General features: G+C 38.7%; 1 protein-coding gene across 1 annotated transcript; it reads right to left on the reverse strand.

The window, feature by feature from the left end:
- Positions 1–7075: 7075 nt before the first annotated feature.
- On the reverse strand, positions 7076–36364 carry LOC121512307 (desmoglein-2-like). Its single transcript, XM_041791511.1, has 14 exons — positions 36283–36364; positions 28657–28761; positions 27839–27994; positions 25853–25994; positions 23012–23169; positions 22631–22765; positions 22351–22536; positions 20610–20872; positions 20371–20513; positions 16683–16904; positions 15745–15981; positions 10081–10208; positions 9627–9914; positions 7076–8618 (listed from the first exon to the last, which is right to left on the reverse strand). Exons 1-14 carry the CDS (start codon positions 36316–36318, stop codon positions 7596–7598), a joined length of 3222 nt encoding a protein of 1073 aa, XP_041647445.1. The 5' UTR covers positions 36319–36364; the 3' UTR covers positions 7076–7595.
- Positions 36365–72089: the final 35725 nt, after the last annotated feature.

The following is a 72089-nucleotide window of genomic DNA, read 5'->3' on the forward strand; positions in this document are numbered from 1 at the left end:
TTGTATTACAGGCAAATTTACAGCATGCAGTGATACCATGCCATGGTAGAGAGCACTTAGATGATGTACGGGCTGTTGTTTGCATAACGGACAGGAAAGTGAGTTCCAATATCAGGTCATCAGTGAAGACGAATTGTAAGTGCATAGTATAACCACACAGACTAAAGTGCATTCATTTCCAAATGCCCGAAACAGATTAATGCAAAGTTTAAACATGGCCTGTCAGTGATGTCCTCTCTGGGAAGCAGGTTTCAGTGCTAACATTTTTGGTCTGAACAGGAACACAGATCTCTGCCAGCTTATCAGTGAGGATGTTTATATGGAGGAGGAAGAAAGTTTTTACTCATTAGGAAGTTTCTAGAACAGCGTTTGGTATGCTGTTTTTTTATTTTTTCAAATGAAAAAGGTGGTGAGGAATTTCAGAAGGGCACATATTTCCTTCTATGCAGTGGTCTGCTGGGGAGGAGGGAACACAAAATGAGACAGAAAAAGACTGATCAGAACTGTCCTGGACTGTCTCCTAGACTGTGAGGATCATGAGCAACCCTTCTCACCCTGTATGGCATTGTGGGCGCCCAGCTCCATCAGCCAGAGACTGTTACACCCACTTTGCAAGACGGAGTGCTACTGCAGATCATTGACCTTTACTGCTCTCAGAGCAGTAGGGGTCAGTCTGCATGCCTAGGTGCTTAATTTTACACACCTGTGGCCATGGAAGTGATTGGAACACCTGATTTCAATTATTTGGATGGGTGAGTGAAGACTTTTGGCAATATAGTGTATGTACAGATATGTACAACTATGCACATGAACACTTATATGTACTCTCACATTCCCTAGATGTTACAGCCTTCTGAAGTATGCCATTTTTCTGGGGCCCAGCCAAACTAGGGGCCCATTGAGGTCAGCAAAATCTAGGTTTATTTTTTAACCTGATTAATAACTGTTATAAAAGCAAAAAAATAATTTCATTTAATCATGCTGTAGTAATGCCTCCACCAAAAGATGTCAGCAATCTGCATAGCGTTCTCCACAACTTCACCACACTTTGATCCCACGATCCACCTGCCACAAGCAGAATCTGGACTCATCGCTGAACATAACAGGTGCCAATACACAATCTGATTGTCAGCAAGGGGTACCACAAGCTCAAAACAAGAGCCAATAGTAACAGCAGAATAAGCTGTTTGGCACTGGCAGAGAAGATTTGGCAGATTTTCCATGGGTGCAACACACATACTCAGCTCTGACACCCATCCTACAAATGCTGAACCTAACACGCCAGATGAATTTGTTTCACATCCATCTGGAAAACCTCCAATACTAAGTGTTTGGGAAAGGGCAGAGGCTTTGAAAAAAAACTCAGAGTGTGATTGGATGAACGTTCTGTCTGTCACATCTTTATGGGCAAATTAGAGCAACAAACACGTGACGTAGCCAAGATCGAGCTGTGCGTGCGCAGCTACCGAGGAATAACACAAACCATGGTGAGTGTAGACATGTCAGTACACAACTTTGTCGTTTTTGAAAAGAAAACAACTCACTGCTGTTCTTTGTTCTTCTTTTAACAAAGAAATGTCAAGTTCTGATTAACTGGTGCTTTAGCAGCATCCAGGCTAAGCTCTTAAGCCATGATTGCACCAGTCTCTTGTTGCTGCTTGCTTACGTCACGACTCAGCCATGCCTGAAAGTACTTCCCCTCCTCACTGATTGGTCCTGTCACTTTCTAACCGGGCCCAGATGGTTCAGACAGGAGCTTTGCAAGATGGATTCACCTGTGAGAAACACGGAAATGGGCGTATCCATCTGCTTTGCAAGGTTAATAAATGCCTGTTCCTCACAAATGTAAATGGACTTGATAGCACTTTTCTAGCCATCTGACTACTCAAAGTGCCTTTACACCGCAGGTCACACCTACCTATTTACACCCTTTCATTCATCCACTCCACATTCATACACTGATGGCAGTGGAGAATTACACACCACAGCAAATTAAAATTAAGTGTCTTGTCCAAGAACACGTCAACATATGATTGCAGGAGCTCAGGATCGAACCCACAACCCTCTGATTGTATGACGACCCACACTCTACTACTGTCTAGGGGTCAGGGTCGACTGGAGCTGAGCTGTCATTGGGTGAGAGGCTGGGTACACCTTAGGCTGGTCACCAATTACAGGACTGACATGTCAAATCCCATCAAACCCTGACCACTAGGGATTTGAGCCAGAGATCTGCTTACTTGTTGTATTCTAAATTAAGTACAAGAAATTAGGAAACTTCAGAACTGTTTTTTTTTTTCTCAGAATGAATTTCAAGTGTACAGTAAAAATGTCTTTTTATAACGTGGAAGAACTGCTTTACCTACCAAGAACATTGCTTTGCATTTGCTTATTTTTTAATGTATAGTGTGAGTTGAGAGCTGGTATTGTCTGTTCATGTTTGTTTTTCTTTAGTCATTAATCATGTTGATGTCTTAAACTAGGCCTGTTGTAACACCTGCATGAAAGCATTTTTTGGCTCCCAATCTTATCAGGATGCTTCATGTGAAAATAATAAAGGCAGGTGTGTCTGTGTTTTGATGAGCTGTTTCTGTGTGGCATTTTCACCAGGCCGTTTTCTCCACATTCCTCCCTCCCCCTTTCACTGTGCTCAGCCTAAGCCCCTCCCTCTTTCCAGTTTTCACCTGAATGAAACATGAGCTCTGTGGAATCGGAAACCCGTGGCACTGTAAATGAGAGCTCAGGTCAGACTAACAAAGACTGCAAAGTTCAGGAAAATCAGGCAGCTTTTTAAAGCATTTTCATCAGTGCTGGCCTACTTAGCACAAACGCTAATCACAACTTAACTAGCTGAGTAAGTAGTAAAAGAAGAAGAAGTAAAAGAAGAATGATGCATTCACTAAAATGAGACACATTTTGCTGTCAGATTCAGATATAAAACTTATTTCTCCTTAGCTGCCATCTGCTGACTTGGTAGGACATTTCTGACATTGTGGCTCGCTCTCAGTGCCACAGGCAGTTTACGTACACTCTGACTTCATGTCACATGTGAGGGTTTCGAAGCGTCAAATCTCAGGGTGTAGTCTTTAGTTTGTGTTTGACAATTATATGAAAGTGTGACACAGACTTTTGGAATGCTCTGTTCCAACAGACAGCGTCAGGGCTTATGCCAAGAAAGTTACTGGCCATGGTGGCATCATGATAGCAAGTTTAGTGCCGGGCTCCAGCTGCCAAAGCTTTGTGATCAGCAGTGGTATAGAAATATTGATAGATTTTGTTGTTCTGTCTGACAATCTTCCCACCAGGTGTTGTCGTCTGCAGTATTGTTTCCATGGTGGTATGTTAATTGCCCTTCATTCTGCTGTCAGTGTTGTTGACACTCATGGTTATTTTGTGGAAAAAATTCATTACTAGTTCCATCTATCATCTAACTTGTTGGGGGTTACAGGTTCTTGGGCCAATCAATGAAGAGTCATTAGTTAACCTGACGAACATGTCTTTGGGTCAGCATTTGCCAGACTTTGCCCGGTTTCACAGGCAGATATCCAGAAGATAAAAATATTAATGGACAAAATTTTGGGATATTTGTGTTTGGTACATTGTTTAATTGTTGTAACAGTGCTTCTTGTTGATAAGTCTTCTACTGTTGGAAAGTCTGTTTATTTCCCTTTTAGATGGTGCCAAATCTTCTCTGGCTAACAGCTTATTCTGCTGTTGCTACTGACTCTTGTTTTGAGCTTCTGCTACCCCAGGTGTTGACAATCAGGTGCATGATTTGCAGCAACAAAGTGGTAGGCTACGTAAAATGACAGAGCGGCGTCAGCAGGTGCATAGTGTGCAGAGGTGGCCAACTCTCTGCAGAGTCTATCACTGCATACCTCCAAACTTCCTGTGGCCTTCAGATTAGATCAAGAACAGTGCGTAGAGAGCTTCATGGAACGGGTTTCCATGGCCGAGGAGCTGCATCCAAGCCATACATCACCAAGTGCAATGCAAAGCATCAGATGCAGTGGTGTAAAGCACACCACCACTGGACTCTAGAGCTGTGGAGACGCATTCTCAGGAGTGACGACTCATGCTTCTCCATCTGGCAATCTGATGGACGAGTCTGAGTTTGGCGATTGCCAGGAGAACGGTATTTGTCTGACTGCATTGTGCCGAGTGTAAAGTTGGGTGGAGGGGGGATTATGGTGTAGGGGTGTTTTTCAGGAGCTGGGCTTGGCCCCTTAGTTCCAGTGAAAGGACCTCTAAATGCTTCAGCATACCAAGAGATTTTGATTTTGGAAGACTCCATGCTCCCAACTTTGAGGGAGCAGTTTGGGGATGGCCACTTCCTGTTCCAACATGACTGTGCACGAGTGCACAAAGCAAGGTCCATAAAGACATGGATGAGAGATGAACTTGACTGGCCTGCACAGAGTCCTGACATCAACCTGATAGAACACCTTTGGGATGAATTAGAGCGGAGACTGAGAGCCAGGCCCTCTGGTCCAACATCAGTGTGTGACCCCGCAAACACGCTTCTGAAAGAAGTCAAAAATTCCCATAAACACACTCCTAAACCTTGTGGAAAGCCTTCCCAGAAGAGTTGAAGCTGTTATAGCTGCAAAGGGTGGACCAACACCATATTAAACCCTATGGATTAAGAATGGGATGTCACTTAAGTTCATATGCGCATCAAGGCAAGTGAGTGAATACTTTTGGCAATATAGTGTGATGGCGCCCTACACCATCACACTGCCTCCACTAAAAGATGTCACTCTATCGTTGCAGTGATCAGCATAGGGTTCTCCATGTCTTCTCCACACTTTGACCATAATCCCACTGCTGTTTGTAGAATCTGGACCCACTGCTGCAAATGAGGTACCTGATTGTCAACACCTGGGGTAGCAGAAGCTTAAAACGAGAGTCAGCAGCAACAGCAGAATAAGCTGTTTGGCAGAGAAGATTTGGCACGATCAAAAAGGGAAATAAACAGCCTTTCCAATAATATCAGATTTATTGCCGAGAAGAAAATTAAAATCTAATTGGAATTCAAATTTAAAAGGTTGTCTCTTATATTTGATGTTCTCGCCATATTTTGATCTCTTGATTATTCTCTTAGCCTGACTAAAGGCGACTCACTATGACAGGCTTGTCTCTTCAGTTGTGTGAGTTCAACGTAAAATAGACGTGATTTATGCTACCATCTTTGTAACCATGGTAGGCTCTGCAACCAATAGCATTCATACTGCCAGACTAGAGGTCAGGTTGTCTCAGGTGAATCAGAGCAGTTGCACAACTTTCTCGTAGAGACTTCTATACATGTGTCAGGCTCGGGCACTGTTATACAGGTGTGGTGGGTAAAAACAAGCTTAGGGACATTATTGAAGGCTGATGACTTTCTATAATAAATATACTATCAGCAAACCAATCATCTACAATTTACTATAGACACTGACAAGCATGAGAAAGATGAACTAACCTATTGTAAGGCCAAATGTCAGGGCAAGTTTTTCTGGCACTGTAAAGGCTTGCATAATCCTTGTGGCCTGCCAGCACTTTCTCAGGGTTTTTATTTAGTATTTTTTTAGTCTGATCTGTGGATAACGCATCATAAAGCACTCACCGAGTCACAGGTGTGGCTCTCAGGCTCCACCAAGAAAACTACAGAGATAAGATTGGCATAGGCGTGGTTGGTAATAGTTCTTGGAATAACTTTGTAATGAAGATAATAACCAGAGTAGCTTCACATCGAAAAACTTTTTTTTTTTTTCACAAGAAAACTGTTCTGTTTTACTTCTTTATATATAATCATGAGCACAGGTGTAGAAAGTAGGACTGTTTCTTACACTTGTAACCTGGAACAGACTGGACAGACCAGATACCAGAAGTCGTGACTATTAAACAAACATGACGTGCAGGTTGTGTACACATTGCTTTTATTGTGCTCACTCTTTTAGGTCTTGGTGAAAGGGGATTTTCATTACAGTCTCCTCCTAGACTGAATATTGGAGTCCACTGTGAACCAGCTCTCCACACAGGCGTGTGGTTTTTCATATGAAGACTCACAAATGCAGAGAAGCAACCCAACGTTTGACTCACTAAGTTAGTTTTGATGTTAATACAAAGTCATTTCAATACCTCACGCCATCCTCAGTTGTTTTATCCTTTTCTGTCCCCTGCTGGTGGAGGAGTGCACTAGCAAAGGATGGGTGCTGGTGTCTTTAGTTGAATCTCAAGGCCCAGGTACAGGAACGCCCAGCCTGCAAGATCATGTCATATTTTTATCATAACTGGCCCAGTACTGCAGATTTCCTGTATAAAAATGTGATCCTAACCTTAAAGATTTAGATTAGCATTGAGTAATGAACATCTGAAAAAGTGAAGAATAAAAATAATAAGAAAAAAGTTAGGAATATTGGAAAATAAATTGTCTTTTCATTTCAAACTTAAATCTCACAATTACAAGTTAAACTTTATTAATTACCTTTTAGATTCATAATTTTAACTTTCAAGTATTTTTTTTACCTTTAAAACTCATGATTTTGAATTTTATCTCATGTTTTTTTACCCTTTAAACCCACTGATTTATAATTTTCTCATATTTTGCATTTCAAATGAATAAATTATTTGTACTGCTAAAGCCTCTGCTTTTAAGAGTAGTCATAGATTAACATTATTTTTTTTTTTTACTTTGATTAGTGCAAATTAAGTCAACTGGCAAGAAAGTTTCAGTAACAGCATATGGGTTGAAAAGGCCTGGACAAAAAGAAATGCCATGGAGCTTGACCTTGAAAGCAGAGTGACACACATGCCAACTTTAGTCGAGCTTGACTATATATAAACTTAGCTCAAAAAGTAAGGAAATTTGTGCTTGGTAGTGTCCAATTTGTGTTTGGACACTAAAATGTCTTTCATTATGGAGCTAGTCTCGCAACTGAAGGGCTTTTATTTCTATGGTAGTTGTGGTTTCCAGTCAGACTGTAGGGTTCTAGTGCACAAAAAAAGGCTAAAAGTGATGAACATAACTGTTTTAGATACCCATATGGAACCAGTGTTGTGCATTCACACCTAATGGTTTAAACTTTATTTATTCATGCAAAACACATTATTATATAACAGAAAATAGTAGTCAAAATAACAAGTGCCAGCAAAATAACATCTGCACTGTTGATGTGCTTTCTTTGTATACATTCAGTGTCACCACAGACAGAGGTTAACAAAATCATCCGAAAGCATCCGTTAAAAAAATTTAAACATGTTACAGCATAAGGCTGTTTTTCAGTGCTTCATGACAGGAATGTAAAATGCAGAAGGAGCAGAGTGAAGTCAGATAGTTCACTGGAACACTTAACGACAGGCAGCTTACATTTATATTGTATAGTTATAATTTTCCTGGTGCCATTTTCCCTCTCGAGATTTGAGTATTGAGATGAACGTTACAGTTGAAAGGGAGCCAAAGGAGTCTATTTTTTGAAAATACCTATGAATGTGGAACCAGCCCTGCACCTCTACACACAGATTTGCATGTCCCATAAGCATCCCATCACCCACCGGGCCACTCAAGACAACTGCCGTCTTAGATCACTTAAAAAGTCATTTCGGTGTCTCAATCAGAGGATTTCTCTCGTCTCCTGCACCACCACCTTGCGATAGGAGGGGGGTCGGCTCAAACTGATGGTAGCTGGACTGCTCTGAGAGGCAACAGATGTGCTTCTGCTGATTCTTTCAGTGTCAGTGACACTAATTTTTGGGGACAAACCTCCTGCCTCCTGGATCAGCTGCCCTTCGCTACTAGTAGCCCCTCCAACCACAATGACTCTCTGGGACCCTGACAGTGTACCTGCCGGTAAAGTTCCCCCCTGCACAAGGCTGGCCTTGCTTCCCTTGATCACTTTCAGAGAACCTGTAGGTCCTTTGCCCTCCACAACCATCATGGTCTGGGTGCCAGAGGGAACACCACCCCCCTGTAACAGCACCACTCCAGGGCCCTGGGCTTGTGCAGTGGACATCACTGTCTGGCCCTGGACAACCATGCCTTGGGCTGGCATGGTCTGGGTGCCATTAACCAGGACCATGCCTTGCAGGTTGGTGGCTGGTGCCTCAGTCAGCAGCACAGTATTCTGAACCTGTGGCTGGACGACGTAGTGCATGGGCTGCAGGACAGGGGTGGTGGTGTAGTAGACAGGCTGTTGCTGCTGTAGCAGGAGTGTCTGGCCTTGATTTGCCTCCTTCACTGTCGTTATTCCTTCTCTCACTGTGCTTTCCTTCACTGTTGTGATCGCTTCATTCACTGTGCTCTCCTTCACTGTCTCCCTGACCACAGTGCGGTCTGCGTTGGGGATAGTTGGCAGCAGCTGGGGTAGAGGGGGCAGTGTCTGGGTAGTCACTAAACTTGATAGTGAAGTCTGAGTAGGAGAGACCACTTGTTTGACTTCAGTTTGGATCATCTTGCCACTGCAAATCCTAGCCAGGGTCTTGAACTTTGGCTCAAGGTCATCAAGAAATCGCAGGTCTTTGTCAGACCCCAGGTTGCTGAGACTAGCCACTGAGCCAGCAGGGGAGCCCTGGCCCTCGTAGTCAAAAACCAAAAAGCCATCCTTAACTCCAAGGTTCTCATTTCCACTGGCCAGCTTCTGTTGGAAGAGGAAAATCAAAGTTAAAGGTAACAGTTAAAATAAATTGATAATTGAAACAATGTCTCAGGAGGAGAGCCTGAAGCAAACTACTGTCCTATGTGATTGAACTAAGTAAACATGTTTTTTGTTGAACTGTTATTGCAATAGCTAAACATTTGTGACCGAAGCCAGATAAAGTTCCTGCAAGTCGGCATTCCGGTGGTTGAGAAAAATGAATACAAAGTCGTTTTCTTCAAAATGATAATTTTTCGTTTTTTCTCATTTTATGCAAGACCGACATTTAAACTACTCATTCGATGAAAAAAGTAACACAAATGCCCTCTTTTTCGTAGTTTCTGGGGGGAGATTGAGGGGAGGGGAAAGCAAAACTGCTGGGTGATAATTGGCCACTCAGCCTGCCATTGTCCCCAGTTTCGTCCATTGAGATGGATAATAACAAACACCGCATGGCTCAAACTCCAACCCCCGTCAGGCACGTAACTACAGCTGTTTCTAGTTATCACCTTTATCAACAAAACTCAAGATGCACCCTGCAGCGAAGGAAAGTAGAAGAGACGATGAAAAAGCAGCAAGAGTTATCAACAGACTTGGGAAAACTTCAGGATCACTCAACAGTTAAAGTTTGATGAGGGCGGATTTCCCATGGGAATATTTTGATGAGCATCACCAGTCGATTCAGAAGCTTGGTTTGGGTGGACTTTATGTAAATGTGGCTCTATTGTTCATGACCATTACCTGGCCTGCCTGAAGGTAGGAGAAGTCTGGAAACTTTGAGCCTGGTTTTCTCTGAACAAACAGGAACTAGAAGTTAACATTCAAATGAGCATATCTTTGTGAAATATCCTCAGATTAAGGTGTGTGATACACAAGTAGAAAGCTTGGAATCTAAGCTTTCATAATGTGTAAAAAACTCAAAAATAACCTCGGATGACTTGCAGGAGTTTTTATCAGCTTTGGTCACATTTGTACATTACAGAGAGTAAAAATATGCAAATGACTCCTCACCTGAGAATAGTAGTCTGCAAGGATGCGGCCTGACAGCGCCATGCCATCAAAAAGTCCTCCACGTACTCTTACTTCTCTGCCATCGATTTCAGACCTAAAGCCATCTACAAAGTGCCCATCTATCACGTCCTGTGCCGCTCCTATGTTATATCTTCCCTCATAGTCAGCCTTAATCACATCAATTTCATATGGGCGGAAACCCAAGCCTGGATCTGGGACCGGTACTAGCTTGATGCCGGGTGTTGGATCTGGCTTCACTGGTGTTGGGATGTTAATAATTGGCACCTCCTATCAAAGGTCATTGATATATTAGAAAAAATCAGCAGTTCTTCTGCTGGCTAGCACTTTTAAATGGCATCACTTCAAAAAAAATACATCAAAATTGATGTAAATATTTAAAGCCTAGCATGTACAGCAGCAGTAAAGTTCATGGGTTTAAATATGTAAGCATTACCGTGTTATCTCCCTGGCCCTCAGTGTGGTCGTTGATGAGTTGTTGCTTGGTTTCAAAAGGCATTTGTACAAAGTCTGGTTTACCAGCAGCTGCTCCACATTGGCACAGGAGCAGCAGTAGAGGAATCACTGTAAAAACAACAACAAAATTTTTTTTTTAGTATCTATAGGTCATGAGCAGAAAGTAACTCATTACATTGACTCAAATTACTGTTATTGAGTAGTGCTTTTGGGTACTTGTAGTTTTGAGCACATTTTGAGAAAAAAGTCTCTGCTTTTTTTTTAGCATGAGGAGACCCACCTTACCACAGATTCTCAAGAGTAACTGCTGCTCTGTCATATTGTAAAACATTAAACATATTCAAGATTGGGGCCGCACAGTGGCACAGGGGTTAGCGCTGTTGCCTCACAGCAAGAAGGTTCCTGGTTCTCTCTCGTCAGTGGATTCTCTCTGGGTACTCTGGCTTTCTCCCACCATCAAAAACATGCTCATTAGTTTAAGTGTTGACTCTAAATTGTCTAAGTTGAATGTGAGTGTGCCTGGTTGTCTGTCTTTAGATGCTAGCCCTGTGGTTGATTGGCGACCAGTTCAGGGTGTAGCCTGTCCAGTGACAGTTGGGATAGGCTCAAGCCCCCCCAACGACCCCCACTGGAATAAGCAGTATAGAAAGTAGTGGAGCAGATTAAGTGAAATAATCGTTCAAATGGTGATACAAGCATGAAATTTGGTACATGTACTCTTCAAGGTCTACTCTTTTCAAAAATAACGCTGGCCATGCAAAAATTCAAGATGGTGACCATTTTCCAATATGGCCGACACATCACACTGAGCCCCATTGTAATGGGTTAAAAAATTAAATAAAAAAATAAAAAAAACACAATTATTGTCCAAGTCTAGGATTTTGGACTCTAAAATGGCAAGTGAAAGTTCTTTTGTCCATGGCAGTTGCATATTAGACTTTAACCAAGATGGCATCCAGGATGGCTGCCACAAAAGACAAATTTCGCCATATCTCAGCTACTAATAGAGATAGACAAATGATTTTTTGTGTCTAATCCTACTTTTTTGGGTCAGAGAATCTAATGGACTCGTTCTAATAACCATAAAGGCTACCTGGACTGCTGCATCAAAATGGCTTTAAGGATGTCTGCCATGAAACATATATATTCATTTAAAAACTTTGCCGGGCGTGCTGGTAGTCGAGTGGTTAAGGTGCGCATCATGTACGCAGTCAGTCCAGGTTGGAATTCAGCCTGAGGTCCTTTGCCTCATGCCTCTTCCCCAGTCTTGCCCTGTTTCTGAGTCTATCCACTGTCCTCCTCTATCCTAATAGAGGCACGAAAAGGCCCAAAAACAAATCTTAAAAAAAAAAAAAAACGTATTTTGTTTGATCCTGCCTTCCAAAGTTCATCCAACAAAGAAACAATACACAGATCTATGCATATCCTGGCTTAAAACCCATATTTTCAAAAATAACAGCCGCAGACTTTTATTTTGAAGAGCTTGACGGAAGTATTGTGTTTAGCATTGAATTAGCTTAGCTTTGGCTGCTGTACTGGAAAATACGGCTAGTTTACAGCGACTTTTCTGACCTCATTTAACATGGCAGCCTGGATCTTTGACTTACTGTGGACTTAGAAAAGAAAGTCATAAGTTAAAATAGACTTTTAAACAGTTGTTTAAGCCACTGTAAGAGGAAGAGCTGCAGCGCTGGGCTCTGGGACCAACCAAAGCAGCACTTAGCTTGTGTTACAGCCTCAGGCAGGCTGACAGACAGCACACTGACTTTGTTGTGGTACAGCTGTCAGACTTTGAGAGGAAACAACCCGTTTTTGCCTGCTTACTGTGTCTAGTTACAGCGGCAAGAGTCCTTGACATTCAGTTAGTTTCCTGGCTACACATCATGCTAGAGCTAAACGTGCTATTGACTAGACTCAGCCTGAGCTGTGTGTCACAACTCACTCTCTCCGCCAGCTGTGGGACAGTATTAATACCGGTTTACTGCCCACTCTACGTAGCACCATTTTTTTTTTTTTTTTCAGCTCCTCCTGCTCTGTGGTCTCTGTGCTTGACACCATTGTCACACTGAGGCAGATACGATGATGTCATCAACAAGCATTATCGGGATTGGTCGGTGGAGTCCAAATCTCTACCGTAGGCCAAATTTATATGTACCTCATATACCGCGCACCCCTAGCTGACACTAAACCCCATGCTGAGTTACACAGCAGCGATGTCACCAGTGTGCCCTGGTTGTGTGCTGACATTCACTCTATTGCAATTGTAAGCTCTCATCATTGCCTCAGTTCTGTACAAATGTGAAAGTGGCTCCATTGGATTCTACGACCCAAGAAATGTATGTGCACACCAAAAAACCATGTGTATATATTAAGTAGCTGCCTAGGTATGAATACTTTAAATTAATGGCAGGATGCCATTTTTGTAATCAAATTTTATGTTATGACTATAATTAAAACAAAACTCATGAAGCTGGTTATCAAGAAACATTTTTATCTTTAAAAAAATCATTAGGCAACAATTTAAAAAATGAAATACGATACAACACGACGAATCTGAGAGCATGATTTCATGGTGATAGCAACAGCTAACAGCTAACATTAACAAACAAGCCTGTAGAAGCTACCACTGGTTTCTACTTCGTTTCATTTGTTCTGACCTGATGTCTTGCTGTCGTTAACAATGATGGCTTATGTAATATGATTTAAAAAAAAAAAAGACAACAACACACTGTGGCCTGTCACATCATGCCCTCCCCACAATACAGTCCATAAGTCCTTAGGGCTGGACTTGAGGATTGGCGAGTCTCCCATAGTCTCCCTCCACAAACACCTTGTCATTACGTGTTGAAATAAAAGCTGCTATAGCGTGAAATATAAAAGACTGGAGTACATTTACTCTATATTAGTTTATTACCCTTTTCTTTAAAAAAATCCTGACAGCATTTTAATTTAGTGCAGCAAATGGGGAAAATCCTCATCTTCAGCTTGCACAAAGATACTTAAAATGCTACCTGTTTTTTAATAGCTCAATTCTTTCAGGGTTTTTAATTTAACTCTATACGAGTTCAGTCAACACTGTTAATTTTGCTGTGTATTTTACTTTATTATAAAGTTGTGACTTTACCTGAACAACCTGGTTGGAGATCTATTCGCTTGTTGCTCTTGCCAATAAGTAAAGATCATATTTTACGGTACAACTCCACTGTAGCTACTCAGTGCTTGCAGTTAACCTCAAATAAAATACTTTTAACTTCTACTTTACTACATTTCTAAACAATTCCTTCTCTTGGCTTAGTGGTACATGACTGAGAAAGAGGTCATATACATATTTGCCTATTTTAATTCAAGGAGGGCATTTTACAAGCCAACTGTCAGTGCAATGTGTGTGAGATAAGATAACAGAAAACATTTAATTTCTTTAGCCCTAACCTGCAATTTCCACATGGGACAGCGCACTGAGGCGCCGCAGGTTTGGTTCGACCAGGGGGTGAGTGACCTTGCCCACTGGAAGCGGGCCCTGATCAGCGTGCAGAGATTATGGGAGAAGCGCGAGTTCACACCGAAATAGTATGTCAACGGCGGCCTATTTAACCTTTAGGGTTAATTTTTCATCTTTTCAGGTATAAATCCATGATATTTTGCTTCTGCCACTGGGTGAGTACATTAGGAAGATAAAAGGTTAATATTTGCTTAAAGGATTTGTGGTTTTACGTCAAATTTTTTGGCTAAATGTCCTCAAAAGTTAACTTTTCCTCGTCAATGGTGCTGTTGTAGCTCTGTGACCCTTTCAGTGACCCTTGTGCCTGCCATTTTTGGAGTTTTCTGATCGACGAGTATTGACGCAGTTTGGCAGCGGCCAGCGCTGAAAATAGACCTGCAGCATATCTCGAACGCAGCGGGGTGAAGTGAAGTGGCGCTCCAGGCACGCACCGCTGCCGATCTGGAGCGCCGGCTGTGGAAATGCTCTGATAGACTAGACAGGGAGTGATGTGCTCTGCAGTACAATTCGCCAGTGGATCGCTGTATGTGGAAATTGGAGGTAAGGAGTAGAAATGTTTATTCAGACTTAAAGTTGAGTATGTTAAAAGATACTTGTGACTTTTTTCATCTACTCTTCACTGACCATTCTGCCTGATCTGGGGTTGGGTACATTTTGAATTTGCCTCATAGGATTAAGATTAATAAGGTTATTATGTTTTGATCATATTTACAGTATGTCATGTATTTGTCCTACATATACTGTTTATAGACTAGACTCATCTTGTACATACAGGTGCATGACAAAAACATGTAAAAGTTCACTTTAGTTTTACTTTAAAATGTTAACCCTTTATAAATTCTAGATTCATCTCAAACAAAGTTAATTAATCCAGGCCTTTGTTAAAATCTTGATGATTACAGCTCACAAAATCAGATACAGTGCCGGTTCTGGGCATAGGCGATATAGGCGTTTGCCTAGGGTGCCATGCTGAAGGGGGCGCTGTCATGAGCCCTGAACATTCTGAGTAGGTCCACCAATGTAACAGATCATCAACTGCTGCACTCCTGTAATCTCTGCGCCCATTGTTTGTGAGGTCAAAGGTCAGATTTGCAAAGATTTCCTGAGCTTTCATTCACTCACTCTGCACACACAACCACAGTCATGGGGAAGACTGCTGACTTGGCAAATGACCAGAGGACAATCACTGACACCCTTCAAAAGGAGGGTAAGCCACAGAAGTTCACTGCTGAAAGGGCAGGCTGTTCTCAGAGGCTGCATCAATGTTTATTTATGGAAAGGTGACTGGAAGGTAAAAGTGTTGTAAGAAAGGGAGCACAAACAACAGGGATGAGCTCAGCCTTCAGAGGACTGTCAAAAAAGCACAAGGAGCAGACTGAGAATGGAGTCAGTGGATCAAGAGCAACCAAATAGTCTACAAGTGCTGTTTTCAGATGAAACTACATTTGAATTTCATTTTGGAAATCAAGGTCCCAGAGTCTGGAGGAAGATCAGAGAGGTACAGAATCTAAGGTGCTTGAAGATCAGTGTCAGTGATGTTTTCCAGTGTCACGTTATCTGCTGCTTTTGGTTTATCAAGTCCAGAGTCAACACTGTCAGCCATCTACCAGGAGATTTTAGAGCACTTCATGCTTCCATCAGCTGTGAAATGTATGGACATTCAGATTTTCTTTTCAAGCAGGACTTGACACCTGTCCACAGTGAAGGTAGAACTACCAGGAACTGGTTTGGTAACCGTGGTGTTACTGAAGGCTGCTATCAGAGCAACCTGGGCTTCATAATGCTGCAGCAGTGCCACAGACTGACCAGCTGTCATGTCACACTGATGCAGTGATTTATACAGGAGCTTCAATCAATTAATGAGTGCATAATGAGCATAATTTTCCAAAATACTAAATCAAGTACTTCTTTGGACTTATATTTGTGATATTTTTACTGAGGCAGAGGATTTCTGATTCTTGTCAGTCATAATCAAAAAGATATAAACAAAAATGTTTTTAATATGAATCAAGAATGTACAGTGCTTAACAAATTTATTAGACTACCTGTATTTATTTAGACTACTGACTACCTGAGATGTGAAGAAGTGCTGAAGAAATTTAACCACACAAAACTTAAGCAGATTAGTCATCATATTGTACTCACATAGTAACAGCAGCAGTCCAAGTAATAGCAGTCCAATGCCTCCAGGTCCAAGTCCTGTTTGTTTATTAGGCCAGACTCCTTTTTTCCCACATATCTTTCCATCCTCACAGGTACAAACTTGAACGTCTACTTCCTGTGGTTCTGGACAGGCCAGTCCCTGTGCATCCTTCACCAGAAATTTCACCCGACGGACTTTAGGCCACATTTCCTCCTGAGCCCTTAGGATAGCTGCAGTGTCTAATGTGGGGGGGAAAAAAAGTATTACAGAACCCCTTTATGCCTAACTGTACCAAAACTTAACAATTAAACTGTCTTTTTTCTAATTCTCACTGAAAAAAAGACACTCATAAATTCAACAGAAAAATAAGAAATATCTGTTCAAAGTTGGAGAGGTTTTACACCAACTGGCCGGCTCAACAGCCACATAGTGAGATGGTACAGAGGAAATGAGGGCTGGATGATACTAAACATAAGCAGCTCCTTGTAAGAGTAGTCTGATTGCATGTCACATATCTAACACCGATCTTTACAGTTTAAAGATGGCAAAAAATACTATATATATTGGAAGCAGTGCCACTGTAGAGTTTAATCCCTGTTTTGTCCCGCCATACACCAAACTAGAAGAACAACAGGCAAAAACTTCACTTTAAAAATGAGCTGTAGAGGCCCTGATGCTATAAAGGTTAGGTTTTAGCCCACTTATGAAAAACAGACCTCCAAGCTTGACCTCCATTTGACCTGTGGCTCTTTCCTGCATGTCATTTCCCACTCTCCCTGATTTCCTACTCTATCCACTATCCTATCTCTCAGATGAAAGTAATAAAAAGCTTTAAAATAGATATTAGAAAATGCTTTAGTCAAATATGCCCTGTGTTCCTGTATCCTAGTATCTACAAGCCACAGTCTCAACCTTTAGAGAAATGTTTTAAAATTCTCACCATTCAAATACTCCAACCTCCATTTACCCTCAGTTCCTTCTGGGATGATTTGAAAGGTAAAAGGGGCTCCATTAGGAGACAAATCCTCATCTTTAGCATTGACAATAATAGAATCCGCTGGGATACACATTGTCTGAATGTTTGCAGTCAGGGTCGGACAGTGGTCATTGAAATCTTCTACCTGGATGGCTACAGTGCCAGTGGCTGTTTTGCGGGGCATGTCTGAAATAGGACAATAAAAAAAAAAAACAACCAGATCAGTAAGCATTTCCTTATCCTTTATTCATGTTTTTCTCAGAATATTCAATGGCAAGTCCAGAGAAAATGATTCCCCTGCTTGTAAACAGAACTTGAACACAACTCTTTAAATATCTGTATTTATTACAGTCATTGACTGATTTTACTGTTGTTAGGTAGCTGATGTCTCCAAACTTACAGTCACTATAAAAGGTGTACATCCCCTTGGATATTTGACCCTTTAATTCATTCTATAGATTAATCATGGTCAATATAATGTGTTTTCTTTTTTATCAAAAAAGCAAAAAGCCTTCTCTTTAATGTCAAAGTGAAAACAGATTTCTACAAAGTAATGTCAATTAAATAAAAATATGTAATGTAACATTAGTAACTACATAAATATTCACCCCCTTTAAAGTGACTGACCTGATTCAACAGAGGTCCAGCCAGTTGGTGCTGGTAGTCTCACAGTTAGTGAAATGGGAATCACCTGTGTGCAGTTAATGTGTCTGTAGTGACTGTAGTATAAAGACTAGGGATGGGCGATATGGACAAAAACATTTATCACGATATTTTGCTGTATTTATTGCGATAACGATATAAATCCCGATAAAAAAATAGCTCCATTCAACACAATCTTTTTGTCAAGGTAAAATGTATCAAATTGGCTGCTTAACTACACCAGCTACACATAAATACACATAAATATAGATATGTGCTTAACAAATTAATTAGACCACCCGTCATATTTGTCTCAAAGACCATCCAGCATCATGAAGTGCTTTAATGCGGACTCTTTCATTTTCAGTGAGCTCTCCATGTTTTACCATTTTGAACAGGAATGAGGAATTTCAAACTGAATTCACCCAAATTTGAGCCGGCTCACTGGGCTTCTTTGAGAAGTCAGAAATTAATCAAGCATAACATTCAACCACTAAAACTATTTTTTCTGTTCAGGAATGCAAGTAAATAACTATAATTTGACATATTAATCAAGAAATAATAATGTGCTTTACTATTTTTTCATTTTTTTGTAAATCAGTAAATTTGAAAATTCATGAATAACAATAATTTATATTTTAGCACTGAAAATATAATTTGGGTTAAAGAGCTTCTATTGGTGTATTAACCATTGCATATAAAGAACATAAAAATGATTTTGGTAATTACCAATGCTGTTAATTTAGGGCAGCTGTGGCATAAACCTTACTTTGGTTAGGGTTAGGGTGGTCGAATAAATTTGTTAAGCACTGTAAATATATCTATATTTAAACCTATTTGCTTCTACATTTAAGAGATTCATAGAGAAATTTAGTTGGAAATAGTACAAAGAATGTTCCAACTTGGCCTCATTTGTCCAGTTTGCCTCTGTCTTTGTAATGTTTTAATCCAAAATGCAGTCTGATATCCTCTATTAAGTCTAAAGGTTCCTTCAGGGGAGCAGAGCTGCCAGGCTCCTCCATGTTTGTTTTTACAGAGATAAGTCATTTACTGCGAGTCCAAGTTGAAACTCTTGTTGTTAAATTAATAAAAATAAGTAAATTTGATAAATTATTTTAACTAATTTTGATCAAGTCCATGATTTATAATTACACTGAAGCCTATAATGTCTTAAATGTGGTAGTAATAGTCACATTTTCAGATATAGTACATACAGTGTGGTGCTTTAATGTTATCTGTCCCTCCATCATTCACTTCTGTCTGTCTGCTGTCTGTGAGCTGTGTACTATAGAGAGACACCTATGCACCTGAAAGACAGAACTCACAGCGCTGATAAAAAGAAACATGCACCATGCTATCTATCATTTATATAAAATCTACATGAGATGTGAGTTTATTATTCATATCTTTCTAAATATTAGACTAAGTGCTCTGTTATTTCCTCGTATAAATGGTGGGACAATGCGTAATTTCTGCGGCTGTGAAACGAAGGAATAAGGGGTAGTAAAATAAAGCACACTGTGCAAATTACCATTGTCTGCTCCACGTCTGATTTCCTGTAACCAAACTATTTCTAGGAAATGGAGGTAGAAACTCATCCTCTGTTTCTACTCCGCCTTCTGCCATGTTTGTTATGTTTCTGCATGTGAGTTATGAGTGCGTCGCAGTTGATGATGTATGTGTGCGACGGTCACAGACACATTCACCATCAACCATAGTCTATCGTTATTATCGCTGAATGCCGTTTTCTCATCGTGTAAAGTTTTTTTCATGGTATATCACAAACGATAAGATATCGCCTATTCCTAATAAAGACATCTGTGACTGGAAGGTCCAGTCACTGGTTAATCAGTATTCCTGGCTACCATTGCACCATGAAGACAAAAGAACACTCCAAGCAACTCAGAGAAAAGGTTACTGAAAAAGGGATGGAAACAAAATAGTTTCCAGTGTGCTGAACATCCCCGGAGTTCAGTTAAATCCATGATCAAGAAATGGAAGAAATATGTGTAAATTTGCCTAGATCAGGCTGTCCTCACTAAATGAGTGACCGTGCAAAAAGGAGACTAGTGAGAGAGGCCACCAAGACACCTACGTATGACTACTCTGAAGGAGTTTCAAGCTTCAGCAGCTGAGATGGGAGAGACTCTGCAGACAACAACTGTTGCCAGGATTCTTCAGCAGTCAAAGCTTAATGGGAGAGTGGCAAAGAGAAAGCCACTGTTGAAGGAAACAGAAAAATCTTGGGTAGAGTTCACCAAAAGGCATGTGGGAGACTCCGTGGTCAAGTGGAAAAAAGCACTATTTTGGTCTGATGAGACCAAAATAATGCTTTTTTGTCCATCAGACAAGACGGTGGACACCAAACACTGCAGATCACAGTAAACACACCATCCTCACAATGAAGCACGGTGGTGGCAGCATCATGCTGTGGGGATGCTTCATGGCAGCAGGAACTGGAAGGCTTGTAGAGGGAGAGGGTGAAACAAATGTGGCAAAAAATAGAAAAATCTTAGAGGACAGTTTTATTCAGTCTGCAAGAGAACTACGGCTTGAGAGAAGATTAATTTTCCATAAAGACAACGACCGAAGCAGACAGCGAAAGCTACTCAAATGACAAAAATGACAAGGTGAATGTTCTGGAGAGGTCCAGGCCTCAATCCAACAGAGAATTTGTTCCTAGACATGAAAAGGGTTGTTCTCACCTGATTCTAGTGCAACCTGACAGAGCTTAAGCAAAGAATTTAGTAAAATTTTAGAGTCTAGATGTTCAAGCCTGATTGAGACAGAATTAGAGCTGCGATTGCAGTTAAAGGTGCATAAATACTGACATGAAGGGGGTGAATATTTATGAAGTTGGTTATTTAACTTGACATATTTGTATTTCGTTGACTGTACTCAATCTGTTTCACTACCTTTTTTACTTTAAGAATAGCATCTGTTCAAGAAAAATACTAGCCTAAAAGTAAAATGGTGAAATATTGAGGAGGTATTATGTGGAAGAGATTACCATCAGTAATGCATAACACTTCAGCTTTATAAGTCCCATTTTTCAGGTACTTTGATTCTCTGTCAGGGATCTTGTTCAGTTTGATCTCAGCTGTTTTTGAATCGATGCTTAGCCAGTTGTCAGGGTCTGAGCCTTTCACATACCTGTAGAAGAAATAAACAGTGTAAGTTCGTATCATCAGCGTAGAAAAGAACACTGATAATGCAGTTTAAAGTGTGTGTCATTGTGGATTCACTGACGTGACATTCACCGCTGCTTTCTGAGTGTCTTCGTCTGTTGCAATGTAGTATCCGATTATTTCATTAATCTTGACAGAGCCGCCCTCTGAGAGAGAGAATGTTTTTGTTTTGGGGGCGAAATATGGACCCTCAGGCTGGTTCTTCACATTGATTTTGAGTGGATAGGTAATAAATTTGGTGGTTGATGTAGACTGATACAGTGCCACCTTGTTTCTCACAAGTATTCCAAGATCAAGGCTCTTCATGGCTTCATAATTGATTGACTGTGACAAAGCAAACAAAGGATATTACAAACAAGCATAAAGACACTTTTATAGTTATATATATTTATATTTGCCCATATGTGCTTATAAAATCCAGTAAACTGACCGAAATGCAAATTTTTTCATTTTTTTCATCGATGTTTATGTAAAATTAGACATAAAAGATACTTTGTCTTATAAAATAGCTGTTTTCTATAGGATTAAAAAAAGTTATTTGTGTTTATTCACTTTCTAAGAAAATAAATACAAAAGTTGAAATAAATTGTGTTACTGTTTGACGATTTTCATCCATGTTTGCCCCATTATTGCCCATTATTGTTATTTTTTGACTCCTTTTATCCATGTTGTCATTATTTTGTCACTTTCCAACTTTATTCAATGTTTGCCTCATTTTGCCTATTTTTTTTGCAACTTTGGCACTTTTTTATCATTTCCTGGCAATTCTTGAATTTTTTTGACTCTTTTTTCCATGTTTACAGCTTTTTCCCATTTTGTCCTTTCTTTGGTCACTTTTTCCAACTTCATTCTACATTTGCCCCATTTTTTTTGCAATGTTTTACCTATTTTTGCAACTTTTTGCCCCTTATTTTTGCCCTTTGTAAATTTTTTTTGCCCATTTTCACTATCTTTTTTGCAACCTTTTCCCCTAATTTCTTTATTTATTTATTTTTGCAACTTTTGCTCTTTTTAACACTTTTTGCCAATTTTGGAACTTTTTGCCTCTTTTCTTCCATGTTTACAGCTTTTTCCCATTTTGTCCTTTTTTTAATCACTTTTTCCAACTTCATTCTACATTTGCCCCATTTTTTTTTTTTTTGCAATATTTTACTTATTTTTGCAACTTTTGCCTTAATTTATTTATTTATTTTTGCAACTTTTGACCTTTTTATCACTTTTTGCCAATTTTGGAACTTTTTGCCTCTTTCCTCCCATTTTTGCACTTTTACATCTCTGTAACCCATTTGTGCAACCTCCAACCTTTCTTTCCCCATCCCTTTACCCCTTTTATCTTCTTGCCAGTTCCTGCCACATTTTCTTTAAAAAGTAATTCTGTTTTAAGAAAAGAGGTTAACATTTTGGAAAAGGCTTTATTCTGACACAGCATAAACACAAATTTGTTTTTGTTTTGATAAGAATGGTTATTATTCAGGTCAAATATTAAATATGGTTATCACTGATTACATTCTCAATGGACCATGATCCCCCCCGCCCTTTAATGTGGTCTTAGTTACAGTATACAACAGACTACAACCTCCTTTTTCTCATTGATCGTGTCCATGTCTACATGACATTATTGTTGGTTCCTACTATAATTCTATATTTACCAACACTTCATGATATACAAGTTCTTTAAGCAAATGTTCATTCAAGTCTTTGTGTGTAACTACTCTATCATTCATTCCATAAACAGAGAGACAATATTTATAGTCTTTGTCTATTTGAAACTGTGCAGAAACATGTTACTCCTTCAACAGTACCTTAACCAGGTGCAGGATTCCCTCGTTGGTTTTTGCATCTGTGGTCATCTTGAAGTACCCAGCTTCATTGCCTTTCACAATGTCATACACTGCTTCCCAGTTTTCTGAGTACTTTAGATCCAGATCCGTTGCTTTAAATCTCATCACTTCCACATTTTGTGTGTTTTCTTCAATGCTGCCCTCATACTGCAGGTAAAACAGATAAAATATCCGTTGATAATTTCAAACCATTGTCTTCAAAGAGTGGTCTAGGACAAAGGCATTTTAATGAAAACTATACCGTCGCAAATTCCAGAGTGGGAGCGTTGTCATTCACGTCTTCGATGTTGATGGTCACAGTGCCGGTGCCGGTGTTTCCTCCTGGTTGGCCATTCAAGTCACTACCTATCACCGTCAGAACGTAGCTGGCATGTGTCTGCATTAAGAAAAAAATGGAAAATCTGAAACAAAGTGTACATGGCTGTGTGGGAATTATTGAATAAGTTAGAGTCATTTTAGGACATACAGAAACATTACAAATGTTTTTCCTGCTTGTTAGCATTTGAAAAATTAGACATCAGAATTTCATGACATTACTGATCCTTTTGTGTGCAATACACAGAATCATTAACAGTCCTATTATGCTGCATTAAAAGGGACACTAGTGTAGTGTAGTGCATACCTCTCTGTCCAGAGAACCCGATTTGACACACACAGTCCCATCTTTGGTAACATAGAACATGTTGGCTGGACTCTGACTGAGAATGCTGTAGGCGATCTGAGAGTTTATGTTCCCTGGTTCATCACGATCGGTTGCGTTTAACTTCATCACAACTGTATCTGTTAACAACATTACATGAAGCAGCCAATAAATGCAATTATTCATGTCTATAACCCTTTTTGATGGACTTTGATTACAGTAGACCTAAGAAAGTAAATATGGCCTTAGCTTGGTCAAAAAAAAAAAAAAAAAGAAATAAGCCAAGCTTGTAAATATTTAACATGCAGTGCCATGAAAAATGATTTGCCCCCTTTCTGATTCCTGACTTTTTTGCATATTAATCATACTTAAATGTTTCAGATCATCAAACCAATTTTAATATCTCACAAAGACAACCCAAGTAAATACAAAATGCTGTTTCTAAATGATGATTTTATTTATTAAGGGGAAAAAATTCTGGCCCTATGTGAAAAAGTAATTGCAATGAATAAAATCTAATCTAACTCCCTCAGTGTGAGCTGTTGGGGGTTCACTGCCTTGCTCAAGGGCACTTCGATAATGCTCAGGAAGTGACCTGGCACCTCTCCAGCTACCAGGCCAAAGTCCAGATATGGTCTAACTTGGGCTTTAACTGGCAACCCTCCAAATCTCAGCCCAAGTCCTTCCAGAGTGAGCTACTGCCCCCCCGGGAGTGTACAAATAAACTACAAATGGACTACATGCCACTTTAAAAGGGTCCTATGTTAAGTATGAAGGGCTGATATAGGGCAGAAATAACTATTCATGTCCGTATATAAAAAAATAAGATCAAGAAAACTAATAACATAAAATCGGAAAACAGTCCAAAAATTTGTGATCGTGGTGATAGAGAGTTACAGAAAAAGAACACATTGGTGCTTTAGAGCAGTGGTTCTCAACTGGTGGATCAGGACCCAAAAGTGGGACACGGAGCAGCTTTCAGTGGGTCGCAACAAGGTGTCTGTAAAAAAAAAATGGTGGTAAAAAGTCCTGAAGTCCTGGTCCTGAGTGGACATGCATTAATACCTTTTATTTCACCCTGTTTTTATGTAAAATTGGGTACATCTAAATGTTTGATCAGTATTTAAACTTATGTATCTCCTTTTCTTGCAATGGAAAAACTGCTTTTGCCATGATAATTAAGTAATTTCTCAAGATCTCTGGAAATTTGGCAAAAATGTATACATGATGATGGTAAAAGAGGGTATAAAACTTTTTATTTTGGCCCCCTATTTCATATCATGTATTTTGGTCCAATCATGCTCCAAACTGCAATTAACTAAACATGTGTTGTTGAAAAATTTTAGGAAACTGGTCTGAAGGCAATGAGAGCATTCCAAAACAAAAAAAAAAAACAGTCCTGTGGATACCTGACAGAGAGCTCATCCACTTCCCAAGACTCAGAGCTACAACCACAAGTGACCCATCTCTGCTGCAGCCCAACAAATGCTCTCACGGAGTATTTGTTGAAGTTTTGGAAGAGCTTAAGGGTGAGTTTGACTCCAGATTCAGCAATGTGAATGAGCACAAGGAGGTTTTCAATTTTACTGAAAACCCCTTCCATGTGGATATATTCTCTTTCACTCCAACAATATCAGAGCTACGTCCCAATAACTGTACTGCTCTGGAAAATGAGATAGTTGAGTTGCAGACAAATGACATTCTCAAAGTTGAACTACAAGCAGTTGTTGGCCACTTCTAGAGTTTGGTGTCTGAAGCAGACTTTCCCACTTTGAAACCACTTGTACAGAAAGTGATGTGAATTTTTATGAGCACATACACATGTGAGGCAACATTTTCAACAGTATCAAGAGAAAACAGAGAAACCAGCTGACCTATGCACTTATTGAATGCCTCACAGTGACTGCAACAACAAACAACAAACTACAAATACAACATGAAGAAAGTAAAGGAGACGCATGCTGCCTTCCGCTCATCACACTATTAAGGTAATGCTGGTTTGATTTCAATCTGTATTGGCTGTGCTATCACTGTGCTGTAGGTTGACACCTTAGTATTCAGTAATGTTTTCACTTTTGGTGGATTTCAGTTTAACTAACGTGGCTCTCCTGTTGTGTCTGTCCTGCCAATGTGGCTCACATGAAAAGATAGTGAGGATCACTGACTTAAAGCATCATAACAGAGATTTGTGCCAGAAAAGGGACGTCTCTTCTCTGACACAGAGTCAGGTGGCTGCGATCTGTTCATAAGGTCAAGGGGAAGTATAATGGCATGAGTGCTTCCTCCATTCAGATTGAAGCATTTTTTAAATCCGAGAGGATCCTATTTTTCCTTAGTAGGCGTGGCTTCAGCTCATTCAACTGATGCACTCACACCATCCTGGAGCAGATTTAACTGCCTCATTAGTCATCATTTCAGGCTCAATTTGATAAAATTGAAGAGGTTTTATTTGGCTGAATTTGAACAACGCAGTGACCTGTCATACAACAAACCTAAACAGATTTATTATACTTTACATAGACAGTCACACTGGTATTATTTAAAGACTACACTTTAAAAAGTGGTGGCTGGATGCTTACCAATTCCTCATGACTGATAGCACATAGAAATAGTACAGAAACATTCTACATTAATTGAAAGAGTAAACAAATCGGGTCATTTAACAGTGTTTTATGAAGAGGGTTGGACAATTTCATACACCAGTTAAGAATATAAAAGAGGTGTGTGTGATTATATATATATATATATATATATATATATATATATACACACACACACACACCCACACACACACACCCACACACACACACAGTAAAAGCTTACCTGCAGCGCTGAGCTCCTTCACACTCCCTGCCTTCATGATTTTAAACACTGGTGGATTGTCGTTCACATCTATAACCTTGAATTTCAAGCCAATCCTCTTCTCCTTTTCTGTGCCATCTTTGGTTTTAGCAATACCAAGCAGCTGAAATAGAAAAGTCCATGTCTTTTGAACTTGTCTTGGAAGTTGAACTGAATAACACAGAAAATAAGTTACAGTTCAAAATAGTATCAGTCCAACATCACTAACCCGATCACTGTGTCTCAGGGCTCTTTGGATCAATGAAATCAGCCTCAGCCACCCCTAACCACTGCTCACAAGCAGAAACGGTTGCAGTGGGCCCAGAAATACATGAAGACTCATTTTTTAAACAACCTTGGTTACTGATGAGTTCCGTGCAACCCTGGATGGTGGGGGGTAAGTTCTGCAAGTGCAGTGCAAATTCTGATAAAACTGGCACTGCTTTCATGCTAATCTCCTCCACCATAATTTGCACCGGCCTCCCTCTTGCTGCTGCTTGTTTACGTCACGACCCTACCGCGCCTGAAAGTACTGCCCCTCGTTGTTGATTGGTCCTGTCACTTTCTAACCGGGCCCAAACAGTTCAGATGGGTGCTTTGCATCCCAAAAAGCACCAAGAAATGGTTTGAGACAAAGCACTGGAGAGTTTGCCAGCAATGAGTCTGGATCTAAACACCTATGGAAAGATCTCAAAACTGCTGTTGCAAGAAGGCACCCTTCAAATCTGAGAGACCTGGAGCAGTTTGCAAAAGAAGAGTGGTCCAAAATTCCAGTTGAGAGGTGTAAGAAGCTTGTTGATGGCTATAGGAAGCGTGTGCAACCAAATATTAAGTTGAGGGTGCCAACAGTTTTGTCCGGCCCATTTTTGGGGTTTTGTGTAAAATTATGTCAATGTTGGCTTTTTCTTCTGCTTTTTTGCGTTGTTCTAATGCACGTAAAGGAAATTAATATTTGTATACCAAAAACATTTGTAATTGCAACAATTTCTGAGAGAAGTGGTGTATTTTCTAGAAAAATTCCAGGGGTGCCAATACTTTCGTCCATGACTGTAAAGAAGTGCAAGAAAAATGCTGAAATGATCCCAAATGCTTTAAAATGGCAACCATAAGCAGAAAGACTTGGAAGTACCAGAGTAGTACTGGGCAATTAATTGAAAAATAATCAAAACTGACATTTAGAGCCAATAACTGACATAAACCTTCTGTGTCGGTTATTTCAGTTCTGTCCCCTTGTAAATCTCTCTCTTAATGCACCATAGAAGCACCCTATGTGAGAGGCACGTGACACCGCCCCATCCAGTGCAACACGGAAGCGCTACGGAGTAAAACTCAAAATGCAGGGCAGGGCCTGAAATGAGTGTTTCAGCAAGACAACGACCCCAAACACAGCAGTAAGCCAGCAGCATCTTGGTTCCAGACCAAACTAACGTTTTAGACTAATGTTATGCAGGGCCAGCCCAATCTCCAGACCTTGATCCAATAGAAAACTTGTGGGTTGACATAAAAAAGGCAAAACTAAGAAATGCAGAGGAATTGTGGAATGTATTCCAGTCGTCCTGGGCTGGAATACCTGTCCACAGGTGCCAGAAGATGGTCGACTCCATGCAACACAGATGTGAAGCAGTTCTCAGGAACACAGCTAAATGTTAGTTCAGTGATTCACAAGAAAGCCAAATCTTCAAGCTCATTTCAGTTTGTACAGTAAAGGTTGATACATTTCTCTTCATTTTTTGATTTGGAATAGAATCTGCAGCATCCCAAATGCCTTTGCATTTATGGAAATAAAAGCTATTACAAGGATTTTGAGCTTTACTCACACTACAACTATTAAAAACATAACTGTACATCATTTGTTCCAAATGGCTTTTAACAATTTCAAAATTCACAAGTTATTAGTTATTAAATTTTTTCAAGCGAAAAGTGATGGAAAAGTACCAAATTATTCTTCAAGAAAAAAAAAATACTTACATTGTAAGTGTCAATTTCCTCTCTGTCCAGAATTTTGGTCAAACGAACATATCCATTATCTTTATTTACATCAAACACATGGTAGGGAGGCTTGTTTACACCAACACCCTCCAGAGAGTAATCAATAGGTATTTTATCAGCCCAATCGGACCGAATCTGAAACACAAAATAGAAGAGCAGAAAAATTAAAAAAGAAAAAAAACAGAAGCAAGAGAAAGACAAAAACCCGACTGCTGCAGATTTAAGCTTGTCAATGCCCTATGTTTCATATAAATGTCACAATAACACCCTCTGATGTCTCATTCATTTGTCATTGCAAGCAATCAAAACTTGATGCCAGAAACACATAACTAAAGCTTGGACAAACTTTGAATTTTCTTGCAGTGTTTTTGGACCGGTTGAGTAACTGTAGCTTAAGCAGGGTACTGATACACAAGATAGAACAAGAGTATTTAAAGAGGATGATTGCAGTCAACTTCCTTGTTTTCATGTAGTGCATGTGTTTAATTTGCAGAATCTCTGAACATCTTCACATTAATCTCTGTTGTATTTGTGAAAGAAAATTTTTGGCGATCAGCCAAGTCTAAACCAAACATATGTCTTAGGAAGAATTGTGCAGCCCTGATAAAAATGTTTGGCCCACAGCAGAAACTACAGGGAGGAACAAAAATCAGGACCTGACATCTTGAAAATAAAGAACTGCTTTTCAAACAAAGGTTATGACCCACCTAAAACTGCTTAAACTGACATTTTACTTCAGCAGCTTTGCCTTAGAGCTGGTTAGTGGAATGAAAGTGAGGCACAGAACCATCACTTACCTTTGCAACCTTTTCCCAACTAGTGTAATTCTTCCCCTCTATCAGTTCGATTGTGGGGAGAATCCATTCCTTTTCCCTGCCTTTCACCACAGCAACAACCTGGAACTGTAACACAAGATATGAGTTAATTCATAGTGCAACAAAAAAATGAAAGTTTGATATATGTTGAAACTGCAAATGGGCGCACACTGCACACAATGCAGCTTTAAAGTACGTAAAGTAAGAGCCTAAACCTCAACTAGTGCTGCAAGCAGCACTGAAGGGCCCTTGGCAACAGCCAGTGTATGGGAATAAAGTGTATCTGTGCAGTTTGCTGCAGCAGGGCTGGGAGACCATGTAGATCCTCAAAGCATGCTCATTAAATTTGAAATAATGAACACATTGCATTTTTTATATGTGGTAGAACTTCCTGTCAACAGTAAGAGGCATTATAACAAAGCAAGATGCTTTGTAATAGTATGTAGAGATAATCAGAGCAAGACCAATTTTTATTGTGTAAATACAAAGAAAATGGGATGTATTATGCTGGAGGTGCTCCTGGCATAAATCACATATTTCATAAGAGTTTTGGCAACTTCCTGTCAAACAGGTGAGATACTGAAATCCTCACCATTGGCAGTAGGGATTACTTTAATAGGACATGTCAGTGTTGTGATGTTTGCATATAGATGTATTCAGTGTGAAACTGTTTTCTTGCCAGAAACTGAACTCAGCCACAGAATGATGTATTCAAGAGTTACAACAGGTTAAAGTCCTTTGGCACCATCAAAAACACCATATTTTGAAATAGAGATAAAGCTGGAGGACTTCCTGTACAGATTAAAGTTGGTTTTGAGGAAAATAAAATCTAAATTCAAAGGAGAAAACATTCACTTGGCACAAGGGGGAGCTGTGACAAAGTGATACTGATGCACATGTATTCAGGATCAATGTGGGGTCATCCCTGTGAAGTTTGGTGATGATTGACTGATTGAAGCACTGTAGCTATTTTGAATCTAAATACATGCACACCTCAAAAAAAAAAAAAAAAAAAAGAAAAGGGTTTTACAACATTGGGCCCCATTTACAGTCCCATCCTACAATGAAAATGAATGGCTGACACAACTTTAGATGTTCAGATTGTCTAGAATAAGCACATGAAAATTTAGAGACAATCTGATGAAATCTATAGATGGAGATCCTTTAAATGTGACAACAGTAATGCTGCCCAAAACAGCCTAAAATGGCCCAAATTTAACCTTTAATTGTTTGTTGTGTGCTTCCTGTGTATTTTAGAGGGTGAGCCCAATAGACTTTTTTTATTTGACTAATCATGATAAATATGTAGCTTATACCAAGTCCCGTATCTCAGGTTTGGGGAACCCTGTGGGGCACCTGTGCAATGGACTTGCACGACTCCACCAAGTGGGCAGTTTTCTGGGATTTTTTTTAGGCATGTTAAGGCCCCCAAAACAAACTGAAGTTTCAGAAAAATAACATCCAAGAACCCTGATATAGATACATCCGTTGCAAAGCTCAGTTTTTCAGCCAAAACACAAAGGTTTTAAACTACCAGGAAGTTTAAATCTAAATGTGTAAATCTGTGGCAAAGTTTTCCCCAGGTCTGTTTAAACAAAACATTACAGACCTTTTTTTTTTTTTGGCACTAATGCACAGTGCTTAACAAATTTATTAGACCACCTGTCATACACTGCCTGGCCAAAAAAAAAAAGTCGCCACTTAAAAAAAAGTCACACACTCTAATATTTCATTGGACTGCCTTTAGCTTTGATTACAGCACACATTCGCTGTGGCATTGTTTTGATAAGCTTCTGCAATGTCACAAGATTTATTTCCATCCAGTGTTGCATTAATTTTAATATTGATGACGGGAGAGTCTGACCACTGTGCAAAGCCTTCTCCAGCACATCCCAAAGATTCTCAGTGGGGTTAAGGTCTGGACTCTGTGGTGGCCAATCCATGTGTGAAAATGATGTCTCATGCTCCCTGAACCACTCATTAGGGAAGAAGAAATCCATTGTTTAAGAAATGAGAAGTCATTCATTGCATCAGCTGGGGTTAAATAACTTGTTGCCAGCTGAAAGATAATCGCCTATGCAGTAATTATCCAATAGGAGGCTCGTACCTATTTGCTTAGTTAAATCCAGGTGGCGACTTTTTTTTTGGCCAGGCAGTGTATTTGTCTCAGAGACCATCCAGCATCATGAAGTCCTTTAATGTGGACTCTTTCATTTTCAGTCAGCTCTCCACGTTTTACCATTTTGAACAGGAATGAGGGATTTCAAACTGAATTTACCCAAATTTTAGCCAGCTCACTGGGCTTCTCTGAGAAGTCAGAAATTAATCAAGCATAACACTCAACCACTAAAACTCATTTTCCTGTTCAGGAATGCAAGTAAATAACTATAATTTGACATATTAATCAAGAAATATTTATGTGCTTTACTAATTTTTCAGTTTTTTTGTAAATCAGTAAATTTGAAAATTCATGGATAACAATAATAATTATATTTTAGCATTAAAAATATCATTTGGGTTAAAGAGCTTCTGCATATTGGTGTATTAACCATTGCAGAAACATAAAAATTATTTTGGTAATTACCAATGCTGTTAATTTAGGGCAGCTGTGGCATAAACCTTACTTTGATTAGGGTTAGGGTGGTCTAATAAATCTGTTAAGCACTGTACATCCTTTCCACTGTGTTGACCTACCACTAGTTTATGTGTTTTTGCTGATAAAAAATAGGGTGGTGTTGGGCTAAATCTAAGCACAGAAGACAGTTTTTCTGGTATGCATCCAAGTGTCGTCAGTGCAAAGTGAGGCTAAGAGAAGAGCTGGGAAGAAAACCGTCTGGAAGCTGTTTTACTCTTTGGGCTTCATTCAAAATGCGCAGTGCTCATGATGGGCCCCTTGAGTGTGTGGTACCCTAGGACAGTGTTTCTCAATATTGGGTCAGGCCCACCTTGGGGGTAACGAAACACTGAGGGGGGTCTTCAGATGCCTTTAAAAAAATGAGAATATTTTCTAAGTTACACTGTTGTTACTCTACTCCAATTTTGCCAAATTTAAACCTGTTTTAATCACTTTTTCATGACCAATTTTGCAAATTTTAACATATTTTTACCACTTCAACCCCCCCCCCCTTTCAATTTCAACCTCTTTCCACAACTTTTTTCTGCCTGTTTTGCCACTTTTATGCCAATTCCTGCCACTTTACACCTAATGTTGCCTCTGTTCACCCACTTTTTAACCCCTTTTTACACCCATTTTAACCAAATTTCACTGTGATATGCCTCATTTTCCAGTTTAACCTATTTCTACCAATTCCTGCCTATTTTTCTGTCATAATTAACCCTTTTTTGCCATTTTATTTCGACTTTTCATCCCATTTCACCAAATCTCCACCCATTTTTGCCAATTCAGAGCCATTTCAGCCCCTTTTTAATTCTCTTTTACCACTCTTTATGCTCATTTTTGCCACCTTAACCTATGTTTGCCATTCTTTTAGTTATTTTCTGCCACCTTATCTAATTTTTGCCTCTTCTTAACCATTTCTGCTCCTTTTAAAATCAAGTTTCACCACCTTTTCCACTTTTTTTTTTTTTTTGCCATTGTAAACCCATTTAGTATTTTTTAACTCCCTTTGATTCTGTCTTTAACAAAAGAGATTTACATTTTTAAGAAGGCTATTTACACAACTGAATAAAAAAGATGTGTTTCTTTGATAAGAGTGGTTATGTTTCAGGTTAAATATCATGGATGGATACCACAGCTTAATTGGACCATGACTCTATGGGTGCCCAGTTTGGCTGGGTCCCAGAATGCTCTACCCTTTATCCCCCTCATGGACGGCCTTGTCTGCACCTGACTATTCTTGAATGTGCATGGCTGTGTTCAACCACCCTCAGGTACAGTGGGGGTCCCCGGTCTCTGGCACATTTATTTTGGGGGCCGTGGTCTGAAAAGGTTGAGAACCACTGGCGTAGGAAACCACCTATTTCTGGTGATGTAATTGTACATTTACTGCCCATATTTGATATATACTACCGTTATGTTTGGCTGATATATCTGCTGTAAATATCAGCAGAAATGTTCATATCTGCCAATAATGTTGGTAAATATGAACTACTGAAATACTGCTCATAATATTGTGCATCCCTACAAAAAAAAACCTTTGAAAGATGTATCTAAATTAACAAATACATTTTTACGTTTTACAAAACAAATTTAAATTAGCAAAACGACAAAAAATACATCTCACAAAAGCAATTAACAAAGTCCAATACAAATGTACAAACCTGAAACTCAAAACTTGAAATAAATTTACAAAGTCCATTACAAAAAACAGAGTAATACACTTTTAATAAAAAAATTGCATCTCATGTAAATTATTCTAATAAATAACTAGAATAAAAACAGTTTATGCAATTAAACATTTTTACAACAAATTTAAGAAACATTGTTTTTTAAATTTTGTTCCAGACTTTGTCATTTTGTATCTAAATTGATGTTTATTTCTAAGGTTTTATGAAAGTGTTAAAGACTTTGTTGTATGGTATCAATCTTTGTAGATTTTTTTTTTTAATTTAATAAAAACAAATTCAGGATTTGTGATTTTGTTTCAGATTTTGTAAATTTGTTTCAAGTTTTGTTTCATGGTTTCAGGATTTGTTATTTTTGTACCAGCCTTTGTAAAATTGTTTTAGGTTTAGTGTTTCAGACTTTGTAGTTTAGTATCGAACTTTGTAAATTTTTCTCAAGTTTTGTTAAAGTGTTTCAGGATTTGTTTTTTTTGTATTGGACTTTGAATTAAATGTATTTCAGGTTATATAAAAACAGTTTTAAACTTTGAAGTATGGTATCTAGATTTTTAAATTCGTTTCAGTTTTTTTAAAGTCTTTCAGAATTTGTATCAGACTTTGTAAAAGTCTGATACAAGGTAAGTTTGTAAGTTTGTTGTTTTGTAAAAGTGTTTTGCTAATGGGAATCTCTTTTATTAATTTTGAAAATATTTTGGTTGAAGTAAAATTGTTTTACACTTTGAAGATGTGTTTCAGACTCTGGTTTTGTATTGGACTTCCACGGCCACCATACCTTGCGGTTTGGTACACCATGTACATGGGCGGCTCTTTCGCCACGTCTCTTCCCTATCTCATCCCTGTTTACAGCTCTATCCACTGTCCTTTCTCTCAAATAAAGGCCTAAAATAAATGTTTAGAAAAGAACTATTTTATGAGGAAATGTGTGTTTTTTCACAGTATTCACGAACATTTCAGTTTCTTACAAATAACTGACACAACACAGTGCCATTTATTATTTCCCATTGTCGATTAAGGCTCTTTGCATTTCAGTTGAAGTGTTAAAATGTTTTTTTTTTTCTGTTGAATCTTCCAGACTAAATAAAAAATGCTACTTATCTGATAGATTGTTGAAGCATGTAACCTTAAAACGGTGAGCACAAAAGAGCTTTTTTGTTCAAATCAGGAATTTCTGTTACTTAGAAGGCAGCAACACAATACAGTGTAATCCTATTATTTTTCATTGTGAATTGAAGCTTTTGCATTACAGCTGAATTGCATCTGTTGATAATGAGGTATGTGTTACAACAATGCAATGGAGAAATGTACACACATCCAAGAAACTATAGTGAGAAAAGAAGGGACGTCTGCACTCTGCATGAAGAGCTCCTAAAGTGGATTTCTTCAAAAAGGGTCTTAACTAGAAATAATGAAATACAAGAAATCCCACATATGATGCATGGTAATAATGGGTCAGCCTACATGTAGCATTCATAAAGCCTTAAATTATATCAAAAGTTACTTTATTGTTTTAAAACACTATGGAGTATAAATTACCATGTTAATCCATCAAGTATTGACTCACTCACTCATTGACTCACTGACATAATCAGCTTTTACAGGGCCTGAAAAAATAATCAGAGTAAAAGCACCCCTTCAATGAAAGTCTTCACTTTTGATTTGATTTTTTCAATTTTGATGTTTGAATACATCTAAAGACTAAAGTGTCCTTTTTATACTCCTCAGTCTTTGGTGTACATGTCAGTCTGTTTGCTACTGTCAAAGAAGAGAACTGAAGATACTTTGTCCAATTATGCTAGTTAATTTCAGGTATGAAAGCACACCTTTTATTTTAGTTTCAGTCAACTAAAACAGTTTTCAAATTTTAGTTTTAGCTATTTTTCTTTCCTCTGATGAGTATCCCATATCTCTGAGGAAAAACTGAAACTCACATTAAAATGAGGGGTGTAAAGTAAATCACCTTTACTCACATTACTGAGTATCTTTCTTGTGCACTTTTACTTTTCGAGTACATTTTGAAATCTGTCATTTCACTTTAACTTTAGCATATTTTGGAGGAAGTATTGTCTTTCATTGCATTTAAAGATCATCATTTAATCAGATAAAAAAATAAAAAAATAAATGAACGACAGGCTTTCTTTCAACAGCCTGAAACTGGTCAGTTGGCTTCAGTTACACATGATGGTCATCAGCACATAGAAAGAGAATGATTCCACATCACATCCCAAAACACCTGTCACATTTCATTTTATTAGACAGGTTTGATATGACCTGAAAAACCTGGTTGGAGATTGATATTCTCATGTTGTTGCCAAGAAGCAATGATCATGTTTTACTGCATAACACCACTGAAGCTGCTCAGTACTTTAAGTAAACTTTAAATAAGATTCTTTTAACTTGAGTGGATGTATTGGCCAGTGCTTTTAATTCCACTTAAATTAAGATTATTTTTTGGGGCGTGTTGCCCCTGTTTAGATGGGACGGCTGAAGAGAGACAGGAAACACTGGGAGAGAGAGTGGGGGGAAGATATGCACCAAACAGCGCCAAGAACAGGAATCGATCCCGCAACCAGTACATTGATGGGTGCGTCAAGAACTACAGCCTCTGCACACGGGTGCCCGCTCCACCCACTGCGCCAAACCAGAGCCCCTCAAGTCAATTTTAACCAAAGTAACTGAAGTTTTATGACATTTAGTTCTTTTACTTGTGCAAAAGAAAGATTAGAATGCCACGAAGGCATACATGAACATATTAAATGCACAGTGGGACAAAAGAATTCCGTAAGGACTTATCCCACCTAACACATTAAAACATTTGAGGCATTATTGCAAAAATACCAGCATTCATATATATTTAAATAAGGTCTAAAAGCAGCACAATAATACAGTTTACAGGCAAACAAGGCCTTTTTGTACTGTAAGACATTTTAGAGATCACCCTATACACTTAAAAACAACTACAACAGTCCTGCAATCTTACCACCTCTGACTAAAACTCATCAAAACTAAACTAAAAGCACTGTCACAAAGTAAAACTCTTACGTCATTTACTAATCTGTGTTGTCATAGCAGCCACGTAATTGTAAGGTAAGGTGTGAGTGAGGAAACAGATAATCTATCACTGTGCTAAAACACAATTTACCAAGGAGTGTTGAATTTACAAAAACCTACTTCTGACATTATTTAGACAAGCACTGACAGGAAATACAGAAATACGGTAGCAGATGGAACTGAAAGTATTTAACACTCAACTGTACCAAAATAAAAACAGAAACATTCAGGACAGGGCTTCCATTAGCTACTTACCACAAACAGACAAAGTAGCACCATGCACTGATCCATCCCTGCAGAAAAGTTCCAGTAGGCCTGTCTGAGACAAGTGAGCCAATAGAGCTCCAGAATAAACAGTGAAGTGAAGGAGGAAAGAGGAAGCTTATGAAAGAGGAGGAGGAATGCTCTACTATAGGGAGCAACTTACACACCCCTCAGAGGATGGGGGCGGGGGCGAGGGGGGGGACTTCATGTGACACAAAAAGGTATGACACAGGTTAGCTTACATCTGCGGCCTACTTTAGTCCATGCACAAGATGAGGAGGAGCTAGGAGCACCTGCCCCTGACATCCAAAGAGCCCTTTAATCAGTAATTTGATTTTATTTTGAAGGGGCAGGTCTGTTTTTGCCCCCATCAAGACAAAAATAAATGATAGCTGATCTTTTCACCTGAGCTCATCTGTGTGCCGGATGCGGCAGAGACTAAAAGTGAGGGCTTCTTTTCATCAGAGGGATTTTCTAATATAGGGGGCACAACCTGACACTTTTTGGATTTGGCTCAGTAATTCTAAAAATACTTGATTTATATTAATATTATTTTTATAATACCAACATAAACATCTGTCACAAATTAACACTGGAATTGTGTTTTTCATGTTTAACAAAGTTTTGTAAAATTGCACTGAAAGTGACTAAAGTGAAATGTTTAAACTACACAGAGTTAAGTGTGACATAAATAGGCTTTAACGCAAGACTTCCCTGTAAAGTTAGAACACATAATTTTGTACAGTTCTCATCGTTTCTGTAGTTTAAGTAGATGATGTTTGTGGGTTTATGATAGATGCATATTAAAGTGTAAGTGAACCCCCAGCTCAGAGCTAACTCTGCCCACTTCAGACTTTTGAAAAATCCACAAAAAGAGGGGAAAGGAGAGGAATAGGAGGTAATAGGGCTGGGTTTTCATTTGTGTATTGTGAAGAAAAAACACTTGGTAAGTAAAGCAATTTGTTCTTTTCATGTTTGAGTAATTCTCTGTGATGTTACATTACAGGCGGCATTTGATGTTGTTTCGATATATTTGATATTGAGAAATGAACATCTGAAATTAAGAATTTTTTACTGTTTTTTTTTTATAAAAAAGGTAATATTTATTACCACATACACACAAAAGTACTGTGAATAGGTACTGTGCAGCACAGTGGTTCTCAACCTTGGGGTCAGGACCCCCTTGGGAGTCGTAAGACACTAATAGGGCGTCTCCAGATTCCCTAAAAAAACAAAGAATATTTTTTAAATTCCAGTTGCCACTTCACACCAATTTCAAAATTACAATTACAAAATGTCAACACATTTTTGCCATTTAACACTTATTTTTGCCATTCTTAACTTTTCACCACTTTTTGCTGCCTGTTTTTGCCACTTCTAAACCAATTCTTGCCACATAAGCCTAGTGTTGCCTCTGTTGACCCATTATTGTCACTATTACCAGAGGTGTCAAAAGTATTCACATTCATTACTCAGATAGAAGTATAGATACTAGGGTTTAAAAAGACTTCTGTAGAAGTGAAGTATCAACTCAAGCTTTTTACTCAAGTAAAAGTATAAAAGTACTGGTTTCAAAACTACTTAAAGTATAAAAGTAAAAGTAATGTAAGGGGGAAAAATGCCATTAAGGACAAAAGCTTAGGCCACGCCACAGGGCTTCCTGGCTACCAACCCCCTGCTGGTGCTTGGTTGGGACATTTCGCTCGAGTTCTCTTGAGTCTCTGCCACGGAAATCTTCATTCTAGACTACATACTACATATGTGATTTGTGTCATGTGCGCAGGTGCAATGGATCGCAATGGATCCAACCACAATCAAATTCACTCTATCCAGATGGTGCGATTTATCTGGATAGGTTTTTGGGGTTTTTATTTGTGTTTTTTTGATCGATGACAAGCCGGAATGAAAACAAGCTGAAATGAAACAGGAGGCTATTTTTAGAATCTAAGGAGTAGAAAGTACAGATGATTTCTTGAAAGTGTAAGGAATAGAAGTAAAACGTAGGCTGAAAAATAATTACTCCAGTAAAGTATAGATACCCAAAATTTCTACTTAAGTAAAGTAACAAAGTATTTGTACTTAGTTACTTGACATCTCTGCTATTAACCCCATTTAACCACTTTTTATTCCCAATTTTTCCCATTTTAACCACATTTCACTATCTGATATGCCGATTTTTGCCAGTTTGCCAAACTTCTGCCAATATCTGCCTGTCTTTTCTTTCTCAGTTAACACTATTTTGCCAGTTTATATTGATTTTTCTTCCCATTTAACCAGATTTCCACCAATTTTTGTCAATTTAATGCCTTTTCAGCCACTTTTAATTCCCTTTAACCACTATTTATGCCCATTATTGCCACTGTAACCCATTTATGCCCTTTTTTGCCATTCTTATTTAATTTTTGCTACTTCTAATCCATTTCTGCTACTTTTGGGATCGAGTGTCATCACCTTTTCCCCTATTTTTTTAGCCATTATTAACCCATTTGTTCAATTTTGAACCCATTTTAATGCTTTTTTTTTTTTTTAACAAAATAGATTTACATTTTTTAAAAGGTTATATACTATGAAAATTGTTTTAAAAAGTTACTTGTTTTATTGATAGGAGTGGTTATTTTATCAGGTTAAATATAAAATATGGATATCACATAGACCGTGATTTTATTGACCTCCATGAGTCGATGTAAAAGCGCCTTGAGTGGTCAGATGACTAGAAAAATTAGAATTATCATCACACTGTTTGACTGCATGGAGACAGACACGTATTCAAACATGTTTACGCAGCACCGCTAACTTCAACTGATAGATAACAGAAAATTATTAGTGATCTCTAACATCAAAGTGTGACACATTTCCTGTAATATTTTGTGAAATATTCGTGTTGAGAAGTGCTTGACAGCTTACTTTGATCAGGGACCGTGGAGCATGTGTACGATCACATCCAGGTGAGCCAAATAAGCTTCCACGTGAGCATGTTTCAACAAAGCCCAGTTATTTTCCACCTCTGTTATTTTTAATCTCAGTTATAAAGAAAACCTCATCTTTTAGTCATACAGGGTCAGTGACGTAATGGGACACAGAGGGGCAATTTTTGGCAAATGGTGCAACAGTTTTGGATTTTATGGAAAATGTGTACATTTATGATTTTGTTGTGGCACCAGTTTTGCACCAGTATACCCAACAAGTCCTTTGAGAGAAATCAAGAAAAATTGGAGCAACAGTGTGCCATGCAAATTGACACAGACACGCTGTCGATTATAGTAGTAAGAAGACAGTAAAGGTAACTTAAACATATGAAAAATAGATTACAGTTTATAAAGATTTATATTATTGTGTCAGTAACAGTCTGAAAACGGGTTCGTGCAGATAAAGGCATAATGAGGAAGGTTTCTGTCAGACGAATTCATCGAATTAAGAGAGCAGCAGCTAAAATGCCATTACAAAGCAGCAAACAGGTATTTGAAGCTGCTGGTGCCTCTGGAGTCCCACGAATCTCAAGGTGTAGGATCCTCCAGAGGCTTGCAGTCGTGCATAAACCTACAATCCTACTATTTTATAAAAAAAATAAAATAAAGACAGTCTTTCTTGTTTTTTATAAAATATAAATTTAAGACAGTCTTTTTTGACCTGACATATTTAACTGTTAACACTGTAATGGCAAAACTTACCATTTATAAGCTACATTGTTTATAAATTTAACTATTAAACTCTTTTTAACATGCTATATGAACATTGAACCTGTTGTTCACAGCATTAGAGCAGCAAGGAGTGGTTTTACAAAACAAAACAGTGTATAACACCACATGCAATGTCTAATGTCTTCTTTTGTTACTTTGGCCTAATCTTATGTTGTAATCGCATGTTATGAGTGAAACAGTGGAGTGGGACTAGTAAACCAGTGGTTGTACCTCATTAACAGAAGCTTCTCAAACCTCTTGTCAGAAAGTCTATTTCTTCTAGGTGTGAGCACCAAATCTCCCAGACTGAAAAGCCGCTCCACAGGAGCACGTGATGGGGTTGGAGTGTTATACTTTAAGAAAATGTTCTTTATGTTTGAAAACGGATGCAGAATCTAAAGGTCATAGGCTGACCTCAGGTAGTGCATGACTTCCTTTTCTGCAGAGTAGGTCTCCTCCTCTGGCTCTGCCTCAGAAGTGAAAAAGTCCATCTCACCTTGGCTGGCAGATGTGGTGGGCACACTGGCAGGGCTCTGTGCTGCTGTCAGAAGCTCTTTTACTCGCTCCCTCCCACCTGCATCTCTTAGCCATCGGAGTTTGAATTTTGGACAACTGACAGCTGCAAGAAGGGCATCTTTGTCATCCAGCATCCAGCGAGGTGCTATGGTCCGCTTTGAGTGGTGAATTTTTGTCTTTTCCAACTGGTGCAGAGTGGACCCCGATTTCCCAAGAGTTGTGGCATGTTTGGAATTTCCCAAATTGCTTGGGTTGTATTAACGGTAAACACATTACCATAAAAGCACCCCCCACAAGCAGGCAATGACTTTTTCCTCAATCATAAAGGAACGAATTCCATTGTCTTAATTGCCGTCTGTGATACTATCGCTTCACCATGGTGGACATCGGAGCATACAGCAGGGAAAGTGAAGGGGGGGGTGTTTCAGGAGTGCAGGTTTGGAGAGCACCTGCTGCGTGGGATGCTGGATTTGCCACGCCTGCCAATCTCCCTGGTACCACAAGGACTGTCCCACACATCTTTTTGGGTGATGCTGCATTCCCCCCTCCATGAAAACTAATGAGACCATACCCAGGTATGATCCTTTTTGTTTGTTGTGTATGTTGCATGCAAATTTATGTTTTGAAGGATAATGTGCTAGTATGAATTAATATGGTAGCATGTGTACTAAGAATGTGTATCTGTATTTTGCGTATATACAGTGGCGTGAAAAAGTATTTGCCCTCTTTCTGATTCCTGACTTTTTTTGCATATTTATCACACTTAAATGTTTTGGATCATCAAACCAATTTTAATATCTCATAAAGACAACCCAAGGAAATACAAGATGCAGTTTCTAAATTATGATTTTCTTTATCAGGGGAAAAAATCCAAACATATCTGGCCCTATGTGAAACCCCCCCCCCCCCTGCAATCAAGAGTTCAGTGTGATTAACCACAGTTTTTGGAGAGCTGAAATAAATTTCACTGTTCACACCCAGGTCTAAATAAATCATTCCTAAACTGTAATTTCATTCACAGGAACCAGCCTGGATGATGCACTGCAGGTTTACAACTACCGCCACTTGCTTGCCAGGAGAGTGATAGAGAACACCTTTGGAATCCTCGCAGCTTGGGGGCGTATTCTTGGACGGCAAATCGAGTCCCACCCAGACAAAACTGTTAAAAGTTGTGAAAGCGTGTGTTGGTTTGCACAACTACCTAACACATACAGATGCTGCCAACACCGCTGCCACACCCTATATACCACCACATTTCACTGTCGCTTGCACACCAACAGGTGTAGGCAGGCAGGTAGCGGCTGGCGAATGGAGGAGAGGAGAGTGGTCGGAGGCGACAGCAACTTGTTGGACCCTGGGCGGCTCACCAGGGCACGAGCATCCTGGGCTGCCACTGCAACCAAAATGATTTGAAGTCTTTTTTTTCCAGTCACCGCAGGGCCTTGTGCCATGGCAGGAAAGAGTAATTAGAAGACAATTTCTGAAATAAAAGCTAAAACCTCATGCCTTCAGAGACCAAAAGAAAACTAAAACTAAACTAAAAACTTAAACGAGATGAGACATTCACTGACATGATAAAATATTTTTGCCCTTTCCGATTCCTGATTTTTTTGCATATTTATCACACTGTAATATTTCTGATCATCAAACGAATTTCAGTATCTCACAAAGACTACCCAAGGAAATACAAAATGCAGTTTCTTCCAGAAAATCCTGAAGGGGCAAATGTCCGGCTATCAGTTCATAACAATGGTGGCACAACCAGTTTTTTTTGTTCAGGGCAACTATTTTTCCACATAGGGCCAGATAGGTTTGACAGGTTCTATTGAAGTGATTTCTTGATTCAACAAATCTGGCGGTAATCAGGCCTGGGTATGTCCAATGAAGTTGAACCCAGCTTTTTCAAAACTGTGGTTAATCAAACATTTTAGTGTGATAAATATGCAAAAATAAAAAAAAAATCAGTAATCAGAAAGAGGGCAAATATCTTTTCATGGTACTGTAATTCATTGCCTTAGTTTGAAAGTGTAGGCAAAGTGCTTCAGTGTGCTCTCACACTGAGTGATTTGTATATAGTTTTTTAAAATCCAGGATTGAAGCCACTACACTGTAAAAACAGATTTTGACTCTTAGTATTTATAACATATAATTATTAAGTTTGTTTCACTAATTTGAATGTGTAATTTAATCCTGCTTATATTTTTTGACTAATTTCAAAATGTGCTGTCTCCATTTCAAATGAATTTATTTTAATTGTGTAAAAGTAACATAATAAAACTTTGTTCAAATAAGTTGGTTTGAAATGTGTTAAAATAATGTAAAAAAAATTGTGTTAAACTAAAGTGATTTTAATTATGTAAAAGTAATCTTAAAAATGTGTTCAGGCTAGTTGATTTAAATGTGTACCAGGAACATAAAAAAATTGTGTTCAAATGAGGACCACATACTGCCCTGTCTGAGCATGTGCAGGGAGAAACTGCCATTTTGTTCTTTCCTGGTTGGGATTTACACTTTTCCAAGGACATTTTCAGCGCTGCAGTTACCCACCCGTTTGGGATTTACTGTTTTTGGTGGTGAAGCTTGTGTCAGGAAGTTAAATGAGTTTCTGTTCTAAGTATTTTTTGAACACATATAGCTGTTTTTATAAGGTTATAGCCATAGATATCAAGACGTAGCCAACACTTGGTTATCACTCAAATTATGTGAGTTATTACAAATCTGCAGTTTTCCCAGAATGCCTTTGGGCACTAAACCTGTATCCACGCAGTTTGCTGCTACTGTCTTGGTGAGGACACCCTTGAAAGAGAGATTTTTAATCTCAGTGAGGTTTTCTTCTGGTTAAATAAGGGTTAGATAAAATAATTAAACAGAATGCACCATGAGTGAAGTTGCCCTCTCAATTAAAGAGGTCCCACCTATAGGGGGCAGTCTTACTGTTGTAAATGTTTATGACTATTGGATGGTAGATTGACATTGGTGAAACTTAAGCTACTGGCTCAGTGGATCGCCAACAGTCACTGCTGTGAATGACTGCGTAAGTAAATCCACCTTTGGTGAAATGATAACATAAAAAAAACCTTTATCATTGAGTACTATTTAACATTATAAGATAAGAAGTTACCTATGATGATAAATATACCTCTAATTTGTTGAGCTAAAACTATAAGTAAATTAATTTGGAATTAATTAAAAATAATAAGTTGAGTCAACTTAAAAAACATATGTGGAATTGAGGTAAATTTCTTTTGTGCAACTGCTTAAATTGATAAAATTGAGTTAATTCAACTCCATTCATTTGAGTCTGGTTAACCTAGGTTTAGTTGGCTTTTCTTAAAAAAAAATTAGCACCTTCTACACAAAATTAATAAGTTAAACTTATCTGTATTATTCATCTGCGTTTACTTAAAAATGTTAAGTTCAGTCAACACAAAAAATATATCTAGATCTAGATAAATATATTGTGTGCAACCTGTTGCCTCAATTTTATTGATTAGTTATGGTGTATCTTTTTTTACAGTGTACTACTTGGCAAGAGACACAACAGTCTCATGTTTTCATGAATATAAAATGAAATTGCTTTAAATAAAATGTGCCACTGCCATAGAATTCAATGTGTCAAATTCATTGTCAGAATTTATATTTTATTCAGTCTCGTGCAACAGAATTTTCAACTGTTTTCTTTTAATACAGAAATGAATTGTCTGTATATAAAAAATACAACGTGACTTTTAAGGAAACACAGTCTTTTAAAATCTAGTGTTTATAAAGTGTTTTTTTTTTTGCAACAGTAAAACTTGAAAACATACAAATTGTTTTATAAAACAAACCTGTGCAAAACTGCAAATTTCAACATTTGAACAAAATGTGAACAACAGTGTAGAGACACTTAACTAGAATAACAATGCTCCTATCCCCAATGAATGAAGGTTTTCCTATCTATGGCTCATTCTCTGATAGAGCATCTTCATGAAGCAGCTGGAAGGTCTTGAATTTCACATCAGAGTTTGTGCTTGTTGGTATATTTTTAAAATGTCAGCAATATTGGCAGCAAATCTGTAGTCCTCATTGTTCTGGTAAGAGGCTCTTTCCTCGTTTAACCTTTCAAGTCTCTTCATGTTGGCATTGTCAAGTCTTCTCCTCCTCTTTGAATCTGGAATCCAAGACTCTCGCTTTTTGTCTGTGCAAAGTAACAGAGAACACTCCTCGAGTTCAAATTATTTGTCAGGTAAAATACTAGTCACTGTTAATGTGATTCTGTTTTGTTAATCAACAATCTGAATTACAGTACACAGTATAAATATATATATATATATATATATATATATATGTAATCTGAATTATTGAAACATAATCAGAAGAGCCTAATGGCAACCCCCATTTTTCATTAAAATGCTACCACATGTTTACTTACCACCAACACTGGATGTAGGTGAGGGGGCATCCAAAGTGTGCTCCTCAGTCGCTGCAAAGACAAATGTGTCTTGAAGGGTAGCGTTACAAATAGTGCTGAGTGCAACTGTGATTCCTCCAAGACCTTGAAAAATTAAAATGAAGAATTAAATAACCTTTTCAGGAAATGAATGCATGCTACACTAGTTTGTTTATTATATTGTTATAGTTACTAGAGTAAGCTGTATTGTTCCCCAATGGCTACAGTCTAAAATTAAGTTATTAAAGCTTCCCTAGCTAGAAAGCAGTGTGATGTTTATCTTCTCATAACAATAACTACTGGATAGCTGTCAAGATATGAACAGCATACATAACACTGAATATATTCATGGCTACATACAACGACTACAGTATGGATGAAAAAAGAATCAGCTCACTCACAAAAATGAGCAGATTTTCTTTCAAAAGTCTGTAGCATACATTAGTTTTTGGATCTTTATAGCCAACGTACTATGAAGGAGGATTAGGGCCGGAAGTGAAATAAAAATATTCCTGGGCACATCGAGATTAAAATTGAAATGTTGAGGTTAAAGTCAATATGACGTAACCTTGCAAAGCAGATGGATATGCCCTCTGCCTTTTCTCAAATGTTTCCTATTGAAGTTTCACACATCCATCTGGCGTGTCAGGTTAATGTCACGTCAGGCTTGGGGAACTTTTTCTTAGTTGAAGGCCCGATGTGACATATGCGTTTGCATATTTGGTGATCTTTTCCTGATGATTTTTATATCAATTTGTTGAAATAATGTAGTCAGACCAGATGAAATACATTAAAGGACATGTTATGTTAATTAAACAACTTTTATATTGCTTGAATATTACCTTCAGCAACAGAGAGCCACAAAGAGCCATCAAAGAAGCACACTTCTTAAATTGATCTGTTCTGTCACATGTGGCAACCTGGCAAATACACAACTTTGGAATATTGCTATGAAAACAGTTACAACTTCTGAATCAAATTAAAAAACAGCAGCATCTTACTGAAAGGGGTGTACAAGATGTGGTGACCAAAGTTTCATGTTTTGTCTAAGTGTTTCAACCTTTGACATTTTAAATAAGACTTTTGGCACATTTATTTTGTAAAATGTCACTCTGTAAAAGTGTTTGGCTAATGTAAATTTTTTTCAAGTTTTGTAAAAGTGTCAAACTTTGTAATTCTGTATTAGACTTTGAACATTTTTTTCAAATTTTGTTTTACATTCTGTAATGTTGTATCAGACTTTGATATAACATTTGTTGTATCAAGTTTGGTAAAAGTGTTTCAAACTTTACAATTTTGTGTCAGACTTTGGAAATTTGTTTCAATTTTTGTGTTTTACATTCTGTTATTTTGTATCTGACTGTACACTTGTTTCAAATTTTGTAAAAGTGTTTTAAAATTTCTAATTTGGTATTTAACTTTATTAATTTGTTTCAAGTTTTGTTTTGGATTGTGTAATTTGGTACTGGACTTCATAAAAAAAATCAAATTTTGTGTTTTAGACTGATTTTGTTTGTATCAGACTCTTTGTGTATTTATAAAATGTAAATTTGTTAAGTTTATTTTAAAGATGTTTTGCTTATTTCAGTTCACTGTTTGAAATGTAAAAATGTTGTGGTTAATGTTAAGTTTTTTTGAGCATTGTGTTTCAGCCTTTTAATTTTGAGTTGCACTTCCAGGCCACCATACTTAAATAAAATAACAAAGTGGAGGCTTCATGAAACCAACTTATGTAGTAAATCTATCTTAAAAGAAATTCTTTTCATATCATTAGTATGCTATTCATCCATTACAAAGCCTGTTATTAATTAAATTTTCAAAAATCAATTAATCATATTACAAAGTTTTAAGGCAAAAAAAGACTCTCATGTGAAGTTATTGAAACTATTCATGTAAATGTAAACTCTGTCTTTCAGAGTTAGCTGTTTTCTCTTTTTTTCAATCACGAGACAAAACCAGCAAAAAGGCTTATAAAGTTTATCAAAGATTTAATGTTGACTAATTCTACGATTGCATGCTGAAAGTCCATGATGTATATTATCATTGTAAGTGGACTGGAGCTGCTGGTTAAGATGGCACAGTGCCAGTGGGAGCTGGGAGGGGAGGAATTCTGAGGAACTGCATTAATAATAGGGTTTTTTTCTTCTTCTTTTCTTTCTCTCTCTGCTTTGGCAACAAAACAACTGAGTGATTAGTAGTTAGTGATTGTTTCCTGTCCATGTGCGTGAGTGTATCGCTTGATAGTTGATGCGAACCTGCAGGTAAGGTGTGGTCTTTTTCCAGATGAATCCAAGTGTGGCTCTGAGTCACAGAGTGAAAATATGAAATGTTTTTGATTGAAGTGTCTGTGTGTGAGCCACTGTCAAGCCTTTACATGCTGTATAAACAGATTAATGATTATGGAGGACAATAACACTAAACAAATAAAAAAATAGTGAAAGGATCTATAAGCCTCATACTTTATTGTGGTGTTTATTTAACTAATTCCATGTTTAAATAGCACATGACCTCTTCAAGAGGAATTCATGTAAAATTGGACCAAGTAATTATTGGGCCCCCTGTGGATGAAGTGGTATCTCTTTGTGGTGAGAGAGTCTCTTGCGCTCATAATGGTGAGAGAGTCTCTTGCGCTAATAATGGTGAGAGAGTCTCTTGCGCTTAAATCTCTCCCTCCCTGAGGGGTGGTGACATTGTCAACAAGCTCCTCAGGAGGGAGGCATTTTGGATATACACCCTTAACACGGTTGAACCATTTGGACTGAATGAAGAACTTAGCCTCTCATGTTTTTTGTAACATGTGGATTTGTTATGCTTAGTATGTTACATTTTACCGTCTACATTGTTGGTCTATGTATTTTGTAAATATTGTATACTTTGTATATATTTGTTGTGAAGTATGTTCACATATTCCTGTTTGGAATAGATAGTTTGACTTGAGTGCTGTCACAGTATTGGTCCACTGCGGGCTGACGTCCCACCTCAAACAACCAATCAGGGTAGTAACTCTTTATTCAGGAGGGGATTTAAGGTTTTCAAACTGTACCAGTACTGTTTGACTCTGATGAAGATGCAGTGCGCGTCGAAACGTTAGTCCTCTGCACCTAATTAAACGTCCTCAAGTGATTCGTGTGCTCCAGTTTCTTCATTGGGGTTACCTGGTTTACCCTCTGAAACACCTCTGATGGTATCTCTTTGTCTTTTGGCTGATTTGTCCTGTATTTTTTTTTTTTTTTTCAATTGAATGAATCTAATCCCGCTTTCTCTCAACCTCTCTCAACTCTGTTAAACAGTATGTAGAGTCGTTTTGCAACCAGAAGGATGAGGGTTTGATCCCAGGCTCCTACACTCACTTGCCGATTTGTCCTTTGGCAAAACACTTCACCCCAACTAGCTCTCTCACAGTGCATCTTGCATGATCAATGAAAAAATACCCATTCATCTACACATATTACACTGTAACAAACTGACTGTAGAATTCACAGTAAATACCTGTCAAAAAGTTGCCAATAATGTCCTGTAAAATTGTTGTTTGTTAGTGTAAAATAACAGTAATTTAGAGCAATTCATTTACAGTTAAATATTGTATTAGAATTACAGCTGTTTATTGTAGTTGTTTTACAGCAACAGCATTTAACTGTAATCCAATTTAAAGCTAACCTTGCAAAGCAGATGGATACGCGCCTTTCCTTGTTTTTCACTGGCGAATCCATCTTGCAAAGCAACCTTCTAAACCGTTAGAAAGTGACCAATCAGCGGCGAGGGGCTGTACTTTCGGGCGCAGCTGAGTCGTGACGTAAACAAGCAGCAGCAAGAGCTGGTGCAGTTATGGAGGAGGAGATTAGTGTGGCTGCTGCTAAAGCGCCAGTTTTATCAGAACTTGACAACATTTCTTTGTTAAAGGAAGAACAAAGAACACGTTTCGCGTTATTCTCAGTAGCTGCGCATGCGCAGGTTGATAGCTGCTACGTCACGTGTTTTGTTGCTCTGATTGGCCCGTAGAGATGTGACAGATGGAACGTTCACCCAATCACACTCCGACTTTTTTTTCAAAGCCTCTGCCTTTTCTCAAACTTTTCCTATTGAAGCTTTCCCAGATGGATGTGTGAAACACATCCATCTGGCGTGTCAGGTTAATTTAAAGCATGTTCTTGTATTGAATTTAAATTACAGAATTGACCTGTAATAACTGTTCAATGTTCCCTATGCAGTATGTTGCTGTAGGAAATTTTACAGACATTAAATTTTGGGTTTTCATTATCTGTAAGCTATAATCATCAACATTTCAAGAAATAAAGGCTTGAAATATTTTGCTTTATGTGTAATGAGTATATAATATATGGATTTCACTTCTGAAATGAGTGACAAAATATATTGAACTTGTTGATGATATTCTAATTTTTTGAGATGTACCTGTATGACTAGTTACTCATTATATATATAGGAGCCCTTCATTCAAAACAAAGCTTGTTTGCCATCACGCATTAATGTTGAGGAATTTATCATCAGCCAGTTTGAAAAGGTCTTAATAACTGAGTCAAACGGAGTCTTTTGTTAAAACTGACAGTGTTATTTTAATGTTTCTTGATAAATCAAATGATCTATGAATAGAGCCTGGCATTCTTAACTCAAACTTGACTGTTTACATCTTACCGGCTTCAGCCTGTTTTATGCTTGACACATCCATGAGGTCACGAGGGTCTGCACGTCGAACTTGACGTCAAATAGTAAGACATGCCCCTTTGGGGGGAGGGGGTAGGACGGCCAATTTTAGTCTGGCACATCCCTGAAACTTTTACAGATGCGGCAGATGTCAAAATAGCCGATTTTGAGGAACTTTTGGTGACAGAAGTCAGAAAATATAAACACCTGTATGATTCTTCTCTGAAAGATCACAGAGACTGCCAGATGATAAGAAATTCCTGGATAGAAATATCAAAAACAGTAGGAAAAGCAGAAGAATGGTGTAGGAAGTTGTGGAAAAATCTGAGAGATCGATTTGTCCAAGCAAAAAAGCAAAAAGGAAGAAGTGGTGACCCTGGAAGAGACAGGCGTGTCCCTCCTATAGTGGAAGAATTGGGTTAGCTGTCAGCTTTTGTCAAACACAGAGGAACTGACTCAAATTTCCCCAGTTTTTTAGATGAGGTAAGTATTGGGATAACATTTGAGTTTAGTTACATTAGGCTACATCATGAAGCAGCTTGCTAGCTAGCTGATAACAAAAGAAATTGATTTTTTCTTTTTCTTTTTTTTTAATCAATACCATATTTTACATTAAAAAATTGCCCAAAACATATGAAGTAACATCTATGTACTACAAAGGAGGATTAGGGCCAGAGGTGAAATAAAAATACTTCTAGGCACATCGAGATTAAAAAGGAAATGACCAGAATACATTAAACAGTCACTACACAAGTGCTTTTCCTCTTCCTCTGATCAGCTGCAGATACTCACAGCTGACAGACTCCACCTCCATACAGAATAGGAGAGCGTAGGGAGACTGATCACTCATTCATCAATAATGAAATGTAGTTCCAATGGTGTTTCTTGAGTGACATTGTCTTCATGTATCATTTATTTACTGTTAACTACAGCTTCAAATAGACAGCACGTACCAAAATGCTCCTTTTTTATCTGTTATGATATTTTAGAATTTGCAGCAAGCTGTCCATTATCAATTAACAAGTGATCGATCTCCCTCTGCTCTCCTACTAGAGGTGGAGTCTGTCAGCTGTGAGCATCTGCAGCTGATCAGAGGGAGAGGGAAAGCTCTATGTCCCAACTCTTAATGTATCAGGATTTAAGACAATAACAAATACGTCATCTTTAGTTTCTCTACTAAACACTTTTTTCAATACACATGTGAATCTGTACATTAGAATTGGATTAAACAACAGATCTTTTCTCTTTTAGCTCATAAACAGTGTCTAAGATCGCCTGCTTGTAATAGTAAATTTCAACCTTTTTCATGGCAACTGTAGACACGTCAGTACACGACTTTTGTCGTTTTTAAAAAGAAAACAACTCACTGCTGTTCTTTGTGCTTCTTTTTACGAAGAAATGTCATCAAACTCAAGCCCAAAAAGCCACAACAGATGGAGATACTGACCTTAATGTAACATTACTGAATAATACCACAATGGAGAGTCAAACTTTAGACTTCTAGAAGTTAAATCCTCTGTTCTCAGCAGCTGAACACAGAGCAACAGATCTCCTCGTCACACATGGACATAAAGAAGTCAAGTCTCTGCTGAGAGCTCAGCAGTAAGGCACAGACACATCTAATGGTGTTTCACTGTTCTGATGTGAGTAAGGTGGACACATCTGCCCTGCTCAAGAGAAAAAGCAAGTAATTACTTAAAAAATGTCTGCTATTATCTATCATATTTTTACTTTCAAACTAAAAAATTTAGTCCAAATGTCAAATAAATGCTGACAGTAAGAAATGACTGTCATCAGTCCAGTAGATTTACTGGAATGATGTCAATAAACACACGTGAAGCCTCTTTTCAAAACTCATGAACACACAAAGTAAAAGAAGTCTCAGTGGAGAACTTTTAAGGTAAAGTAAGAGGACTTAACCGTCTATTCATTCTTCAGATCATAGAAGAGCTACAGATTTAATCTAAAACCATTTTTTCCTTCCTAAATAAAGGAGACCCACAGTCGAATAATGCTTTCAGCTTATATTATGATACTCTACAGAGCTCATTCACTAACCTCTGCTGCTCTGTCTCCTCCTCCTCCTCATGATGCAGCTGTACAGTCACCATGCATCAGACAATCTCCTATAGGGACTGCAGATTCTTTGACAGTTTTGCAGCATCTTGATTGACTGTTATTCAAATTCGGCGTTTATTCACAGTTCCAGTCGATCGTTTCATTTTTTCCGAATACTTTCACTTTCAAGCAGGAGCTGCGTGGGGATGAGAGCGGCGGGTAAACAGACCTTTAGGAGACGTGATCAGACCAGTCAACAGTTAATAGCACAGCTGTGGTGCCGGTTCATGACAGATATAATAGCCTAAATAAATGAATAAATCATACTGGCCCATAAGTGCGTCGGCGCACCAGGAAATGCCCGGTATGCCAGATAGCGAGTCCATCCCTGCAGAGTTGTCTGAGTGTCTCCATTGTAAACAAATCCAGCATGGCGAGGGGGGCGGCTCTCTGGCGGTGTGCATGGCCAAGGAGTGGTGTGGGCTATATAAGACTCTACAAACTTCCTGTAACTCCGTTCAAGTCGACAGTAGGAGAAAATAACTTCAGTCTTATCTGACATGATCTGAAAGCTGAACCTGCCATTCAAAAGTCTCTGTCCTTTATCCATTTCTGCTCGCTTGTACCGCATCAAGATGGCGCAACTTCCTGGTCTGGCAAACTACGGGATGGGTCGAGGGTCATACGGAACGTGCATGCGTTAATCGTGCGACAAAAAATTTAGCGGCGTTAAATGTAATTTGAGTTAACGTGATAATAACGCGTTAACTTTGACAACCCTAATATATATTTATGTACTGTGTACTGTAATTCAGTTTGTTGATTAACAAAACAGAATCACATTAACAGTGACTAGTATTTTACCTGACAAATAATTTGAACTCGAGTGTTCTCTGTTACTTTGCACAGACAAAAAGAGAGAGTCTTGGATTCCAGATTCAAAGAGGAGGAGAAGACTTGACAATGCCAACATGAAGAGACTTGAAAGGTTAGACGAGGAAAGAGCCTCTTACCAAAACAATGAAGACTACAGATTTGCTGCCAGTATTGCTGACACGTTTAAAAATATACCAACTAGCTAAAAGTCTGATGTGAAATTCAAGACCTTCCAGCTACTTCATGAAGCATCTCTATCAGAGAATGAGCCATAGATAGGAAAACCTTCATTCATTGGGGATAGGAGCATTGTTATTTTAGTGAAGTGTCTCTACACTGTTGTTCACATTTTGTTCAAATGTTGAAGTTTGCAGTTTTGCACAGGTTTGTTTTAAAATACAATTTGTATGTTTTCAAGTTTTACTGTTGCAGAAAATTTCGAAGTATAATTGTAAACACTTTATAAACACTAGATTTTAAAAGACTGTGTTTTCTTTAATGTCATGTTGTATATTTTTATATACAGACAATTCATTTCTGTATTAAAAGAGAACAGTTGAAAATTCTGTTGCACGTGACTGAATAAAATATGAATTTGACACATTGAATTCTATGGCAGCAGCACATTTTATTTAAAGCAAGCTGATTTTATATTCATGAAAACATGAGACTGTTGTCTCTCTTGCCAAGTAGTAGTGGCTTCAATCCTGGATTTTAAAAAACTATATATAAATCACTCAGTGTGAGAGCACACTGAAGCACTTTGGCTACACTTTCAAACTAAGGCAATGATTTACAGTACCATGAAAAGATATTTGCCCTCTTTCTGATTACTGATTTTTTTTATTTTTTATTTTTGCATATTTATCACACTTAAATGTTTGATTAACCACAGTTTTGAAAAAGCTGGGTTCAACTTCATTGGACATACCCAGGCCTGATTACCGCCAGATTTGTTGAATCAAGAAATCACTTCAGTAGAACCTGTCAAACCTATCTGGCCCTATGTGGAAAAATAGTTGCCCTGAACAAAAAAACTGGTTGTGCCACCATTGTTATGAACTGATAGCCGGACATTTGCCCCTTCAGGATTTTCTGGAAGAAACTGCATTTTGTATTTCCTTGGGTAGTCTTTGTGAGATACTGAAATTCATTTGATGATCAGAAATATTTAAGTGTGATAAATATGCAAAAAGAAATCGGAAAGGGCAAAAATATTTTTTCATGTCAGTGAATGTCTCATCTCGTTTAAGTTTTTAGTTTAGTTTTAGTTTTCTTTTGGTCTCTGAAGGCATGAGGTTTTAGCTTTTATTTCAGAAATTGTCTTCTAATTACTCTTTCCTGTCATGGCACAAGGCCCTGCGGTGACTGGAAAAAAAAGACTTCAAATCATTTTGGTTGCAGTGGCAGCCCAGGATGCTCGTGCCCTGGTGAGCCGCCCAGGGTCCAACAAGTTGCTGTCGCCTCCGACCACTCTCCTCTTCTCCATTTGCCAGCCGCTACCTGCCTGCCTACACCTGTTGGTGTGCAAGCGACAGTGAAATGTGGTGGTATATAGGGTGTGGCAGTGGTGTTGGCAGCATCTGTATGTGTTAGGTAGTTGTGCAAGGCAACACACACTTTCACAACTTTTAACAGTTTTGTCTGGGTGGGACTCGATTTGCCGTCCAAGAATACGCCCCCAAGCTGCGAGGCTTCCAAAGGTGTTCCCTATCACTCTCCTGGCAAGCAAGTGGCGGTAGTTGTAAACCTGATGTGCATCATCCAGGCTGGTTCCTGTGAATGAAATTACAGTTTAGGAATGATATATTTTTTGTTTTTTTTAGATCTTGTAGCATACTTGACTTTGTCTGACAGCGTCTATATAAGTGATTTCTTGATTCAACAAATCTGGTGCTAATCGGGCCTGGGTGTGACCAGTGAAATATAATTCAGCTTTCCAAAAACTGTGGTTAATCACACTGAACTCTTGATTTTTTTTTTCTTTGGGGGGCAGATACATGTGGATTTTTTCCCCTTAAAAAATAAAATCATAATTTAGAAATTGCATCTTGTATTTCCTTGGGTTGTCTTTATGAGATATTAAAATTGGTTTGATGATCCAAAACATTTAAGTATGATAAATATGCAAAAAAAAGTCGGGAATCAGACAGGGGGCAAATATTTTTACGCAAAAGACAGATATACATTCTTAGTTCACACGCTACCATATTAATTCATACTAGCACATTATCCTTCAAAACATAAATTTGCATGCAACATACACACCAAACAAAAGAGATCATACCTGGGTATGGTCTCATTAGGTTTACATGGAGGGGGGAATGCAGCATCACCCAAAAAGATGTGTGGGACAGTCCTTGTGGTACCAGGGAGATTGGCAGGGGTGGCAAATCCAGCGTCCCACGCAGCAGGTGCTCTCTAAACCTGCACTCCTGAAACAGCCCCCTTCACTTTCCCTGCTGTAGACTCCTATGTCCACCATGGTGAAGCAATTAGTAGTATCACAAATGGCAATTAAGACAATGGAATTCGTTCCTTTATAATTGAAAAAAAGTCATTGCCTGCTCGTGGGGGGTGCTTTTATGATAATGTGTTTACCGTCAATACAACCCAAACAATTTGGGAAATTCCAAACACGCCAAAACTCTTGGAAGATCGGGGTCCACTCTGCACCAGTAGGAAAAGCAGCTCCTCTTCATGGTTTTCTATGATGTAAACAACAAATCTTCCTCTATGACTTGCATTAAACACTTGACAGACGTGATTCTTGAAGACACGGCCCCCTAGCTTTTAGGAGAGTATCAGTTTGCAGCAACGAGGAAGCCTGCACTAGGTATAAATGCACCTTTCAGCGTAATGGGCTCTTAGGTCCAAAATAATGAGCTGTTAGACTACGTGTTTCACACTGACATTTATTAAACTACAGAGGAATCAGAATACCTTGTAAGATCATTAAGACAAGTTTATAGCCCTCTGTCTGCAGACAGATGGCCTTAATACATAACGTTAACATTAGCCGGCTTTAGCCATAGTTAAGCTAGTTTTTGTAATTTAATGACGGATATAAATGCTTCTGTATGAGCCCACCAGTCATCCTTAATAAGAAGATGCCAAAACATGAGTCAGTTTAACATTTAGAAAGTTAAAGCCATGACAATAAATCAATATTGTTCTCACCACGGAGCTTTGCATAGTGTACACAAAACTTTAAACTGTAGAACATACAGTTAGGTAAATTTACTTGCTATATATATTAATATTATTTTATCCACTGCCATGAGCCATTCACCGTTAATATTAACTTGAATGTCGGAAACATTTCTTGCTAACTTTGTTTTTGGGCATGAAAATTTAACGAACACACGACTAGCTTAAACTACGTCAACAAGATCAACTTGTTGAAGTTAAATATGAATATTATATCAAACATTACTCACCATGTAAACGTAGACTGATGCCGCTTCAGCTCCGACCGTTAATGCTGCTGATTTTACTCATGAAGCTTCTCATTCAAACCGCACGGTTCAAAGCAGCTTTACAGTATGACCGTGGAGTAGGAGTCATTTACAGTCAGAAAACAACAAGGCTGTAATCATACAGTGGGTTACTGTAGTAAACTACTGTAGGCTACTGTAATCATTTTTTACCCACAATACACTGCAATTTACAGTAACTCTGTGAAATAACCAAACAATAAGTTACTGTAAAATTTTACTGTAGAAATTACATTAATTTGTTACAGCGTACAAAAGTGAATAGCATTGCATTGACCAAGATCTTCTCTTAGCTTTAAGATGACAACAGCAGAGATAATGATCAAGATGAATATTTTTTGGTCTTCTTTTGCATGCAAAGGCAGAAATATGTCTTTGACCTGTTTGTACACAGTGTAGACTCAAAACTAGTTGTATTTAAGGAAAATGGGGGCTTTGAGGGTGAAGCTGATCATGCCTTTCTGGTACTAAAAGTCTTTGTTTGTACAGGTAATGTAGTAAGCATGGTTATACTCATGGTTTCTATTAACAACATGGTTTTTCTTGGTGCCACTTTGGAAGAGAAGACTTGGCAAAGTTTTCACAGGCATGATCCTCATACTCAGCTCAGCCACTCATCCTACAAACACATGTTAATTACAGATTTGGTACCATTTTAAAGGGAAATTAACCGGCTTTCACATAGTGTGAGATTTACCTACCAAACACAAAGTTTCTTACGTTTTGTTCTAAGTTTATAGCAAAAAAAAGAGTGAAATGTACCAACGATACAATATAACAACATGAAAACAAAACAACAAACAGGATTACACATTAACATGTGCACACCTTTGCTTTTGGAAGGACTGAAACCAGATTACATGTAAAAAACCACAGTGTGCATGGTACTGATGTGAAAGAGGCACTAACCTCCAGGTAACATTACACATCTGAAAAATAATAATTTCACGTGCAGTTAAAGAGTGAAGAAATCGTAACATATATGCACACACATGTCAGCAGATAGACACATTTGCACACATGTATATAAGGTGTAGCTGGGTTGGTGTTAAAAACTCTAACAGCAGAAGGGATAAATGATCTGCTCCGTCTTACTGGGTGGGTGTATCAGTCTCCGGCTGAAAGCTGTGTTCAGCACCCACAGGGTCATGCAGAGGGTGAGAGGGGTTGTCCATGATTCCTCTGCCCCACTTCCACTTCCAGTCTAGGGGGCAGTCCAGGTCAGGACTGGCCCTGCTGACCAGTCTTTTTCAGTCTTTCCTCTCTGATTCTGTTTTTTTACTGGCGAATGTAAATGAAGCCTGTAGCAGCATGCTGAAAGTCTAACACTGACTCTGGTGCATGTGATTGAAAATGATGAAAATAAATAAAAGGCATCAGTGTTGAAATAAACTTCTCCCCACCTTTTTAAATTAAAAACAAAAACCAGAAATACAAACCTTAACCTCAATAGCCTTGTGTTTTGATTAAAAACGCTCTCCCTATGTGTGTATGTATATACATATTAGAGCTGTTAACATTAACGTGTTACGTTTGTGATTAATCTTGACACCTTAACGTGTTAAAAAAATATTAACGCAAATTAATCATATGACTAAGTTTGACCACAACTTGCTCCCGTAGTCCTCCAGCGCAGATGTTTACGAGCCTGAGGGTGAAAAGGTGAGAGGCAGGTCAGACACAGTCAGCAGTGATGAGTGAGGAGACAGTCCCAGGTCTGCTTAACGTCAATTTTCTTTTTAAAAAGCTAATGAGTGTTAGTTAAGATAAAACCAAGAATGTGGGTACGTCTTTACACCGAAGCAAAACGAGCCTTAAGTACCACCTTCGGGCAAAGCACGTCTTTGCTAATGTTAGCAAAGATGCTAACAACAACAACATGGGATCAAGCCATGGTCATACCACTCTCTTCAGCTGCTTCAGGACAGTTTTCTTCTTTAGCCGCTCAGATAAATGTTGAAAAGTGCTCCAAAACTTTCAGCAAGTCCTGTTTGTTAACAATATTAATCTAGTGTAGAAATCTGTGGTGGAATTGGCAAAATTGAAGTTAATTAATGAACTTTACAAGCTGAAGACAGAAAATACGATGTGTTCAAGTAACCTCAGTAAATTAGACAACTGTATTCTATATGTTATGATGTGTTCACATGTCACATAAAAATGGGGAAATTTAGTTTTTGATGAGACACTTCAATAAATGCAGTGTAAATATGTGTCTATATTTGAGGGTTATACAATATACAATAGATGTGACGGATTGAATCATAGCTTTTAAACTCAAGCACTACTCAGCTAAGACCACTTGTAGTTTAAATATTTGCCCTTATTTTGTCTTTCCACCAAAGTATAGAAAGTATGGATAGTGGTATCGATAAGGACTCAGATCAGCACTTTCAATGTGCTGTACATGGAATTAAAAGAATAAAAATAAAACACTTGACAATAACAACCTTTAAAAATCTAAAAACATAAAATTATGCTTAAACTATTTTTAAAAAAATACTGTGATTAATCATGATTAACCACAGCATAGTGATGTGATTAACTTGATTGTTTTTTTAATCGTGTAACAGCACTAATATCATCATGAATATATAAAATTATATTAAGGCTGTTCCAGTTCTGGTGTACAGTATGACAATAAATATAACAGTATAAAGAGTGTTATAATAATAAAAAGGGCATAAGATGGTCAGAAGCAGCATTTTCCATCCTACTTTATCTCTGATGAAGCCTTTCGTGTGGTAGAAAAAGTCAGACATCTGGGGCACATTATCAGGAATGATTTTATGTGATGATGATGATGTTGAGCGTCAATGCTGCAAATTGTATGCATAAGCTAATATGCTAGCATGCAAATCTCAAATGTGTGCAGGCGACATTAAAATGGAGCTTTTTACAGATCCACTTTACGCTGCTCATTTATGGTGCAACTGCAGTTAAGCAAAAATGTAAAAAATTATATGCAACTTACAATAATGCATTTAGAATATTTCTTATATTGCCCAGATGGATGAGTGCAAGGCACATGTTTGTTATCAATAATGTGTTCACATTTCATGCCGTACTGAGAAATGTTCAGTACAAATTTATGGGTTGATTAATTGATTCAGAAAATGAAATAATAATGTCGGTTACTCAGCTCACAATGAACGGCATAAAGGTCTTATCTTGTTACTGGAAAAAAAGGTATAAATATCCGTGTTTTTAATTACTGATCATTTGTGCACAATGATCTTATCTTTGTGTTGTTGTTGTTTTGTTTTGTATGTTTTTGTGTTCACTGATATTGACCTGTGGGTCTGGAGTGTAAAGTTAAGAAATCGAGTTGATTGTGATTAATCAAGATCCACAACTAGTGCACTAATTTTCAAAATCAGGATTAATTGCATGTACTATTCTCTTTCAGCACACTTTGGTTAATTTTCATCAGCGTCTCCCTGCAGCCACAGTGATGTGAAATAAGTCCACCACTGCTCCTTAATGTCTCATTTTACTTGAAACATTTGCCTTTGTACTGTTCACATATTTCCTGTAAGATCCATAACAAGTTCCTTTTTCTTTGGTTGATTTCATGTTGAAATATTTAATCTACCAATGAATGCAGGTCTGTATCCAAACAGGAAGTCAGTTATACTTCGTAACTGTAGGAAAATCCTTAATGACACAAAACAGCTCTTATGGCAAAATAGTGGAATTTTAAAATGCATTACTGCTTGAGTATGTAACACTCGATGAGAGCCATGTAGAATCAACTCTACTCCCCCTCCCTTTCTGTTCTTCTCCCTGTTTGAGCTCCATAGCTCCGCCCCTCTTCTCACATACCTCCTCGTGGATGTGCACGTCCGCTGAATCGAATACTGACGGTGGTAAAGCTCATGTGGAGTGATTTTGCTCTGCTTTTCCGCTGAAATCAATGGCCGAATCACAGGCAAGAAAACACTTTGTCTCAGCATGAACAAATTCTACATAGGACCGAACATCGCCTGTAAATCTGCCATTGTATCAACTTCTCACTGAGCTGAGAGGCGCAAGTGCACCTACTACAGCGACCAGTAGGAATGCTCCCTCTGACCTGAGCCTTGATTGGCTGTGAGTACTAGCCTCCTCATTGGCTGGAGCATCATCCCTTGCTGGTTCTCCTCAAGTGAGAGTGCTGCACGAGGAGGTGTTGCAGAAGTGTGTTATTCTGTTAGATGGCTTCAATAACAAGACCCTGATGGGTTGTGTTTGTGGGCATACGACAATAAAAATAAATCACTTACTACAGCTTTAAAAAGGGTGACATTAAGCACAATAACTGACAGAAATTCTGAGATTAATCACAAGATCAGTAATCTTTTGACAGTCCTAATTCATATATGTATAATAATAAAAATGATGAACTAAATTGCACTTGAAAAACTCCAGTTAAAGGTTGTGAACTAAAGTGGGTTGCATGAATCTCCAGAGCTGAAATGAGTCCCTCTCTGGCCCTGATTTAGGAGAACAGTCATGGACGAAAGTATTGGCACCCCTGGAATTTTTCCAGAAAGTACACCATTTCTCCCAGAACTTGTTGCAATTACAAATGTGTTTGGTATAAACATGTTTATTTCCTTTAAGTGCATTAGAAAACAAACAAAAAAAAAAAACAGCATAAAGAAGCCAAAATTGACATAATTTTACACAAAACTCAAAAAATGGGCCAGACAAAACTGTTGGCACCCTTTTAAAACAGTGGGTAAATCCTGTTATTTCAAGCATGTAAAGCTTATTTAAATTCCCCTGCGGCAGTCACAGGGGCTGGCACTCTAGAAATCACACCTGAAGCCAGTTAAAATGTCTAAAAGTTGACTCAACCTTTGTGTTGTGTGTGTAATATAACCAAGAAGTTTATAAAGCATGGAACGGTGGCTCATCTCCCTAGACGTGGACTTAGGAGTAAAATTGACAAAAGAATGTAACGCAGGATAGTTGGAATGATGGATAAACATCCTCAGTCAACTTCCACACAAATTCAGGCTGTCCTGCAGACTCAGGGTGCTAAAGTGTCAGCTCGGGCCATACGACGCATCTGAATGAGATTAAGCGCTATGGCAGGAGACCGAGGAGAACCCCACTGCTGACAAAGAGACACAAAAAAGCCAGACTGGAGTTTGCAAAAATGTACCTGAGTAAGCCTCAATCCTTCTGGGAGAACATTTTGTGGACAGATGAGACTAAGGTAGAGCTTTTTGGAAAAGCACGTCATTCTACTGTTTACAGAAAACAGAATCAAGGCTGACAAAGAAAAGAACACAGTAACTACAGTCAAACATGGTGGAGGATGTTTTGGGGTTGTTTTGCTACCTCTGGCACTGGGTGCCTTGACTGTGTGCAAGGAATCATGAAATTCAGAGACTATCAAAAGATGCTAGGCTGCAATGTAGGGCCTAGAGTCAGAAAGCTGGGTCTGCGTCAGATGTCATGGGTGTTCCAGCAGGACAATGACCCCAAACATACCTCAAAAAGCACCAAGAAATGGTTAGAGACAAAGCGCTGGAGAGTTCTGAAGTGACGAGCAATGAGTCGAGATCTAAATCCCATTGAACACCTATGGAGAGATCTCAAAATTGCTGTCATAGAAGGCACCCTTCAAATCTGTGAGACCTGGAGCAGTTCGCAAAAGAAGAGTGGTCCAAAATTCCATCTGAGATAGGTAAGAGGCTTGCTGATTGTTATAGGAAGCCATTGGTTTCATATTTAGTTGAATGTGCATGTGTGAATTTTGCCTGGCCCATTTTTTGAGTTTTGTGTAAAATTATGTAAATTGTGGCCTTTTTCAACTGTTTTTTGTGTTTTTCCAATCAGTGTTTCCGCTAGGTTTTTTTCCCCCCGTCAAAATGACCGGCAGTCCTCAAGAATTCCGGCCATTTAGAACAACTACCGGACATTTGCTTTAATATTATTTTGCTGCACTAACAGCAGCAAAAAGCGTAAATCTCTCTCTCTCTCTTTTTTTTGTGTAAGTGGTTTAAAGTATCAAAATGAAAGCTGCTTGCTTTTCCTTTAACATGCAGTTACACAATACACGCCCATATTAAACTCATAACAACAACAGTTAGCTTCATGTTAGCACCATTAGCCTATTAGCACATTGGCTACTATCATAATTTTGCAGCTTACAACAGCCAAATATACCATCCTCCACTGACAACAACGAAGCATCTAAACACATAACAAAAGTGCTCTCTTAACTGGACACTGTGTTAGAACTTGAATGAGTTCAAATGAGTCTTACTGTCAGTTGCCAGTATCAGTCCTCATGATGATATAACTGTAACCTCTCTGAAGAGAGATAGAGCCTTTGTTACAAGCTCCAAGCGGTCCATGCCGTTCTGCACAATGTGATTCTGTGTTGACTACAATCCAACTATATCTGAGAATTGGTCATAAGTAGTTTATCGAAGTCCACTACAACTCTGCTCGGCGAAGGCTCTCTCTGTCTCCGCTGCTGCATTGGTGTTTACGACGCTCAGCTATACAATTTCCTTTGTTTCAGTCTCTCCATTACTCGCAGCGATGACATAAAATCCCTCCATACCACTGATGATATCAAGCCTTTGGTTAACCCGCAAAACCTCACTTACATTAAAATTCTGCTTTACGAGAAAGCTCTGGTCAAACTTTTCCACTTTCCCTGCATAGTCCCCAGTAAACCTGAGCTGTGCAGAGAGATAGATTTGTTTTGGAGTCATTGTGCATACATAATTAGCTATGTGCTTGTCATCTGGGGAGATAAACAACTGCAGGACAGTAGATGTAGTAAGATTAGGCAACTTTTAGTTTATATTAACTTATTCTCGCAACATATCTTCTAGGTTACACAAAATATATTACACAAGTATTCAGTATTTACTTATCTGGTTATTTGTATGTTTTCTGCCGGAAACTCAGGTTCCAATGCACATAAGCGACCTTGGGTCTCATGAAAGGCACTATTTAAGTCCAAGCTACCACTACTATTATTATTATTATTATTACATAAAGTGTATACCAAAAACACTTGTAACTGCAACAATTTCTGGGAGAAATGCTGTATTTTCTGGAAAAATTCCAGGGGGTGCCGATACTTTCGTCCATGACTGTATAATGTAAATATCACTAGTCACGAGTGAAACTGACAGCCTAGACCATAAGTTTCAAATCTAAACCAAAGTTAAGAAAACTAAAAAATAGAATTTAAAAAAAACAACTAAAAATACAATTTGAAGTAACTGCCAGAGTATCTCTGTTGAGTCATTTTTGCCAGTCCTAAGCACAGATAAAGGATGAGGGCTGGAACTGTCACATTATAAAAACAAGAACCAACAGAAGGAAGTTCATTTGTAGTTCTAAACATATTTAGGGTCTTTTTTACTCACTTTTTTCTCTTTCATGACTTTATTCCTCCCTCTCACAGCATCCATTAAAAAAAAAAAAAAAGACTCAAGGTCTGAACACATATTTGATCATTTCTGAACTGTCAAACTGCTCAGTCATGTTTTAGGGAGGTGGCCCATTTCTAATGTAGCCTACATAATTATTAGGCTGCTCTACTACCTATGTATTTGATATGCTGATAACATGACTGAGCTACATTCCAGAAATCTTCATATGAACAATCTACATTAAGCTTATTTCAACTATCAAAGAGTAGGTTAGTGCTTGCTACACAGCGCGAAACAAGTTTAATTTCTAAAAATCAGATGCAAATAGAATAAAAATTAAATTAAATTAAATAGAGAATAAAGTGCCAAAAAAGTTGTCAGTGTCAGTCCTCTGTGTATTACACCAGAACATAGTAGACAGTAATTGCAGACCATGCTGGCTCCAAGGAAAAACAGTGAAAGAGGGAGATAATTTTCAATCTAAATACATGATAAAATACACCAGAATGCAGGAAATTGCATCTACTTCTTTTTTTCTGGGGGAGTACCCCCAGACCCCCTACCAAAATGTGTCCCCCCCATGCTCAAAATGCTATTGATGGCCTTGCCTTGAACCAACACACCACAGCTTTGGTTGACCTGATTTGACATGTTTGGTGAGAAAACAGGGGTGGAGTCTTTCTGCTGAGCATTCAAAACTGGTTCTGCTGGAAACGAGATACAGCCAACAGGCCGACTCACACCCCTCCCCCCCCCCCCCCCCACACAAACGTTCAGCAGAGGAAGACGCTCTGACATGTCCAGTGATGTTTGCTGATAGTCTCATCTTCCCTCAAGGGTTACACACCTCTCATATCAAACATTCAGTTAATCTCATGGCTTGGTACAAAACAAGACCAGGTTAAAGTCTAGTGGATACCTGCAAGTGAAAGGTCTAAAAGCTTCAACCCCACTGCTAAACTCTTATCTCATGCTGCTTCACCCCCAGTCGTATTACAGGTGAATTTACAGCATGCAGCATTACCATGCCATGGTAGAGAGCACTTCGATGATGTACGGGCTGTTGTCTGCATAAAAGACAGGAAAGTGAGTTCCAATATCAGGTCATTAGTGAAGACGTAAGTGCATAGTATGACCACACACACTAAAGTGCATTTATTTCCAAATGCCCAAAACAGATTAATGCAAAGTTTAAACATGGCCTGTCAGTGATGTCATTTCTGGGAAGCAGGTTTCAGTGATAACATTTTTGGTCTGAACAGGAACACAGCTCTCTGCCAGCTTATCAGTGAGGATGTTTATACCGAGGAGGAAGAAAGTTTTAACTCATTAGGAAGTTTCTAGAACAGCATTTGGTATGCTGTTTTTTATTTTTTCAAATGAAAAAGACTGTGAGGAATTTCAGAAGGGCACATATTTCCCTCTATGCAGTGGTCTGCTGGGGAGGAGGGAACACAAACTGTGACAGAAAAAGACTGGTCACAGCTGTCCTGCACTGTCTCCTAGACTGTGTGGAGGAAGTAGGTGAGAGGAGGATGTTAGCTGAGCCGACACCCATCATGGACAACCCCTCTCACCCTGCATGGCGTTGTGGGCGCCCAGCTCCATCAGCCAGAGACTGTTACACCCACCCTGCAAGACAGAGTACTACTGCAGATCATTGACCCCTACTGCTGTCAGAGCAGTAGGGGTCAATGGGGTCATGAGTGTGCATAGATGTATGTGTCTATATGCTGATATGTGCATGTATGTACAGATATGTACAATTATGCATATGAACACATATGTACCCACATATGTTACAGCCTTCTGAAGTGTGCAATTTGCCTGGGGCCCAGCCAAACTAGGGGCCTATTGAAGTCAGCAAATCGAGGTCCATTGTGAAGTTAAGCTGTGATATTGATGTTTATTTTTTAACCTGAATAATTACAAATTTTATTAAAGCAACAAATTAATTTAATTTAATTTAGTACTGCCTCCACCAAAAGATGCATAGCAATCTGCACAGCGTTCTCCACAACTTCTCCACGCTTTGACTCCATGATCCACCTGCCAATAGCAGAATCTAGGCTCATCGCTGAACATAACAGGTGCCAATACACAATCTGATTGTCAGCTAGGAGTACCACAATCTCAAAACAAGAGCCAATAGTAACAGCAGAATAAACTGTTTGGCATTGGCAGAGAAGATCTAGCACATTTTCCATGGGGGCAACCCACATGCTTAGCTCTGATACCCATCCTACAAATGCCTGTTCCTTACAAATGTAAATGGACTTGAGCTTGTATAGCACTTTTTTAGCCGTCTGACGACTCAAAGTGCCTTTAAACTGCAGGTCACAACTACCTATTTACACCCTTTCATCCATCCACTCCACATTCATAGACTGATGGCAATGGAGAATTACACACCACTGACGAAGCACTGGGAGGAAATTAGAGTTAAGTGTCTTGTTCAAGAACACATCAACATGATCTGAGATCCAGAGATCTGCTTGCTTGTTATATTCTAAACTAAGTGCAAGAAATTAGGCAACTTCAGAACTACAGTCAGTATTGGCACCCCTGGAATTTTTCCAGAAAATACACCATTTCTCCCAGAAAATGTTTTTGGTATACACGTTTATTTCATTTATGTGCATTGGAACAGCACAAAAAAACAGAGAAAAAAGCCCAAATTGGCACAATTTTACACAAAATTGTTGGCACCATCAACTTAATATTTGGTTGCACACCCTTGGGAAAAAATAACTGAAACCAATCGCTTCCTATAACCATCAACAAGCTTCTTACACCTCTCAACTGGAATTTTGTACCGCTCTTCTTTTGCAAACTGCTCCAGGTCTCTCAGATTTGAAGGGTGCCTTCTTGCAACAGCAATTTTGAGATCTCTCCATAGGTGTTCAATGGGATTTAGATCCGGACTCATTGCTGGCCACTTCAGAACTCTCCAGCGCTTTGTCTCCAACCATTTCTTGGTGCATTTGAGGTATGTTTGGGGTCATTGTCCTGCTGGAACACCCATGACCTCTGACGCAGACCCAGCTTTCTGACACTAGGCCCTACATTGCAGCCCAGCATCTTTTGATAGTCTCTGAATTTCATGATTCCTTGCACACAGTCAAGGCACCTAGTGCCAGAGGCAGCAAAACAAGCCCAAAACATCCTTGAACCTCCACCATGTTTGACTGTAGGTACTGTGTTCTTTTCTTTGTAGGCCTCATTACATTTTTTCAAAATCCAGTCTGGCTTTTTCATGTCTCTTTGTCAGCAGTGGGGTTCTCCTCAGTCTCCTGCTATAGTGCTTAATCTCATTCAGATTACGACGTATGGTCCGAGCTGACACTTTTGCACCCTGAGTCTGCAGGACAGCCTGAGTTTGTGTGGAAGTTGACTGAGGATGTTTATCCACCATTCCAATTATCCTGCGTTGCATTCTTTTGTCAATTTTTCTCTTCTGTCCACGTCCAGGGAGATTAGCCATAGTTCATGGGTTATAAACGTCTTGATTATATTACACACAGTGGGCGAAGGAATCTCAAGATCTCTGGAGATGGTCTTGTAACCTTGAGATTGTTCGTATTTTTCCACAATTTTGCTTCTTAAGTCCTCAGACGACTCTGGGCTCTTCTTTCTCTTCTCCATGCTTGGTGTGACACACACAGGCACACAACACAAAGGTTGAGTCAACTTTTATACATTCTAACTGGCTTCAGGTGTAATTTCTAGATTGCCAGCACCTGTTACTGCCACAGATGAGTTTAAATGAGCATCACATGCTGGAAATAAAATGATTTACCCACAGTTTTAAAAGGGTGCATATTATTTTGTCAAGCCCATATTTGAGCTTTGTGTAAAACTATGTCAATTTTGGCTTCTTTCTGCTGTTTTTTGTGTTGTTCCAATGCACTTAAATGAAATAAACTCGTGTATGCCAAAAACATTTGTACTTGCAACAAGTTCTGGGAGAAATGGTATATTTCCTGGAAAAATTTCCAGGGGGGCCAATACTTTCATCCATGTTTGTATGTATTTTCTCAGAATGAACTTCAAATGTACAGTAAGAGTGTCTTTTATAAAATGGAAGAACTGCATTTCCTACCATGAACATTGCTCTGCATTTGCTTATTCTCTAAATGAATAGTGTGAGTTGAGAGCCAACATTGTCTGTTCATGTTCGTTTTTCTTTCGTTAGTCATTAATCGTGTTGATGTCTAATTAAACTAGGCCTGTTGCAACATCTGCATGAAAGCATTTCTTGGTTATGTCCCAATCTTGTCAGGAAGCTTCATGTGAAACTAATAAAGGCAGGTGTGTCTGTTGTTATGATGAGCTCTTTCTGTATGGCATTTTCACCGGGCCGTTTTCTCCACATTCCTCCTTCTCTCTTTCGCTGTGCTCAGCCTAAGCCCCTCCCTCTTTCCAGTTTTCACCTGACAGTAACATGAAATCTGAGGAATCGGAAACCTGTGGCACAGTAAAATGAGAGCTCACAAAGACTGCATAGTTCAGGAAAATCAAGGCAGCTTTTTAGAGCATTTTCATCAGTGCTGGCCTACTTAGCACAAACGCTAAACACAATTTCACTAGCTGAAGTAAAAGAAGAATGATGCATTCACTAAAATGAGGCACGTTTTGCTGTCAGATTCAGATATATACGCCGATTGCTCCTTATCTGCAGTCTGCTGACTTGGAAAGACATTTTTGACGTTATGGCTTGCTCTCAGTGCCACAGGCAGTTTGCGTACACTCTGACTTCATGTCACATGTGAGGGTTTCGAAGCGTCAGTTCTCAGGGTGTAGTCTTTAGTTTATGTTTGACAATTATATGAAAGTGTGACACAGACTTTTGGAATGCTCTGTTCCAACAGACAGCGTCAGGGTTTATGCCAAAAAAGTTGCTGGCCATGGTGGCATCATGATAGCAAGTTTAGCACCAGGCTCCAGCTGCCAAAGCTTTGTTATCAGCAGTGGTATAGAAATACTGATAGATTTTGTTGTTCTGTCTGACAATCTTCCCACCAGATATTGTCAGCTGCAGTATTGTTTTCATGGTGGTATGTTAATTGCCCTTCATCCTGCTGTCAATGTTGTTGACACTCATGGTTATTATGTGGAAAAAAGTCATAGCTAGATCCATCTATCATTTAACTTGTTGGGGGTTACAGGTTCTTGAGCTTCCTGATATCATGTGGGCTAATCACAACTACAGTCAGAGTTACCAGCTGACCTAACGAACATGTCTTTGGGTCAGCATTTGCCGGACTTTGCCCGGTTTAACAGGCAGATATCCAGAAGATAAAAATATTAACAGCCAAAATGTTTGGTTGAAAAAAATGCCGATAACTAAATAATTAAAAAGTGAACATTATATTTTATATATTTTGTTGCCTAGAAGATATGTTTCAAGTACACTTTAATATAAACAAAGTAATTTTAGTACAACCTACTTCCTGTTCGGTGCTGCAGATTGTTTATCTATGTAACTCAGCTCATGGCTAATTTAAGTGGTTAATATTTATCTGATCAATGTGGATGGGGTCACACAAAGCCTATCTCATGGGGACTTTAAAGCTACCGAAACTATGCAGGAAAATCCGTGGCATCAAAGGGTTGTGAATTTTCGTCAGATGACAAAGAAGTGGGAACAACAGGAACTGGAGATAGTCGAGTGACAAAAACACCAATGCAGAGGCGTGGGCAAGGACAGGCCTGGGCTGAGCAGAGAGGTGTAGTGGACGTCAATGAGTGGGTAAATCTACCTACTACCAAATCTCAGATGAAGTGGAACTGTGTTCAACACAGAATTGTGTCATTTAGAAATGCATCGAGTGTTAGGGGCGATGGCAAGAGCAACACTCCACTTCCCCATAGTTGAGTGTTCGTGGTTGGGGCGTCCTGGCTAGTCAGCAGCAGTGTGGGAAAAACCATCAATGAGAGGACTGGACTGAACTATCCACTGTGGATGCTTTTGTCTTTCTTTGGGACAACTCCAACTTAACCACGATGGTTGGATTCGTGGTTAAGTTGGAGGTGGTTGAGATCATCAGATTATGAGGACCGAAACTGGACAATTGATGTCGAAACCCCATTTTCATTTGCAATGCAGAGTTTTAATGTGGTGTCTAGTTCACAGAGCATTGGTTAGCTCTTTGTTTGGACAGTTTGTTAGTGTCAGTGGAGGATGTTATTTGGCTGTTGTAAGCTGCTGATTTATGGCAGCAGCTCATGGGCTAACTTAGAAATAACAGTGCTAATGTGAAGCTAAGAACTGTTGTTGTTTATTGTGTTAAACATAGGCGTATACTGTGCAACTGACTGCATGCGTCTAAGGAAAAGCTCACAATTTTCATTATGTTTAGACTAGTTTACACAAAGTCAGATAAAAGAGTGTCTTTCCACAGTAATTTCCAAGCTGTGGTTATGTGTAACAGTTACTCTGGGTTACCTTCAGGCTTGGTCTCTACTATCTTGGTCATGGCTCAGGTTCTGACATAAAAATGTGTCTCCAGTCCTGTTTAGCTCAGACATGAGGCTGTGTCAAAGTGTTTCTGTATTTATATGCTTTATTGCTGTTAAATGCAGGTCATTGGTTACATGGCTATCTCAAGCTTGTCATCATTTGAGGCAATCTCAATGCAGGAAGATATCCAGATTAGATTCTGCAACCAGTGAAAACTCCATATCGCCACAGTCTGGGACTGAACTCTATCCTCCAAGATGTCAGATTCAATGGCAGAATAAGCTGGTTGGCATTGGCAGAGAAGATGTGGCAAAAAAAAAATTATGTCCCTTACAAATGTGGAACCATTTAAAGGGAATTAAACAGGCTTTCCATCGGTTTGAGATTTATCGCCAAGAAGCGTTGCTACAACAAAGAAATAATCCACCAAACACAAACATCCTTACTTTTTGTGCTAAGTTCAGGTCTCTGCCTGCGGAGACTCTGAAAAGACTAAGGCACTAATGTCCCAGAGCAGTGGTGGGCAACTGGCTGAAGGGGCTTACATACAGCTCTCTACCTCACTCAGTGCAGCCTGCCAGTCAACTCCAAATATCAAGCAATGATAAACATGTGGAAAACATCATGAAATATGCCATGGAAACATGAAAATCAGAAAATAAGTCTGTATTATCTTGAGTTTTCTTGATGGAGCCCGGGAGCCACACCTGTGACTCAGTTAGCGTTTTTGTCATGTGTAATCACTGATCAAACACAAAAAAAATGAAATGGTTAACACCCTGAGAAATTGCTTGAAGGCCACCAGGATTGTGCAAGCCTTTACACATTTCATAAAACCTGTCTGTGACATTTGGCCTAACAGTAGGTTTCTTCTTAGTTTCTCATGTGTGGCAGTGATTTAATGAAGATTTAAAATGTGTTTAAAATGTGTGTCCCAGGTGAAATGTAACAATTCAATGCTTAAAAAATGAAGTTTTAAATAATTGGCACTGTAAGTCTACATGTCTGATTGGAGTTTATGACGGTTTTTGTTATTACGTGGAGATGATTGGTTTGATGATTGTATATATTTATTATAGACAGCCATCAGTCTTCAATGATGTCCCTAAGCTTGTTTTTACTCACCACACCTGTATAACAGTGCCCGAGCCTGACACATATACAACAGAAGTCTCTATGACAAAGTTGTGCAACCACTCTGATTCACCTGAGACAATCTAACCTCTAGTCTGGAAGTATGAATGCTATTGGTTGCAGAGCCTACCATGGTTACAAAGATGGAAGCATAAATCCAGTGTTAATTTTGGCAGTTATTTTCAATTTGAGTTTTAGTTTTAGTCTTTAAATTAAATGTCTTTAAGTTTTAGTCCAGTTTTAGTCAACAAAAACTCAAAACATTTCAGTCAAGCTGAAGTCCATAAAAAGTTTTTTTTTTATTTTTAGTCTAGTTGTTGTCATGGAGAAAAGCTGTCGAGGAATAGTTTTAGTCATAGTTTTAGTCAACGAAATTAATACTACATAAATCACGTTGTCTATTTTGCATTGAACTCACACATCTGAAAAGACAAGCCTGTCAAATGTGAGTCGACTTTTACGACCTAGGATCCTAGCCCAAAAAGTATGGATATTTGTGTTTTGTAGATTGTTTAATTGTTGGAACAATGCTTCTTGGCAGTAAGTCTTATACTGTTGGAAACCCTGTTTAATTCCCTTTTAAATGGTGCCAAATCTTCTCTGCCATACATCTGCTGTTACCGTTGACTCATGTTTTTGAGCTTCTGCTACCCCAGGTGTTGACAATCAGGTGCCTGATTTGCAGAAGTGAGTCCTGATTCTGCAAACAGCAGTGGGATTGTATGGTTAAATTGTGGAGAAGACGTGGTGAACTCCTTGCTCATCGCTGCGCCGATAGAGTGACATCTTTTGGTGGAGACAGTGGGATCGTGTGGGGCGGCATCTCCCTTACTGGAAAAACGAGGCTTGTCATCATTGGAGGCACTCTCAATGTAGAGAGATTCTGCAACCAGTGGCAATCCCATACCTCCACAGTCTGGGACCGAACTCTATCTTCAAGATGACAACTCTCACCCCGATAGAGCAGAGTTAACCAGAGACTACCTCCAGGTTTTGGGAGTGTAGAGGCAGTCCTGACCTCAACCCAGCTGAACATTTGTGGGATCAGCTTGGGCGTGCTGTTCGTGTCGGAGTGATCAACACAAACACATTGGCTGA

The sequence above is a fragment of the Cheilinus undulatus genome, linkage group 7 (assembly GCF_018320785.1).
Source record: "Cheilinus undulatus linkage group 7, ASM1832078v1, whole genome shotgun sequence".
Classification (NCBI taxonomy): Eukaryota; Metazoa; Chordata; class Actinopteri; order Labriformes; family Labridae; genus Cheilinus; species Cheilinus undulatus.

Excerpts from the sequence above, each read along its gene's own strand:
- LOC121512307 (XM_041791511.1), bottom strand. The coding sequence starts at position 36,318 with ATGGATCAGTGCATGGTGCTACTTTGTCTGTTTGTG. Across the intron at positions 22,766-23,011 it reads CGGGTTCTCTGGACAGAGAG|ACACATGCCAGCTACGTTCT; the intron begins GTATGCACTACA and ends TTCTTAATGCAG. Across the intron at positions 20,514-20,609 it reads AAAGCAGCGGTGAATGTCAC|GTATGTGAAAGGCTCAGACC; the intron begins GTCAGTGAATCC and ends TTTCTTCTACAG.